Below are 72,089 nucleotides of genomic sequence, written 5' to 3'. Positions count from 1 at the left end.
ATTAAAAACAATCATGCAGTCTGGAATATTTAAATATACCCTTCACTCAAGCCTTTCCAATTAAATAGTAAGTGTCTCTAAAGTCACTAACTAAAATCAAAATGCAAAGTTATAAATGCAACAAATTCTTTAATGTTCAAAACTCAACTAAATGTTTTCTTTCAGTTTCAATTACAACGTGGTTGCTTCGTTTCTCATTTGAGTTTTTTTTTCACATACAAAACAATTCTGAGATTTGACTCCTTTTCTTTCGTCACATCCTTGTTTCTTCTTTTTTCGTCGTTAAGAAGTTCTAAAACTTCTAAGTTCTTCGAATTTCGTTTCTTCTAGCATCTTGCTCTTCGGCCATTTGTCAATGTTCCGTCTCCTCCTCCTGCGACATTGATTCTGCACTTTCAGTTTCTGTGTCTTGCAACACGTCGGTGGCTATCCTGACGCTGTTGGAAGCAGTCCTCCAACACTTCTGCTCTTTTAATCTTTGTTTACAACAAGGTAGGGGATCAACGTTAGATTCTCTGTTCCGGCAGAAGCTGTTGTGGAGGCACAACGTCACTTTCCTCTCCAGTTCTTCCTTCAACATCGCTTTTTTCTCCCTTCCATTACATTCACTCGTCCTGGAAGTTCTCTTTACTGCGGTGGTCACTGCATTCCGATGAGTTACAAAAGCTCGATTGAAAGCTCCTGCTCCAATGTCCAGCTGATACGCACTGTAAGCTCTGCTGTGCTTCGACATATGCTTCGTAGCATATTCGTACAACCATGCAGTCATGTTGGCTCTAAACCATGGCATCAGTCGTCTTTTGGCCCATATCTTTTTCACTTCCATCGGAATGTTCAAGATTTTGCACATTGTCTCAAAGAGATCTAAATCTTTTAGACAATCCAATCTCTGCATTTGTTCTCTCGTCGGCGCCTCTTGTCTATTGTTCTCTTTCACATGAGCTTCCAGCCATCGTATCGCTATCATTACTCCCACTATCACTATCGTTATGGGCCGTGATGAGTCTGGTAAACCCATGGAGAGCAGCTCTCCACAGTCCCAGATCAACACTAGATTACTACGCCTGGGGTACCACCATGTTTGCAACAAGCAATGGCAGGTAAACTCCTCCAATTACGCTTTCCCGAAGCTTCCAGTAGTGGTTCCACTTCCATCATCACTCGGTAGACTTCATCATTTTCATCTACTGCATTGTAATCCGTGACTTTCGATCCTTTCTGCTTCTGTCTTTCAAAGTCACTGAAGTTCCCACTGGCGTATCCCATGAACTTCTTTCCCAGTATTGATTCTAACTCCTCTGTAGTTCTCTCCGGAACTGCTGAGAATATTTTGCACAGTAACTCATAAGACTTTCCTGACATTCTCGCTAGTCTTACGCAATTTGGCACCGAGAAGGCTTGATCCACGATCGTTCTCGTACTTTTCACATCCACAGCTACAAAATGCACTGGGTATCTGCTCTTGCACATTGGAACTAATGTCGATCCCACCAAATATCGCCTTCCCGACGGTCTGCGATATGTTTCACTGTGTCGGATGTAATTTCCGCCTCGATCGCTTCCGTCCACCTTCCAATGTGCTTTTGCTCAGTCTGCAAAACTACTGGGAACCCTTCTACACTGATGGCCGTGACCATCTCATTTTTTGGTTCCATGGATTCCTTAGTGAGCCTCATCTCTTTGTTTGAGAATGTCCTTATTTCGTCTATTTTCCTCATGGTTTCTAGTTCCACGGGTTCTTTCATGTTTACTCGCATTGATCTGCTTTGATGCATATCCAGCAGTTCTAGCAAGAGCAAGGCTTTCGCTCGATAATTGCCTTCTCTTAACCTCTTGACACAAAAGCTCAATGCTGGCACTGAAATTTGTTCTATCATGAACCGAATGAAACAGAGAGCGTCTCTCCGCTTCGCGCAAGCTACTGCTGCTCCTTCTTGGGTCATCAGATCTCTGACACTCGTCATTAGAAACACTTTCTCCTCTTTTGATCTTTTTCTTTCTTCCGAATCATATTCTCCACGAGTCAGTCCGATCATGCACCAGGCGAACCTCAGTTGTAACTCAGTTCTCACATAAGGTACTGCATAAGGTACCGAATTTCTGTACTCCAACATCTCTATGTAACCACTGGCGGGTTCATCTATCGATACAGTCTCGGATACTGTCAGTCTGTTATATTCTACTGGGACTAGCTGTCCTACAACGCTTTCCTTTCGGTGATTCATGGGAGACGGTTTAAAGTCTTTCATAGTACTCTCTCCATATTGGCTGAGTATTTTCATTTCTAATCTTGCTCCAGTCAGAGTGCGGTCACTCTTCTTGGTTTTGTAACCGGTTGACTTTATTCCTGCAATGAGAATGGGTGGCACCATCGCTACATCAGTCAGTATCCTGTCTGTGCCAGGTAATCGATCATCACCTTGTCCCAAATCCAAAGCTTCTTCGACTCGTTTTCTCTTCGCAGAGTTGACAGCTTTCATCGAGATTTCGAAATCCACCTTCGTCTTTCCCGCCTTCCTCAATGTCACTTTGCTGCCCAGTTTCATCTTCATTTCATTAATCTTGTCAATCACAAATTTTGATCGCATCGTTACCTTCCGGGTTTTTGACAGATATACCACTTCTTCTTTGTCTTCTTGCGGCGTCATCTTGATAGTAGAGTTCGCCTAACTTTCTTCAGTGGCTGAGTCGAGCAATAACTCACTCAATCTCCCTTCACACTCGTCGAGTTTGTCAAGGACCTCCCGCATTAGTGGTCGGTTGAGACCTAGTTTCAAAATGGACTGGGTACCGTTGCTCTGAACTACTGGCCAGACCTCTTCCATAAAGGCTACTCTGTCCATTTTACGTCCCGTCCTATTTTCATGGTCCCTGTGATGCACCTCCCACTCTTCTTCGGCCAACGTTCCCAAGAAAGGTACTCTGGCAGCGCCTTCTATTCTTCTTCTCCTTGGTGATTCTTTGTTCTTTATCTTTAGAATTGCTCGGAGAGCCGCTCTCCGGCAAATTCCGGTTCGTTTCCATAAAGGCTGACGGGGGTTCCAGCGTGGAAGTACCCTCGTCTGCTGGCTCAGTCGTCTCCAACGCATCCTCGCCGCTTTCAAAATCACTGGGGAAATTGAAGTCTAGGCTGGACACTCCTCCTGTCGATGCCTTATCGTCTTCTTTCTCGGCCTGATCGGGTTCCTGTTGCATAGGTTCCTCCGATCGACGGCTTCCTCCCTGCCCATCATCTCCTTCTGATTTCTCTTTCGAATTTGAGTGCCCTTGCTCTTCACTTCTGGCCCCTTCCGGAAATTTCGGTATGACTAGCCTGCCAGCTGACTGATCTTCTTCCTCTCCATAGACTATTTTGGCCTCCTCATAGCCGAAGGGTGCTAGCAAGGTTCTCGTCTGTAGCGTTCCTCCCACCGTTAACTCCGGTTTCACACTCGTAAAGATTAGGGAGGCCTCTGGTAATTCGGCTCTGCCTCTCATCTTCATAGGCGCTAGATCCAGTTTCGCCCATTCCTCGTCAAATCTCCCAGGCTTCGGAGTCGCTGCATTGCTTATTCGCCTTCTCGTTGCCTGATCCGTGTAAGCAAACTGCGTATGCTGTAACACTGCGGCATTTCTGCCCACAAAACACGGATCCGTCGTTTCCGAGAATTTCGCCATCCTCCTTTCATTGGTCTCAAAGGCTCTCAACCTAGGAGTTTGCACTGTGGAGACTGCTCCGAGCAACATCCTTGTCATCAGAGGGATTTCAGGGATTTCCTCTGGCACCTTCTTATAATCACCCCAACCTTTCGCCTCTTCTCTCACCTTGTGGTATGCCGCAATGAGTCGAGGAATTCTTGTGATCTCGCCATTTGTCTTGTCGTAGGTCCTCAGATTCCAGAGCTTTGGGAATACTTCAATGTGCCCCCTGTCTACTTCTCCCATGCGATCGCGGAAGTGATCGTCGAAGTTGACGACTGTCATCTCTGGCTCTGATATCTTTGCAAACGTCCACTGCTGATATGAGGTTCAGGTGCGGCACTGACCTCATGTGTGCTTCCACCTTAACATCAGGGAACGCAAACGTGACTGCTGGTCCATATATGACTGTCACGAACTCCATGGCTCCTCTGATCAACGCTAAGGGATTGGTCCTCATAATTAAGCTCAGATCAGATAGCAGCAGCATGCCCCCAACATTACGTCGCAGGTCTTCCTCCCTCTGGATTGTTTCATCCTCTCCTGTTCCAAAGCGATTCTGCTGCAGGAGATACTGGATAACAGTATGTCTCAAATCTCTTATCTTGTTCCAGGAATCCCTAGCTCGCTTCATGTCGAACTTCCTCACATTCTCTCTCATCTGCTCTGGGTAGCGCGTCAAATTCATCAGTCCTCCCAAGTTTCCTGGCGTTATTGCGATCAACGTTAGAAGTCCATCTAATCGTAAGTTTTGAATTCCTTCGATGAGCAGTAACGCCGGTCCTTTCACAAAGTTCTCTGCTCCAAACGTCATGAACAAGGCTAGTAGTTTAACGATCGATGCTTCCACTACTGCTTGGAGGAATTCTTTTATCAAATATCAAGAAAGTGTTGGGTAAATTTTCGCCAAGATGGACGCGGTCCATCCGGCTCCTAGTCCTTCCAGCATGCTATCAGCCCGGTCAAAGCTCTCTTCTCTCTTTACATTCTGTGTCCAGAAAGTCTCCAGGGTCACTTGGCACACTCTGTTCACGAACTCGGCTCACTTCTTTTCAGCATTTTCGGCCAGGTTCACCTCCTTTACCAAGTAGGCATGGATCTTGCTGATCATTACTGGGACTTGCTCGAAAGCATCCGCACCCAAAGCTGCTATCCGAGGAGTTAAGTGCCAGGAGTTAATAGCCTCTGGTTTCGTTCTCAAAACTATCGCCTCCAGATGAGCTCTGGTCTCCTTGGAGTTCTCCCTTCTCTTTCTTCTTTCTTTCACTTCCATTCCTCGGAACCACAAATCGTTTGACAACGCTGCAATTACTCGATGGTCATCATCAGTTCCTGGTTTCAACTTGAGTTGTCGACTGAAGTTGGACATTTCCAACCCCAGGACTTCGTCCAACACTAGCATGTGTAGTGAATGGTCCTTGAATCCTCTCATCGCATTCGAGATGTCCGACCACACCGCAGGTAATTCAGCCCTGATTGGCCTCAGATTCTCCATCTCTATCTCGCGATTTGGGACAGATATGATCACATCATATTTCCCTTCCGAGAGCAAAGACACAATCGCATACAAGAACTTCAGTCCATCCGGGAGATGTGCATATCCCGGAGACATTGCAAACACGGCTCTTGGTGTTTTTTTAGTGAAGGCACCCTCTCTGGGTATCTTCCACTTCACCCATTGACTCGAGGATAGCTGGCCATACAGCCAGCGGCTTCGGCTGTCGTAGGCTCTCTGAGTCTGCTCAGGAAGCCTCTGCTGTGTAGATGGTCATTGATGCCAGCAAAAACAATTGTATTTGGGTTCATATCTGTCTGCCTTTTTACTCCGATCGCCATCGACACGGATTGCATTAGGTGCAGGTCGACCGCTGTCAACATTATAACATCAGGCCAAAACAGAGACTTGGAAATATATACAAAGTCTGAACTCGCAATTACAAGAATCGTGGCCTTCCTCATTTCTGCCTTGTCATATGCAGCAAAGATGGTCCCATCTTTCTTTATCGCCTTCAACCTACCGTATCTCTGAACATCACCTTCTTGATTCACTTGTTTCGGGTACGCTCTTTCTTTCACGTGACCTGGGGGTGCTTTCACCTACCTGAATATCTTTACATGTTCTCCATTTGGTGCCCTTATCGTCAGGAATCTTCCGGGTCGTTCTTATCGATTTCCTTCATCGTGATTCAGTTTTACGTCTTGTAACAGTCTTGCATTCACCGGACCCATTGTATTGTTCGAGGGCAGTTCCCCTAAGTCGGCAAACCTCAAGGCAGTTGTAGAGCTGAAGTTTATGCCAGCAGCTATTAACCAGTCGACGCCTGTTATTGAGTATAGTCCGTTGACAGACAATCTCGCTCCGTTCAACATCCTCATGGTATCTGCTGCGAAGCTCACCGTCTGAAGGTTCAGTTTTACCAGATCATCCTTGTATATGTGCCAGGGAGAAGGTATGGGCGTCGACCATATCAGAGAGCTCCTTTTTGGGCGTCGCTCCTCTCGACTGGTGCTCGTCGTCTCTGATCTCGTATCCGATCTAGAGGAGCTAGTCGTTTCCACTGTCGGGTTGGCAGGCCCTAATCTTCGTCTAGGATTGATGGTTATTCTCGTGGGCGCTTCCCTCAATCGATCCTGCACGTCCGTTCTTTGTCCTGGCTCGCTAGAGCTTTGCGGCCTAGAGGTCGTCATGGCTGGGACCGTTCCCAAACGTGTTTCCAAGTTAGGAGGCACAAAGGTTGAAATTGCCGGTTTATTCGATGTTTCTTCCTTCTTCAGCACTCCTGTGTCAAAGAGTTCTACTTCAATTTCATCTAATCGCTCTTGGAAGACTCGGTTCAACCAGGATTGTCCTTCGATGCTATCAAAGTGGATCCCGTCAGTAGTCAGTCTGGCCTGATCCACAGCTCTCAGCTCGTGCTCAATATCCATAAGGATCATCCGTCCAGCATTCCGACTCGCAAGGCTCCTTAGGATGTTGTTCCACCTGAGAACTCTTTTATTGTGTCTTCTCCTTGTTGCTGTCAATGTCTTCGTGCTCATTGGTACAGTGCAGACGGTCAGTACCGCGCAGTTGAATCTCTGCCAGAGAGTAATAAATAGGCACACCATCATTGGTTCCCATTGTGCCTCTTCCTCATCTGATCTTCTCAATATGTTATTCGTCCCTACTAGAATCATCACGTTAGGGATTCTCCCTGGGTTCATCAGCTCCACCATCCGAAACAACTGGGCCATCGTTGCACCTCCAAAAGCCATCACCGTAGTGATCCAGGAGGTCCTCAAATTTTGGAACACTCTGACCAAGCTGTCCCCCAGTATCAGATTTGATGACCCAAGTGGAGGTTGCTGCATGTTTACTGCTGGGCTCCAAATCGATCGATTGAAGCAGGCTCCCGGATCCGTATCCGGAACTCCTGTGAAGCTATACTTCAACTGGTTGTTCTTTTGCACGTCAATCACTCGGGACACTTTCTTCGCCGGCATCTCTCGTATTTTTCTGTCTGGGACTCTAGAGCTCCTTGCTGATGATGTTGCATTGCTAACTCCCTCTCTGGTCATCACGTCTTGGGAGAGTTGTACTCTGCCCATGTCATCGATTGTTCCATAGGGTGCAGTCACCCCGGAACCTGGCGCATTCCTGTTGGCAACCAATCGTCCTGCTGCTTCTATCAGCTTTCTCAACGTTTGCTCCATGACTGGGTCACCTAAGGTGTCACTCGGGTCCGGGATTGTCACTCAAACAGTTGTAGCCGGGAGTCGCGTTTCTGTCGTTTGACTCATTTCTCGAGGCGTCAAGAGTTCCATCGGGGACTGCCCACGAGGAATATCCCTTGGAGCTATCACTTTTTCTGCGGCTGTCGTTAACCGCAGACGCTCCGATCGCTGCTTGTATTCTCGCCTCAAGCGCTCTATTTCTTCGCCCTGCTTCTTGTTGCAGTCTTCAAACAATTTCTTCCACATGTCCATTTCTTCTTCTATATTGAGCATGGTCTTGGTCATCTCGTCCAGCTCCCTTCTAGTCTTCTCTAGTTCTTCTGTCGTCTCATTGAGATCTTGCATAGTCTCGTTTGTTTGAACCTCCTCTTCTACTCTCGCCCTCTTTGGTGGCACAGCTGCTCTCAGTTGTCAACTAGACGAGGCAGCCTCGCTGTTCTTTTCCTGATGCATTCTCCTCAGTCCAGGCTTAGGCTTGGTGGGCAAAGGCATCTCACCTGGCTGGTAGGTCCTCGAACTTCCCAATCCAGCCTCATTCGCCAAGTCACTCCCTGAGTGAGCTCTGTTTCTCCACCTCATCACTCTCATCTTCGGGCGGTCCAAAACTCCCCTTGTTCCATATGCTGCCATCAATAAGACTTCCGTGGGGCGGTCCCCACGGTTATCATGCCCCAAGATGTTTATCAAGGCGGTCAGCAACATGACTACCTCTGGGTCCTCCAGAGCGAAGTCACGATCCTTAGCCTCCAATAGATCGCATCTACCATCTGTCCTACATATGCCTCTGCCAGGTCCATCAATTCGTCCAAGTTGAAATTATCCATTCTCTTTCAGGTTTGATTCTGTTATTGATTCAATGATTTAAACTCAAGTGAGTAATTAAACGATCAATCAGGATCTAGAAAAGAGGTCACGAATATCACACTTGTCAGTTTTACACTAGTTTTATAATAAAATTTATTTAAAACAGTCAGATAAAAAGATTTTGATCTTAAAGTTTTTAAAAATCAATCAGTTTCTAAAATTTTGGAATTCGATCTAAGATTGGACAGTCCAAACTTCGGATCTATTCCTAAGATCGTCATTCGGTTATTCATGGTCACTAATCCCTTCTTACCCGCGGTCTTAATAACATAACACATAACATAACATAACATAACAGAACATAACATAACACAAATATCACATACAACACACTGTTGGTATGACGTCTTCCTGCATGCAACCTAAACTCAGCCTATACTTAAATAATATTTCTTATGTAAGTATACTTGTATATTGGTATCGGAGAAGATTACGTGTATCAGTGCGTATATCTCCCGTAGATGCAGTCGTCCTCTGTTCGGATCGTACACTGGAAGCGAAAGCTCCTTCACTTCCCTTTCCACGAGGAAGTCTCTCAATCTCGTCAAGGACAAGACTAGGTTTTCCGGGTCCACGTGCCGCTTCTCCGTCGCCCTCGTCACCAAGAAGCATAAGTACTTTCCCGGTATCTGTGACGCCGGCGGAGGCAAGGCTGCTAGGCCCCCTATTCCTGGTCTTTGCTTCCAAAGGAGTTCTATGTTTTTATATTCTCTCTTAAAATCTGCTGCTAACGCTGTCTTAAAACTCATGTCTGCTGTGATTGCTATCGCACATGTTCTATTCGTGAGTGTGAAATCGCTATATGTTAGTATTATGCTACTTGAACATTCATTTGGTAAGTTAAAATATGACTCAACTACCCTCCCTATGTCCGGTTTCTTAGGGTCCTCATCTGTTTCTGCTTCTAGATCACCTGTCTCTCTTGCTATTCTTAATTTTTTTATTAACAAATTTTCAGTGTGGGTAAGTCCTACCCCCACTCCCCGGACAAAAAGATCCATCGACGTCCCCGTCGATCGCATACCGGATATCAAATCGAGCTCGGAAGCCGAAATGAGTAATGGTCCTTCCTGGGCAGCCCAGGAGGGGTAATCCCTTTCGATTCTTACGTATCCCATGCTCCCACGATCTATATCTTGAATCGTGACACTGGTCTCCCTTGGGTCCGACATCATTTCGTTCAGCCATTCCAAGACACGCAAATTTGTCAAGTCTTGTTCATATGACTGCTGTTGCTCGTCGTCGAATTCTACCTCGGGCTTGGACCGGCCATCGACCCACTCCTCGTCTTGATCATCGACTATGTCAATGTCATGTGACACAGTTTTTTCTTCTAGACCCACTACTTCTTCCACTATCTTCTTTAGATCTATCCTGTCCACTACGAAGTCGTCGCCGTAAGTGTTATATTTCTTTTTGGATCTTTTCCTGTCATTCTGTCGAGTCTGTATCGTGAATGGAAGATCTGGTTCCAAATTCTTGGGAACCTCCCTTTGTTCTGGGTCTTGCCAGTCCTCCTCTGCGTAGGGTAAGGTTTCTTCAGCCGCTTCAATCACCTCGTCTGCTTCATTTCCATCGTTCTTTTTCCTGGTGCCATTCTCGTTGACCTCACAAGCAGGATCCATCATTAGATAATCCCCCTCTTCCATGTCTGTAGGTATGCACCAGTCTTCTTTCGATGGGTTGGGTGGCTTAATGTTCTCGTAGTGGGCGGCTCGGCCAGCACTCAGTCTATAAAAGCGTCCCTCCTGGTGCACTTCCGTAATCATGAAAGGTCCCCTCCATTTTTTAGGAGCTTTTTCGTTCCTTTCGGTGGAATGACGTTCTGAAATACCCATACGTAGTCTCCTACCGAAAAAGCTTTTGCACCAGCTGCTTTCTTGTCGAATCTTTTCCTCTGCCTTGCCTGTGCCTGCTAAGTATTTCGTCTACATAAGTCGTTTAACTCCTGTTGACGTCTAATCACATCCCGTACAAAGACCTGTGGTGTCGTTTTCTTACCCTCAAACTCTGGGTAGAAGAAATTCAGGGGCAAAGACTTCTCGTGTCCGGTCAGCATCATGTGTGGTTTAAATCCGGTGGTGGAATGTTGCGTGTTGTAATAAGCTCCCATCACTTGTGGAAGGTATCTGTCCCAATCGGTCATGTACCTGGAACAATATACCCTCAGCATCGAAACTAACTTTCGATTCTGCCTTTCCACTGAGCCATTCGTCTGGGGATGGTATGTCGTGGAGTGAGCTTGAGCAACCTGTGAGCGTCTCATAAGCTCTTTCGTGATTTCTCCCACGAAAGCTGTTCCATTATCCGATTGAAATGTCATCGGACAACCATGTCTCGCAATCCACGTATTGATCAGGTGATCGCACGTCTCTTCCGCTGAGGCAGTTATGCAGGGCACGGCCCCTGCATACTTCGTGAAGTGATCTATCATGACCAAGACTTGATTATAACCACTGTCTGTCATGCATATCTTTTGGTGATCAATCTGCACCACCTCGTTGAATTTAGAGGACTCGATCGACTGCAAAGGAATTCGTAACTTCCTTGGATCCTTCACCTGTTGGCATGACAGACATGCCGTTACTCAGTTCTCGCATGCCTTTTTCATTCCAGGCTACTCAAAGCGCTTCAGGATCCTCTGATATACCTCGTCAATTCCCTGATGGCCCATCTGGTCATGCGACCTGAATAAAAGTTCTGTCTGATAGAGTTAGCGCAACACTGTCGCGTTATACTTGTACAGGACTTTGTCTTCATCTCTTCTATTGTAGTTATAACCTTCCCTCTTTCTGCATGAAGTACTGTCTCAGATTACGGTAACTGTCTTCCTCCAGGTTTCTTTTGTCCGGCGCACCATTTTCGATCCAACTTTTCAGGTTGCTTGTCATGCGGTCATTTCTATGCGCTCTTAGTAGGTCCAAGAGTCTGTATCTCGCCTTCAAGTACGACTTCATGACCCTCATCTGACTATTCAGCTCGTTGGCTGATGCGTTTCTTCTTCCATCTTAACGCACCAAATCTTTGTCAACGGCTGTGTTTTGTTCGAACGGCTGAAGATCAGTCCTGACTACCTCTTTTTGTGGCAACAGACTTATCGAACGTTTCGATACCGTTATTGTTTCCACATCATCCGCTGCGTTATCAAAGACTCTTTCACCTGGTATGAGGTAGCGATCAGTGTCAGGGTCTTGATATACCTCCCTGTACAGATCCCTTGCTCGAGTTTCCACTAGTAATGTGTGGATCGCTAGCTCTGACAGTTCCGATCCTGAGCTCGAGTTCCTGTCTGAGTAGATGCCAATTCCTGAGTTCCGGGAGTTGTCATCCATTGAAGAGTCTGCGATATAGCACGTCCCCTCCTCCGGATCAGTTCTGTGCGTTCTTCGCATCCATCTGAACTCCTCGGACAAAACTTTGTTCTCCAGGTCCTGTTTCTCATCAGGAACTTTTTCATCTACATCAGACTCCCCAGACAAACTTCTTTGTCCCGGGTGTTGATCTTGAACTCGCCGGCTCTTCTCACTATTCGTCTCCCCAGACAAACAATCTTGCACCAGGTTTCGTTCAACCCTCTCACCTTCCTTATCCTGGTCCTCAAAGGTAACGGTTTTCTTTTGCGTATCGTTCTCCTGCCTTTTCCGTCTGTATGAAGTACTGGTTAAAACCTCGTGGGGTATTGAGGATACTAGTTGCTGAACTATTGTTCTTTATTCCCTCTCGTTTTCTTTGTGTTGTCGTCTTGACGGCATGATCTTCACCTTCTCATTGACTGTCAGTGATGCCATAGCAGCTGCCCACTTGGGGTCATCTCTGGTCACTTCTCTCTCTAACAATCAACCCAGCATCCGCATCACTTGCGGTGTGACCTGCACCGTTTTATCCAATAAGGAGAGGCTGTTAATGTTCATGCGAGAGAGTTCCTGCTGGACCAGGTTCGAGCGTAGCAACAGGTCCAAGGGCACCGGGTCCTTCTTCGATAGAATCTTTATCTCGGCTGCTTTCTCTACAGGTAACTCAGGATGTCCTGGGATTGGATGTCCAGGCTTATACAACCATCTCGTCAAGGGAAGCGCTTCATAAGTTTCCTTGTCCAGAGACGAGAATCCTTCCATGATTTCTGCCTGATTGGCTTGCTTATGTTCCAATCTTTCATAGAACTCGGTTTTCTTGCTGAGTCAGAATTCTGGTGTTTGTCACGCATCCTGTGCTCGATTATCATGTAGTAGCCATCTAATCTCACTATCCATCTACCAATATAACTCTGATCCATCGAGTATGTCTTCAACCAGGATAACGCTCTGTTGTCCACGCGTAACTTAAAGGGAGCGCTCCCCAAGTATGCGCGGTATTTTTCCACAAATGTGATTACTGCAAACATTTCTGCTTTTGGTGCACCATATTTCATCTCAGTGTCACTTAACACCTTACTGCCATATGCAATGGGACGGAGAACGGTTCTTCCATTCCATTCCTGCTCCTGATGCAGTATTCCTGAGATCGCTACTACTGATGTGTCTGTATCAAGAACATACATGCCTTTTTCAATAGGCATGCCTAGCACTGGGGCTTCGTACAGTTCCCGCTTTATGTTCTCGAAGGCAGTTTGAGCTTCATCGCTCCATTCGAACTTCTTTCCTTTGTTGCGCATCAGCTTCTGCATGGGATACACCTTGTCTGCATATCCTTTTATGAACTCACGGTAATAATTGGTAAACCCTAGGAAGCTCATGAGTTGTGTGTCCATTCTTGGAGCCTTCCACGTCAGCACAGCCTCTACTGCTTCCGGGCCCGGCCTCACACCATGCCTGTCCACCATTCTTCCTAGATACTTGATCGAATCCCTCAGGATCTCGCATTTCGATGGTTTGCATTTTAAGCCTGCTCTCTTCATGCAGTCAAAGACCTCATCGAGCCAATCAATGTGGTCTTCCAGGGTTGGTGTTGCTATGACCACGTCATCCACGTAACTTATCACAAGATTCCCGTACTTCTTCGTCACTCTGGTCAAAGCCTGAGCCATCAGTCTTTGAAAAGTGGCCGTTGCGTTGCACAAGCCGAAGGGCATTCTCTTTCACTGGTACAACCCAAATTCACATGCGAATCCTGTCTTCTCCCTGTCCTTCTTCCGCAGAGGGACCTGCCAGAAGGCAGAACCCAAATCCAATGTGGTGAGGAATTTGGCATCCCTAAGTTTAGAGAGACTCGCGTCTTTTCGCGGTATCGGGTACGCATCTTTTTTTTGTCACCGCGTTCAAGTAACGAAAGTCGCAATAGAACCTAAGTCACCTCCCTTTCTTTTTTGCCATGACTACCCCGCAAGCCCACGGCGGCTTCGAGGGTTCTATCATGTCATATTCGAGCAACAAATCTATCTCCGCTCGGCACGCTTCCGATATATGTGGCGTCATTCGTCTTGCGCCTTCCCTGTGGGGAACGGCGCCTTCCTCAAGTTCGATTTAGTGTTCGATGAAGTTACAGCAACCGATATCCGCCTTATGTTTTGAAAATACATCCGCGTTCCGATTTAAAACCGCCCGAAATACTTCAAAATCTCTCTCGCCTATTTTCCCTCTTAAGTGTTCTATATCTGGCAAAACCGGTTTGTCAGATTTTGGTTCATAAGACGAGGGGCGTTCCGGAAAATTCGAGCAGCTCGACAAACCGTCATCCGTTTCGGATCTCATTGAAAACTGTTTATGAATAGATTTAAATTCATTAATTCTTTTTAAAATTTTATCTTTATTGGCATGATAAGGACAGTTTTTCACACTATATCTCTTCAAGTTTTGTGTCTCTTCATTCATCGGCAAAGCGTAACCAAGTTTCTTACCACGCTGGATTGAAACCGTGGTGTCCAGTGTGTTCAATAACACACTGACACACAGTCCTTTTCGAGTTACCGAGAAAGTCCGGCCTAAAATTACTGAACTTTGACTATTTGGATTTGGCACCAAACAAACATGTTTGCTATCACTTAGCGAATTCAGATTCCTCATTCTAAAAATTGCTACCACAGCCTGTCCCGGCTGTAGTTTTACCTTTCTATCTAAAAATATTGGTACCTTATTTTCATCTGTTATTATTCTATTTATTGATTTCTTAACATACTTCCGGTCCTTGTTTTTAACCCTTAATAGACCGTTGTTCAAGTCAATCATCACGTGGAACTTCCTGACAAAATCTCTGCCCAAGATGAATTGGTCGAAGTCCTCCAGATTCTCTACTACCAGGAAGCTCATCCAAAGATCCCGTCTTCCCATGTGTAGGACCGTTATTGGTGTTCTTCCGGATACGTAAATTGCTCCTCGATTGGCCGCGGCCAGTCGGAGATTCGTCGGAATTAGATCTTCCCTCGTGAAGCCCATTCTTTCCCAAGTTTTTATCGGCATCACGCTCACTACCGCTCCTGTGTCCAGAAGCCCTGTGACTCCCATTTTCTTTCCGCTGGTGTCGAGCAGATGTGCAGTCACATCTGCTTCGTATCCAATGTGAACCGCGGCTTGCTCCATCATGGCGTCATGGCCTATCCTACGGACTTTAATTTCTTCTTCACCCAAATAGATCTGCCCTATTTGGTCACTTTCTGTTGTCACTTATGTCCTAGTGTAGATACTGATTCCATCCACGTTCAGCATCACTTGATACGGTCCATAGACTTCCACGTAGCGCCCGTGAAGCTTCTTTATTCGAGGGCCACCCGTTGTTAGTAGTGCTCGCACAGCTCTTGATTCAGTGCGTGGCTCCACCTGCCTCAGATAATCTGCATATGTGTCCAAATGCATCAAAGTGAACTCTGATGGTTCACTCAGATTTCTGATTACCTGGTGTCCCGCCATCGAGATTATTGATTGTATTTTGCTTCCTTGTGGCACCATACCGAACCTCTGCCCGGAGATCACATTTGGTTTCAAGCTCAAACTACTTGGCGCTTTCGTTTCTTCGACCTCTGATGCCTCGAAGGCGTTCAGTTTTTCCTGTCATTTCTCATTTTCCAATTCGAGCTTCACCTTTTGTTCGATCTCCTTCGTTACCAATTCCTGTTGGATTCTGTTTAGAGCATCCCTCGCGGCTGCCCTATAATCAATCTTGAAGTCATCCGCCGCAGTCACAGGGTTCCGGTTCATATATCTCTTCCGTTACCGACTGCATCTTCTTCGTTGCAAGCTCTTGCGGTTTTTCTTTTCTGCGCGCCTCCACTTCACTCAGCAGGCGAGCCTTGCTGGCTTTCACGCCCCATAAAGCTTCCTTATGCCTTGGATGCTTGATGTCTGCCACAGAATCCCAGAATTGCGGACAATCCGATTTAAAATGACCTTCCAAGTTGGAAAAGAAACACTTCGGGCCGAATTTTGCAATTACTCCTCTCATGAAATCTTCATGGTCGACTTCTGACGCATCGTCGTCCTCGAGGCTAAAACCTATTGCTTTCATGCCCTATTTGTAAGCTGGGCATGCTGACACGTGATGGTCCGTCGAACTACAATTTGCACAAGAGCGTCTCTTGTCCTTATAGTCCCTTGGTTTGTACCAGTTGTTTCCTTGGTTCGCTGGTCCGTTGTTAAAATTGCAATAATTGTTCTTGTAATATCCAGATCTCGATGGAGGCTTCAGCAAAAGATACCCTTTTGACTTGAGTCTCAACTCCTCTGGTGTTGGCGCATTGGTTGAAAGTGGTGTGTAATGTGTTGCTAACATTGTTCGAAGTTCATCATTCTTCACACCATCGATGAATTTTGAGGCTACTACCAGGTTCATCCTTCTGTTTGACTCATCTGGTTCGCTACGCCTTCTCAGCATCTCCAAATCGTCTGGAAACTTGTCTATTGTCTCATTCTCTCGTTGCCTCCATTTCTCGAAGCACATCAATGCTTGGTGTCCGTGCACCCCTGATCCAAGACTATTTAAAAAGATTTCAAACATTTTTTCAGCATTTTCCCGCTGGTACTGCTTTTTGGCCCTCACGCAGTTCAGGGCTGTCCCTTCCAAGTTACTGGTAAGCGCACTGCATTCTTGCCTTTCTGACAAGTCCTCTTCCTCGAAATGCAATTTCATCACTTCTATCCAGGTATCAATACAGCCATCAGATTCGTCTTTGTAGCATCTTGGTATCTTAAAAAACTTTCTGGACTTTTCGCATTGTTCATGGGTTCTAGATAACCTCGTAAGGAATGTCTCCAAAGACCTGTTCAGAGGTTCAAAGGCTGTGGCCATTGATGAAGCATATCTTGAATGCCCCGCCTGTGTATCATTGCCCCTGATAAGGGTTCTTTACTTGGAACTTCCCTTCCGTCCGAATCGCTCGGATTGTTTCTTCCTTGGCTCGCATGACTCCTCCCTGGGCTCGCATGACTCCTGTTCCTGGAATCACCTCTCCCAGTCGCATGTGTGCCTTGCGTCGTTTGTTCGTTTGAGGTCTGTCTGTTGCCAGTTGAACTTCCTCTGATATTTGGGCCCCATGTTCTATTATCCCCAGTGGCATAGCCTGATGAACTGCCCCTGCCTGTAGTGGATCCATATGTCAATCTCCTATTCTGTTGATCATTGAAGTTCACCCTCGGCTCCCTGCAGGGTCCTACCGAGTCTGCTCTTGTTGAATTCTCAACCTCTCCATGTCGTCTCTTAACCGTAGCTCTCTTTGTTCCGCTTCCCTTGTCATTCGCGACAAGTTCTTGGCCAAGTGTTCATCCATCCTTTCCTTCAAGCGTTTTTCGCTTCTACCAATTTCTTATCTATTGCGGTTTATTTCTTCCCGCAGACTTTCTCTCTCGACGTGGACCGCCTTTTCCAGTTCACTGATTCTTATGGACATCTGTTCATTCTGTTTTCCTATGCTGCCCACTATGTTGGTCAAGGCTTCTTCAATTGATACTCCGATATCCACTAGTGGCGTCACAAGTGGCGGTGTCACCCTGTCGATCCCAGGTAGCTTGGTACTGGTCGAGATTCGGGCTTTAATTCTCTGCCTCGAAGTCTTTTCATTATCCACCACTGGATCCGCCGGTGCGTTGCTTAGCCCTGTGTTTCTATTCTCCCCAGTTCGCATTTCCGAATTTTTTATACTCACAAAGTCTCCTGACTGGCCTGATGTGTTTGTGGTTTTGCTTATTGTCCTCACTACACCAAATTGGTCCATGGTGCCAGTCCCTCTGTCGGTGTATGCTTCGTTCTCCTGAGTCGAACTATTGAGGCTGACTCGAGATCCATTTTCAACTTGCTCGTCATTGTCATCTTCTTCTTCCTGGGACTCTCCTTCACCGCCTGTACCCGCTCCCATGGTAAATGGAAAGATGTTTCCGAAAGTGTTCTTCACTCTTTCTAAAAATTATGAGGACGTTGCCTGTTTCTCCGTCACGCCTGCCATCATGATGTGGTCTGTGGGAGATCGTCTAGTTGCCAGAATTTCAGTAGAGATGTCGGACAGTTCCGACATCTCCTCTCGGTCCAGTGTCCCGGTGAAAGTGGCAAAGTCTTGGCCTTGTTCTACCGGAGTAGATTCACTTGCCAGCCTTCTGTTTCCTCTCCCCTCCGGTCCATGTCTTTCCTGGTTCTCATCCATGGCCTGGTCCGGATAGACCTCCACTTCTAGCATTGCTGTTCGCTCATCTGAGGACTTTTGACTCCTGGTCTTAACCATCCTGCCTGAAACCGTCTCCCTTTGTCGGTCCGGGTTCGTGTGATCCTTTCCACAAAAGGGTCGTTCATTGCTTTTCTCTGTTTCTCCGGTATAAATTTCCTTGAGCTATCACTTTGTTTAGGTATCCTTGACTTGTCTAAACTCATTATTGATTTATCACTTCTTACTGCCTATACACTCAATTCGATTGCTAGTGTCCTTTTGATCTGACTACTGATAATAACAACACAACACAAAAAAATTCCAAAAGTTTCTATTAAATCGTGACCACGAATCCTTGTATGTTATCACAGTACAGCGTGTATACAATTTATTCACAATAATTGATTTTTAGTTATAAAATATGAAGCTAGCACACCTGATGATATCAATATACTTAAAAAATAGTGTTCTCACTACTCAATTAAGCTCAAATATTATTGATTTAAAATCAAAAAAAAAATAAGAATATTTTTTATGAAAAACGTATGTGCTTTGTACTTAGTCGGTCGCAATATGATAGTCGAACTTGTTTCTAAAGAAAGAGCTTTCCCTGATTGGTGCTGCACCAAACAGACAAAACTCGAAGGCAGTAATTTTCTCATGTGGGCGTCTATTGCACCCACCGAGTTCAGTGTTACCTATCTGCCTTCGGACTGCCCGAGCTAGACCTACTAAAATCCTCAGGGCAATCTTTTTTCTCAAAAACGTTTTGAATTTCAATCCACACCAATGAGTTACACACTCTTGCTCAATTTAGACCTAGTGTCGCGAATGTCCGAGTTTGAACCTGTTTTGTTTTGGTTTGGTTTTTTATAAAAGGCAAGTTACCAGTGCAGTCACTGGTTCCCAGCCTATCTTTAATAACCTAATACCTTTAACTACGTCCTTTTCTGTTGTCTTCTTAAGTCTTGACAAAACAATACCCCTCCGGATTGACAAAAATAGGACCCCTCCTGATTGGCAAAAACAGGACCCCTCCGGATTGGCAGAATAGGACCCCTCCGGATTGGTAAAAAGAGGGCTCTTCCGGATTGTCAAAAATAGGACCCCTTCGGATTGGCAAAATTGGAACCCCTCCGGATTGGGACCCCTCCGGGTTTGTAAATATAGCCTCTCAGGGACTTTTTTAAACTTTCACCCGAAACCCTTCCGGATACGTTCTCCGATGCTATTATGCTGTCTGAACTAACAAGGAAGGGTGTATCGTCTTTCCGTAGACCTTTCTGGATTGAAGTTAAGCCTCTTATTTGACAATTCACCCTAACCGTGAAGGGTCTAATCACTAGCCTAGTTTCGACTTGACTGAGGTTTTCTGGTCCCCTTAGCCTTCCCTTTTTGTCTAGAGCAGCGCTAAATTGCCTTATTCAACCGTTACTACCCTTTGGTAGGAGTGTAAGTGCTTTCTAAAAAATTTTTTTATAAAACGTGAAGGGTCTACCTTCCCAAATTGGTGAATTTGCTAAAAAAACAATCCTAAAAAAAATTTTCACGCTTACTTTTTCGAATAATTGAGTAATTGCTTCTATGAGTAAGCTCAGCTAATTTCTGATCTATTGGTACCAAGATCAACTCGATATGCCCAGTAGTTCCAAAGTTATTAACCAAAACGCCTTTTTTTTTACACTCAAAAATTTTTCTCTCTTATAGGTTCCGCCTAACTTTTTCCGCAAATCAGGTCCTTTCGACCTAAAAATTATTGATCCGAGCTCAGAAGGCTTTTACTCTTCTAGTTCAATTCAAAAGACCCGATCTAAAACGCTTTAGTTGAAAAAATTTGCAAAAAACTATGCTACCTGTACCCCTCCGGATTGATGAATCCACTAAATCAAATACGTTAAGGTTAAGTTCGATTTCTCTGTAACCCGGAAGGTTATCGGCAAACGGGTTTTGAAACCTGTCGATTCAATAGTAGACGTTGTCTGAACAACAATTTTTACTGTCCTAACTCAAGAATTTCAAAAAATTTTCTTATTTTGTAGCGTTTCGTTTATTCAAAAATCACGAAACTTCGGTTTTTGGTACCCAAATAGTTCCATCACTTCTGGTCTAAACTCAACCGGTTCTACCTATTATACTAATTCAATTACGATGTTACTCACTAATTTAGCGCTTTTTTGTGTTTCAAAAAATATCGGTATCTCAAAATCGCGATTTGTGGGGGGATCAAAATATCGCTATTCTGACCCTAAAAACCGGTCCATTTATTGTGTTTTTCACTGAAAAACGATATAGGAGTATTAATATAGGCTGTATAAGTAATAATAATAGTAAAACTATACCCTTCCGGGTTTGTTCAGTATCCGAAATAAGGTGCTTAACTCGGAAATTCACAGTTCGGTGAAGGGTCACTACAGTGCAGCACTGTCGAGCCCCCCGCAGATTACTATCTTACTTTTTGTACCAAAAGGGATACAAAACTTGTTAACGATACCCAACAGTCGATTGTTGTTGTCGTTGAGCCCCTTCTTGTCGCTCATTGAACTGCTTGCCGGATCAGTCTTCTTCACTAATCCCGAGACCCTTCCGGATTGAGTGCAAATTAGCATTAACGTGCTTAAGTACTCAAATAACCGTACAGTACACGCCTCACAAACGGGCCACACAATTGATCGTAACAATCTCAACTGATATAAATGCCTGTAACAATAATATAAATCTAACAACAACAAACGGGAGGGTCGGATCACATCTCGTCATGGGGGATGATTTCTACTGATTTTATACTTTTTTCTTACTGTTTTTGGTTTTTTCGGTGATTTTTTTTTGTTTTTTGTTTTTCTTCGTTACTATACTATTTTTTGTTTGGTTTCTTGAATATCTTTAAGTGTTTTTGGTCACATACCTCTCAGGGAACGAGGGGACGGCCAATCCCCCCACCCTTCCTGGAACCTGAATTTTCGTTCTTAACTGGGTTAAAAAGATACTCACGGGAATCCGGAAAGCTTCCGCGCTCCGAACTAACCTTCCGCCCCGGCGGTTAGGGCCTATTAAGGGCGTTATTATGAGCATCCGCTTCGCGCGGAGTGCTCAGTGCTCGTTAACGGTTCTGTCTGTTATGATGTTAAGAAAGAATAATACCCAGGAGCGCCATAAAACATCTATGTAACCTTCGCCAGGAAGAACATATCGACGAAAAATAAAACAAGCTATAAAACGACTGGCCGCTTCTACATGGTTTTCACCGTCTCTACCAAAGCCAGTTCTTTTGGTGGTCTTTTCAACATCGGGTCGACAAAAACGTTACTGTTATTATTGTTTTTGTTCAGTAGATAAAAATCATCATCTCCATCGAAGATGGATCAACCCCTTCCCTCAACTCCTAGCTTCTCATTATTAGAAAATGAATCTAGATGTTAATTAAATTCAATTCAGGGCATGACCAGGAAGCTAAAAGTTCGTATAAAACAGTTTAAATTCAAGTCTCGAGATCCCTCCGGATTCCTGAATCCGGGGAAATAACACTCCTATTTCCTTTCCGGAAGGCTGAATTCACGGTTCCACCACCCTTCACCGTTGGAGTGAATGGCTTTGTAACGATTGTAGCGACACAATCGTTACAACTCGGAGCGATCTCTGCTAATTTTCTGTCGTGTTTTCTATTTCTCGTCGTTGTTTCTATCGCAATTCTCGTTGTTGTTGTGTGTTTTTTCTGGTTTACTTGTAAAAATGGCCGTTTTGACGTTTCTCGGAAGTGTGACATCACAAATCGAAATTTTAAAATTTAAAAATTCCAGAATTTTCAGACCTTCACGATTCGTCTAATCGTCTTAATAACGTTGCTAATCTTCTAAAACTGTCAACTCTCAAGGTCAGCGGCTACCCTTTTGAAATTGCATTTTTGTCCATTCTGGTCGAATGTCACATGCCTGGATGTGATAGTACTGGTCGTAGCGGTTTTGCAGCCTTGTGTACCTTAGCCAAACCGTACAAACGGGCGGGTTGCCCCCTGTTGACCTCATCTATAACATCTATAAGAATATAACTGATCACTTATTTTGTCTCTTTTGTCCATAGCTAGTAATTCTTTGTTAGGTTCCTTCTTAATTTTCAGTATAACCTCATCAGTGGTTGCATCTTTTTTTTTCAAAAACTGAGCAGATTGCAACAAGGATTCCAGCTTTGATTCATACGTTTGTTTCCTCATTATGCAAAAGCCAACCCCCTTGTCAAAAGGCACCGCCAGCAAACCATTATCTTTGAGGTACTTCCTCGTTTTTTCAACGGCTTTGTCTCTTGGGGTTTGCCTTACTTTCTTTGCATATGCATTTTTATCAATGTTTTCGGCAGTTCGGGTTCTTTTTTTCTCTGATTGGAAAAAAAGTCAATTAAAATGGGCCCTTCCGTCATGCGACGGTACAAGCACAAGTTGGATAGGGCCGTACTAACGCTTATCTTTGAGGTACTTCCTCGTTTTTTCAACGGCTTCGTCTCTTGGGGTTTGCCTTACTTTTTTTGCATATGCATTTTTATCAATGTTTTCGGCAGTTCGGGTTCTTTTTTTCTCTGATTGGAAAAAAATTCAATTGAAACGGGCCCTTACGTCATGCGACGGTACAAGCACAAGTTGAATAGGGGTTCTTTTTTTCTCTGATTGGAAAAAACGCTTATCTTTGAGGTACTTCCTCGTTTTTTCAACGGCTTTGTCTCTTGGGGTTTGCCTTACTTTTTTTGCATATGCATTTTTATCAATGTTTTCGGTAGTTCGGGCTCTTTTTTTCTCTGATTGGAAAAAAAGTCAATTAAAATGGGCCCTTCCGTCATGCGACGGTACATGCACAAGTTCCTCTTGGGGTTCTTTTTTTCTCTGATTGGAAAAAAAAAGGTACTTCCTCGGTTTTTCAACGGCTTTGTCTTTTGGGGTTTGCCTTACTTTTTTTGCATATGCATTTTTATCAATGTTTTCGGCAGTTCGGGTTCTTTTTTTCTCTGATTGGAAAAAAAGTCAATTAAAATGGGCCCTTCCGTCATGCGACGGTACAAGCACAAGTTCCTCTTGGGGTTCTTTTTTTCTCTGATTGGAAAAAAAAAGTCAATTAAAATGGGCCCTTCCGTCATGCGACGGTACAAGCACAAGTTGGATAGGGCCGTACCAACGCTATATTTTTTTCCAATCAGAGATTGGAAAAAAAAGTCAATTAAAATGGGCCCTTCCGTCATGCGACGGTACAAGCACAAGTTCCTCTTGGGGTTCTTTTTTTCTCTGATTGTAAAAAAAGTCAATTAAAATGGGCCCTTCCGTCATGCGACGGTACAAGCACAAGTTGGATAGGGCCGTACCAACGCTAGATAAGTACATCGGCAAAATTTTATGAATAAATCAAGTCGATATTAATGCAGTTCGGGCAGTTCGGGTTCTTTTTTTCTCTGATTGGAAAAAAAGTCAATTAAAATGGGCCCTTCCGTCATGCGACGGTACAAGCACAAGTTCCTCTTGGGGTTCTTTTTTTCACTGATTGGAAAAAAAGTCAATTAAAATGGGCCCTTCCGTCATGCGACGGTACAAGCACAAGTTGGATAGGGGTTCTTTTTTTCTCTGATTGGAAAAAACGCTTATCTTTGAGGTACTTCCTCGTTTTTTCAACGGCTTTGTCTCTTGGGGTTTGCCTTACTTTTTTTGCATATGCACTTTTATCAATGTTTTCGGCAGTTCGGGTTCTTTTTTTCTCTGATTGGAAAAAAAGTCAATTAAAATGGGCCCTTCCGTCATGCGACGGTACAAGCACAAGTTCCTCTTGGGGTTCTTTTTTTCTGATTGGAAAAAAAGTCAATTAAAATGGGCCCTTCCGTCATGCGACGGTACAAGCACAAGTTGGATAGGGCCGTACCAACGCTATATAAGTACATCGGCAAAATTTTATGAATAAATCAAGTCGATATTAATGCATCAAGAGAATTGTCAATTAAAATCTACTCTTCTCGATTATAGCACAGATAGAATTGTCTATGTTGGATGTATTTTTAAGATTTTTGAACCCGCTAAGGCAGAGGATTGCACTACTCAGAAGTGCAAAACTTATTTTTGTTCTTATAAAGTTTATTGTGTCCGAGTATGATTCGTTCCGTTTCTCGCTTAGTTTCTCTGCTAGTTTCTGGATGGTTTTTGTAGAGCCTGGTGCTGCTTCTCCAGTACACGCAAAAATTTTATAAAAAAAATTGTATGTATCGCAATTCGATTTGGTTTTCTCTGATTGTATTGCAAGTGGTGTGAAACTCTGTTTCTCCTCTGTGGAGAAAACTAGCCCCTGCTACCTGAAATTGAAGATCCTGGTTAGTGAGTTGATCAGATTTAGAAGTTATTAGATTTAGAGTTGACTCAGAAGTCAATTCAGATTTAGAGTTGATCAGATTCAGCTTAATCATTTCAGATTTAGAAAAATGCTTTCGAAGCTATTTGCATTGATAAGCAATTATTTCTTAGAAACATGATTTGTATCGATACGGAACATTCATAAACGGATCATGTCTCCTCCCAGTCGGGTCTCCCAAATTACAGATGACAATCTGCGTGCATTGTTCGCGGATGCAGATCCACACGCTTTGTACGACAGTTTTCAGAGTGTCGGCTCTGGAAATTTTGGAACCGTGTTCTACGCCCAGGACAAAACCACAAAGCAAGTTGTTGCAATAAAGAAAATTCATTATAGCGCAGATGACAGGAATAAGAAAGAGGAGACATGGCGAATGGTGGTTAAAGAGATCACTGTTATGCACCAATGTAACCATCAGCATTTGGTTCGCTACCACAACTGCTTTCTTCGATCCCCTGAAGTGTACATAGTCATGGAGTATTGCCTCGGATCCACAGCCGATATTCTTAATGGTAAAGATCTTAAATGTTAGTTGACGGCGAATAATATCACTAGTTGAATCTTAGGCAATAACTCTTTTTTAGTTAATGAATCATCATTGAGCGAACCTGAAATCGCAGTGATCTGTAATCAAACGCTACAGGCTCTGGTCTACCTACACGACAAAAATTTCATCCACAGAGACGTCAAGGCATGCAATATACTGTTATCTTCAGACGGTAAAGTCAAACTGGGAGACTTCGGAACAGTCTCACTCACAAACAAAGCTGCAAGCTTTATTGGCACACCTTATTGGTTAGTTACTCAATAAAGGCTAAAATATGAGAACATATTTCAGTTGAATAAATCATAATTTTAGTTTTACAGCAGGATCGAAAATAATACGAGTATGTAATATATGTACGATACGTTTGCCTTGAAATAAAAATGGTTCGCATGAAAATGAATTGTTTGATTAGGATGGCACCTGAAGTGATTAAATCAGAAGATGAGATCATTTACACTCAGACAATAGATGTGTGGTCTCTGGGAATCTGCTGCTTCGAGTTCACCACTGGCTACCCGCCCTACCACGCCATGCATGTGATGGCAGCCCTCTACCACATCCCCAACAACAAACCAGACTTGAAACCGTTCCAGGAAAACAACTACTCCCCAGATTTCCTCAATTTTGTCTCCGACTGCTTCAAAGACTTCGAGGATCGGCCGACGTCCAAGTATTTGCTAGAAAATGTTAGCAACATCACGTTGCCATCAACTCAGACAAACTACCGAAACTTACTTCTGCAATAATTAACAAGTATTTGAATAAGGCGTATTGAATTGTATGAACACTGCGCAATTAGGATAAAAACAGATAAAAAAACATACTAGCTTTTAAAATTGTACAAATATAGTTAATAAAGGCAGGATTTCTCGGAGCTCCTCAGTTAGTAGTCCTAGTACTGATTGTTTTTCAGGATCCTTTTATATCAGCGGAGAGGCCAGCTAACATGTTACCGAACCTTTTGGAGCGCACAATACACAAAGTAGAGCAAGCTCAGCGCAGCCAAACAAGCTCTAACAAACTGAAGTTGAACGGGAAACAGAAACTTCTACTAGCTCCTGTTGCCACAAGTGGCAATACGCCTGCTATTGCTGTGGAACAGAACATTGAGTTAAGTTCACCCGGCTCAGACTCAAACGGAGGATCGTGGACTCCAGACGGGTCAGAAGTTGTAAATGTAAGTTTTCACTTCGTTATAACAGTCACGTAGATATTCTGTGTAGCTACGATGAATGCAAGGGTTTTGAGTAACAACGTTTGTAAGCTTAAGTTTAAATACTTGATTATTTACACAAGCAAAGCTTGTGTTATTAAAAACGACGTTAACTGGATAGCTGTATCTGGTTAGGCAAATTGACGGTTTTTTTATTACCTGCTCAGAATTTCAAGTGTACTTATATTCGATCGGTTACAGCACTATTCACGCACTGACTCTGTGGATGAGCCGGTGTATCGCAACCTGCTTCCAGACGCGGCCTCTGCCAACGGAGGCTACGAGAACCTGGAATCGGTCGCATCCAGTGGTGCTAATCAATCTAAAAACACAACAACAGACAATAATAACAAAATCAGCTCTAACTCTCACCCCCATCCCTCGGCACCTGCGTCTGGAGATGCACATAACATCTACCAGAATCAAGAGGCGCCGGGGTTCCCCAGGGGTCAGCAGACGACACCCGGTGGCACGCCTTCGGAAGGAATGACGACCAAACAGATGCCACAAGTGGCCAATGTGGCCGCAGCTTCTCAGATCATCTCCTTGTCGCCAAGCAGAATGGTAAATGAATGCAAAATGTACCACTATGCCAACCGGTCTGTGTATTGTGACACTTTTCAACGGTCTGTTAGCTATATTTTTTGTTTTGCGATCTATTCTCCATTTTTTGTTGAATTATTAGAGCTCTTTTATGATGCTTGACTGCAGTGTTCTACTTCGCATCTGCATCTAGGACTCTCAAAAATATAAGGTTCGTTCGATGAAAAATGGATGTCTAAAATAGGATCGAAGGGCGGTTTTATTTATATTGACGTACGTTTGTGGCGCGTGGAATAGTTAACTGATCTAAATCCTCAGTGCTATTTACACAAACAAGCGCCTGTGTTATATAGAGAGTTGCAATAAATTGGAATAGACAAAATTCATTAAAAAGATCAAATAAACTCTTTCAGACAATTTTTGCACGCAAAAGCCAATTTGTCAGACCGAAAGTCTGTCTCATGCTCTTATAAAAGTTCTAGTTTGCATGCAAAACTAGCTCAAAATTGAATATTTTTTTTTCAGGAAAAGTCTTTCAAATTTGTTCAGGATCAATTTTTTTGGCGGTTTGACTTCTTTTTGTGGTTTGATTTCTTTTTAAGGTCAGTTCATTTCATTTGTTAAAGTACAGGCAAGCTCCACCATCGAACAGCAAAAGTGCAAAGGTCACGAAAAACTTAATCGACATCTAGTTTCGAAGTTTAATTTAATATTCAGATTTCCCGGTGAAATAAAAACTTTTCTTATTGATCCAGTTTTCTCTAGTTGGGTTAATGCTGTCAAAAAACGCCATTAACAAATTGTTCTAGAAATTCAAAGAGATTTAAGGGTGTTTAATTTTTTTTTTGAAATTCGAAAGTTGAGATTTAAAAAAAAAAAAACATGTCAGTGTTTTTTTGTTTACTTGCATTCATTGAGTCTTTTCCAACTGTGTTAGCCATGTTTTAATTATTTTGTCTTTTTCAATTTTTTTGCAATTTATTATTTTGCGAGTTACCTTTATCGCTAATCTTCATGCTCAAATTTTATTGAAGCGTTTTAGTTTCGGCCGGATATTTACTATTACTAAGGAAGGCAATTAGATGGCTGGGTTATCGGAGAAGCCCAATAACGCGCTATTTATGGGTCGAATGGTTGAGTTTATATAATTTAAAGGGTTATGTTTGTATTTTCTAGAATTTTTAAAGCTCTTTTTTGCCGTTTTCGCCTGTGTATGCAGAGCCCCGTGTCGTCTCTCCATTTGAAGGCTCTGTATGATGATTTCACCGTATCTGAAAACTAGATCTTGTCAACTGGGCTGTTTTCTTGTGTAGGAGCAGCACCCCAACATGATGCACGGCCATTCGCTAGCCAGTCAGTCAACTCTGGGCGGTGGACTAAGTAAGATAGCCACCATCAAAACACAGAATCTGCAGCAGCAGGAGGAGAAATCCAAACTGGAAATGCGCGAGCAGATGTCAGGTTTGTTTGAATTAACTAGATGTAAGAAAGAGTGTTTGTGCGCTAAAAGCTAGCTCAGAGTGTTTAAAGTTATTGAAATTGCTTGCAGTATTATGACATCATATATTTTGGACAGAAACTGTTTTCTTCTATGTGAGTAAGATTTTTGGTTAGCCCAAATAGGTTTGCGTTGTGTCCTGGTCTCATGTATTAAATCTAGGGTTTTCACGAGACATATCGGAGTTTTTGTTCAATAAAATCTGCCAAAATTGCTGTTTTGGCGGTAAGTTTTGATCAAAGGCACTGCTTTTTTTCCGCCACTCTCTCTCAAAATAAGTATATATTTACGTCTTCAGAAATTCAATTAAAATCGAGTTTTTAAAATCAGATGACTTGTTGACCGAAAAGGCTGGGAAACCTTGCAATGAACCAGCCAAAAATCCTAGCTAGCACGTATTTGCATTTTTAACTCAACCTCTTCATTGATTCTGTTCTTCATTGATGGGTTCGTGTGGCGAAAGGAGAGGTTAATTCAGTGACGCACTTGGCTGATTATTACATGTAAGGAATGGCCTAAACTGAAAAGATGTCTTAAAAGCCACTACTTTTCTGCATTTCCCGTTTCCATGTCTTTTTTGCGGTGGATTGTATTGATCAAAGCATTCCTCCGTCGCTGCTCGCCATGAATCAAATAAAAAGTGCGACGTCTTCATTTCAATTTGAGGATCTTGTTAACAATCTTCCACTAGTGTAATGGCGCACGATTCGTTAACCGGTTCAATGTTCGTATATGGCGAAATATTAGCTTTCAGCGTATAGGGTTTGGCTGAAAAAGAACACTGCTTGAAATAGCCTGGTAAAAGTCTTAAAATTTGTCACGATCAATTTTGATTTTTCACGGTTTGACTTGTGATTTCTTTTTAAGTTCAGTGCATTTCCATTGTTAAAAGGAAGGAAAACTCCATTATCGAACAGCAAAAGTGTGATGGTCACGAAAAATGTTATCAACTTCTAGTTTCGAAAGTGGATTTTAGTTTTCAGATTAACCAGCGAAATGAAAGTTTTACGTATTGATCCAGATTTTAAATGAGTGTTAGCCGGCATACATTCTACTTGACAATGAAGCATTTGAAGTTTCTATCGAAATTTAGAGAAAGTTCAACCGTAGATATTGGAGTACCGGTTTAATTTCTCCAGCATTTTTGGGAATTGATCGTATTTATCGAAGTTTTGTTCTCATATGTTGCCACGCATGCTCAATAGCTGACAAATCCAGTGAACCATGAGTGAGGCCAGGGAAGAACTCGTTTTTTTTCGCAAGTATTTGTTAATTGATCCGGCAATGAGTAATTGGCGAGTAATTGTATTATCTTGCGTAAAAACAAAGTTTTGGGGTATTGTCGCATAAATGGCCTTTTTTTGTTTTTAAGTCTCTTGCCACTTTGCGGTTTTCGGTAGCAAATGATTTGACATTCGATCAGTAATAACTTATTACAGTTGACTCATTTTTGATTCATCAAATGAACCGAAAACAGTTATTGATTCCAAACAACAGTACAATTTTGGAAATTTTCTACTCAATATATCTGCCATTTTTTGAAATGCATAATTTATCATAATTTGGCTTCATGCTTTCCAGTTTAATACATGAAAAATTTTCGTGGACTCATTTAAGTATATTCGAAATTATTACCTGTAAAATTTGTGTCGATTTGTATCTGGTGAGATTTTTGTTGCATAGCACTGGCAATTTCTTAGCATATGTAGCTGCTTACTTTGTGGCTATGGTTAGTAAATTGTCAACGTCATAGCAGAATAATTAATTTTTAAGTCTTATTTTTACCTTTTCATTCATTTTATAGAGCTGCTTTATCGTTTTATTGCTAGTGTTTGCGAAGCGCAGCTTCGCCTCTGTGCCAGAACTCCTTCAATGAAGACTAAATTGGCTTAAGAATTTTTGGTGATACCAGGCCATTGTTCTCCGTTCGAAGTTTTATTTATTTTCAAGTTAGACTGAACTTACTATTCAATTAACAAGGTACAAAATTCGTATATGCTTAACTGTTCGATTATTTCTTTATAGGGGGAATTCGTTACAAGGTACCATAGGGGGGGATAGTTAGCAAGATCCCAAAACTGAATTTTTAGGGTATAAATATGGCAAAATTTATCGTCTTCATTTTATCACAGCGCCAATACGATCAATACTGTCCTATAATTCTGACATCTGTTGACAATGTTATTGTTATTTTTCTACTGGGAAAGGAGGGAATAAAATGTGACTCATTGGAATGCGACGCTTTTCACGTTCACTTACATACCACGTATTTTGGTACTTGAATATTACTTAAGGGCGGGATCTAGTTTCGTGGCAGAAGGTTCAATGGGCAGAAAAAATTATACACAAACAGTTTTCAAACGGTTCTCTAACTCATGTTTTTTCACACTTTTAAATTCTGATCGTCTTGTATATTTTTCTGTCATTGGGTCTTTTTGGCAACCAAGGATTTTTCCCAACCTGAGGCGTATCTAAAAGTAACTGTTCAACTTGCGATGAGGGAGGAAAGGAATAAATGGAATAATGCGAATTCATGTTGGCCGCTGGCGTTGGTAGGTTCAGTTGATATAAATGGATCATCCAGAAGGATAAAGGACGCTGAGTTGCGTGATAGACACACGTGTTAAACGCGGAATTTCGTTTGTAGATGTAGAGAAATACATCCATTATAATCAAACGGTCATGTCAATAAGATATTGTGTATTTTTTTGCTAATATCTAAACGAGCTGAACTCGGTTAGAAAAAAATCTGATTATGTTAAAGAGGAAAGAGTTAACTCATCTTATTCATATTAATATATGGCCGCAGTGGTTTTTGATATCGTTTTATCAGTGAGTTAAATTGCTGAACGACTGAGATTGATCTGATGTGATAGTTTGTAGCAAAAAGTGTGTAGCAGATTCGAAAGCACCTTTTTAACTCGGAACGAAGATAAAGTTTTTTCCGGTAAACAAATAGTCTAGCAGAGCTGGGGAATATTTTAGGAGCTAGCATCGTTGTCAAAACCAACGAGAAAATGGTCAAAAAACTAGGAAGATTTGTAGCTCCAAAAGCGATCTTCAATTTTCTGAATTCTCTTCAATAAAAAAAATCTATTAAACCAGTTTTCTGGAATCGGGTTAGCTTTTTCATAAAGTGTCAACTATCAATTATTCTTGAAATTCGAAGAGCTTTAAAGTAATGTTTTTTAACACGTCTTTTGGATATTTTTACACTCAAACTGATGGTTTACGCAAGCTGGTGATATGCGGCTATTTATTTTTTTTTCGTACTTAAGTCGCGCATTCGTGTTCAATTTCTGACTTCCGTTTTGTGCAATATATGCATTTTAATTGGGGCTTTAGTAGTAGGAGTAGTAGTACACATGACTTTAGGACATTTAATCGAAGAGTGTTAACTCATCAGTTTTCCATTGGCGAGATTTTCGTCACTGGGCTGCAAGAACCACATGAGCACAAATTTCTCCATGTGCATGATTCTGCTGAGTTATGACTGGAGTGTATAACTCATAGAGTAATTTCGGATAGGGTACACCGTCTGCTCGTCACGCTATCTTATTTTCGGCCGGATAGATTCGTGCAACTTCTTAGTCTAATACCGATCCTAATCTTACTCTTATACTATCTAGTCTCAGGTTGTTTAACTAGTCTCTGCTAGGCTCAATAGATCTAGGGTATACTGGTTTATTGCGGCTGCTGAAGTGCTCGGGAGAGTCCAACTAATTTCTAAGTTAAATTCAAATCTCTCTGGTGCTGAAATTACAAGTAACTTCAGCACTTACAAATAAGTGGGTTGTTAGTTAGATGGATCATGATTGGTTAATATTAAATACTTTACATTGGTAAAACATTTAATTTATCCAATCATAAAATATAGTTTAGATCAGGTTCCACCCATCCGGGGTTTACAGAGTTTTTTAGAACAGTTCTTCTGTAATTCAAGGGTGGATGATGGACGTTGGTATTTGGCGAACATCATAATTTTCTTCCGCTTCTTCTTGTGACAACGACTGAGTCTCTGCAACAAAATCAATTCTGATTTCAGAATGGTTGGCTATGTCAGGTTTTTCTGTTCTTCGGGGAGAACTTCTTTTGTGTCTGATCTAGCTTGGGAATGGCGTGGAGATTGTGCGTGGAGGGGATGCCTGGTTACTCGGATCTGTACGTATACTTGAACATCGAGGTGGTCATTGGTCTAGTTCAATGAAGTCCTTTTCTGCGAAGTCAAGTCGTACTCTAAATCCTTTGAGTTGTGATTGTGAGCGGCATATCGATTGTAGTTGGTCATTCTCTCTCGAGTGTAGTGGGGTCGTTTTGTCTTTTGATGTTCGTCCTTGGTGTTGTATTCTGATCTATATATTGCATCATGTGATTTTACATTTAATAAAACTTTTATTAGTTTAATATTTTTTAATAATGATTTTAGTTAGTTGTTTTCACAAAAGCTTTTTGTTTTAGTTCGGTTATTTTGAAGAGTTACTCACCCTTGAGTAGCTCTTATTAAAAATAAAGGTGTGGTCACAAAGCGTGGATGTAGCGCGGTGGGTTAGGCCGGCTATAGAGCATGCTCAGGACGTCCTTTCCTGGTGGGTTAGGCCAGGAGTGGGAGTATGATTTCATGCGGTGTTTGTGAGGGGTCCTGTTATGTGACAACGTTTTATGTTGGGTTTGTTGTGGTTTTACTTATGTCTTGTTGGTTATGTACTTTTTCCAAAAAGCAAATTGTTTGTGGTATGGGTTTGTCTTTCGACTTTTTTGTGTTTTATTATTTCTTTCTAAGACTTTGTAATAGTCTTCAAAAGAATAAATTATCCAGTTTTAAACTGGGTTAATCCGGTTTGGGTACCGTTGGTTTCCTTTTCTTAGTCATGCTGTTATTCTATGATTTGTGGTATTTAGTAAGCTGCGTTGGTTAGTTTTGTTTAGTATATGATTCCTTTCCAACCGGGTTAAAGGAAGGTTTGAAACATGTTATTATATGTTAGAGTTGTTGAGTGTGAAAACTTGAAACTGAAATTCATTATTTTAAACAATTCTTCGTGGGCGAGCTGTGCGAGTGTGGATAGAATTTCTGTGCGAATAAATGAAAATATCAAAAGGTTAGTACTGCATTTGCATTTTATTAATTTACTGCATAGAATTTGGAAATTTACTGCTAGTTATGGGGGAATTTTAAGTTACAAATTTTCATCTTAATTAGATTTACTGCTTGTGGGAAAAATTTTAGAAATGAATTTACTGCATTGGTATTAAATTTATAAATTTATAAGTGTAAGAGATTAATAGAATTTTTGAAATCTGTTTGATGAAATTTGCGATTTTTATTTGTCTTTTGTGGTTTTTGTAGGTGATCGTCGGATGAAGGCTAAAAATCTAAAGAAAACATGAATAAAGTATGGTGAGTTTTTTAATATTTTAATTAGTTAGTAATATTCATTTAATTCATACTTACCTGTTAGTCGTCGGGGAAAAAACCGTGGGGGAAGATGTCGTGAATTAGTTCTGAAGTTGTTAGTAGTTTAGCTAAGATGCGGATGATATTTTTAGTCTGAAGCAGTGGCCAAAGCAATTGAAGTGCCTTAATAGTGGTTAGTTCTTCAGTGCCAACTGCAAACTCATAAGGTGTGTTTTGGATTAGATTATATAATTTGTGATTAAATTTAGTGTTGTGGATGAATTCTAAAATTGGGATTTCTATAGGTTGTAGGAACTCGTGCGGGATAAGGAAGGGTCGGGATTCTTCGGCGTTGAAGGTCTTGGTGATGGGGCAGAAAATGTACATTTGGGTTATGGGGTCATAATTACGAAGAATACCATGGAGGTTAGTTTCTTTAATACAATATGTGAAATTTAGGAAATACGGTGAAGTGTATTTTGAATTGATGAATTGGAAACGATGGTGTGATTGTCTAGAGGGTGTGTGGAGGTCAAAGTGATTTTGGATGAAACGATAGTAACTGTATGTATGTGTTTGTTTAGTGCGCAACATAATATCGTGTGAGCAGTGTAAATCTCTTTCGTGTGGTGCAAGGAAATGAAAGGTTAGTGAAAATATTTGGAAGCGTTCTTTAAAACTTTCGTATGCTTGTGTGTCTGTTAGTGCTTCTGAAATAATGTGATCAAACTTGCGGTCGAAGATGTTTAGTGTAAATATATATGGTGTCTTGATGAAAAATTTCTCGGTGATTTGTGGATTAGCGAAGCGATCGTCGTCTAAGAATTGATCTTGGTTAGCTCTAATGATGTTGTGATCGTAGTATTCTAGTGTATATTCATTAGCTCTAGGTGCAGTGTGTATTTTTAGTGATTTTTTATATCCAACGTAAGTAAACTGTCTAGCGGTTAGTGGTGTAGTTAGTTGATATAGCATGTCTTTGTTTCGGTCTATATCGATGGAAGTGCTGGATAAAGGTAAGCAAAGAGGGTTAGTGAAATGATAGTATGAGGTCCAAGAGAGAGTGGGCATTAAAACGTATTCATCTACAAAGTTGCGTGTTTCGTTAGCGTCGTGAGGGGTGTTTAAGGTGTATTGTGGAAACGAGGGTAAGGTGATAGCTAAAAATTCTTTAGTGTTAGTATGCTGGGGGTGGTTGATGTATTCACGGGCTGTTCCTGGTTTTGCTGGGAAAGGATGGTTGGGGAATTTTCTTTTAAAAGTGCGGTAAGCTCTATTAGTGTTTAGTGAAGATATAGTGGATGTGGATGATGGTGTTAATGATTCAGTATAATTTGAAGAGGGTGTAGGGGGATTGGATGAATTTGTAGTGGAGGAGATTTGGTTTATGGTCGGGGTGTTAAGGTGGTAGGGTTGCTGTTGGAGGGTAATAAAATTATCTAGCTCTGGGGAGATTCGGGGGGTGTCTGGAGAATGAGATGATTGGTCAGAATGGTATGAGGAGTAGGTTGGGGTAACTTGGGAAGCATAAGAGGGTGTCGGAGTGATTGGGTCAGGGTTATTGGACAATATGGGTTGAAAAGGAGGTTGAGAAAAATTAGAAGGGTTATGAAAATTATTGGATGGAGATGGTTCTGAGTCGGCGAATTCATCGGGGGTTTCAATATTCGGGTTATTTAGCTGTGAAATGGAGTATAAAACTGAAATATGTGAGTTAGTGTCGGAATTCATGCCTGATGTTACATTGCTAGATGGAAAATCGGGTGGCGGAAAAGCAAAAAGTGGTATGATTGGGATTGGAGAGGTAAGGTTGGTTGGATGGGAATTTGATCGGTGTAGTGATCCAAGTTGGCGGCTCATCGTGGGCTAAAAAAATGATTATTTTGAGACTGAAAAGCGGTGGTATGGGGTTGTTCAATAATTTGTTCATAAGTATTATCATCTTGTGACTGGTGTGTCATTATATGTTGGACGGGACTTTGTGATGTATTGAGTCGAAAATTTGGATTATGTGTGATTGCTAAATTTCGAAAATTTCGTGGGACTAGGGATAGTGGATGGTTATTTGGTAGGGGTGGTAATTGTGGTGCCGTTGGCTGTGTGTCGACATTGTTATGTTCTTCGTCGTATGTATTTTGTCGTGTTGTTATTTTTGTGTTATATTCTTTTATTTGTGCGTCTAAAAGAATTTTGTTTATAGATGTAGAAAAGATTCCAAAAAATCCTGCAAAGAGTATGCGTGCTACGCTTGCTTGTCTGTTTACTTGTGTGTGTATAGCACATGTGTTGTAGATTCCTTTTAAGAGTGAGAAAAGAAATCCAATAAAGTTAAACATTGCGTATAAAATAGTCAATTTTTCTAAGATGTAGTAGGGCCATCCTAGAAAATCTAGGATCTCATTTTTGAGTGTAACAAAGCTAAAAATGTTAATTGGTGATATATCTTGGGGACGGTATTTTTCGCCGTTTAGATATATATAATCTTTAATGTCTTTAAAATATCCGCTATAGTCTTGGGTGTAGATATCGGCAAATCCTGCGGTTTCTGCAAGTTTGCGTAAATTTTGGTCTATTGATTGTCTTTGTATAGTGTCCATTTGTGTTAATAATTCTTGGAATTGTTGTGTTCTAATGTGATGTTGAATATCTGATTTTGAATAGATTCCTATTGATTGTAAGTCTATATTTGGGTTTCGAGCGATAGCGCGAATGCTTTCTGGTGAAAATTTTTTGAGTGATTGCATTAATGTGGGATATGGAGTGAGAAGATAATATTTATTTTCATCAGGGTTTAGTTGTACTACATTGTGGCTATTTTCTGATCCACATGGGACTGCGGTATCCCAGAAATAGGTTCTTCGTGAAAGTGTATCCACGAAATGTACTTTATTCTTATAAAAGATAGGGATTCTTTTATAACATCGTTTATCTTCAAAAACGTATAGTGGTGATACTTTTTTAGTACAAGTATAAAACCATAAGATGTTTCCTTCATAGTCTAAAAAATTTGATCTATTTCCTGATAATAAGTATCCTGCGTAGGGTATTTTTAATACTGCTAGTGCAAGTGATTGTAATATTTGTGTTCGTTCTAATTCGCATAGTTGGTGTAGTGTTTCTAATTCGGAGAGTGACATTTCTTGAAAAATGCGGCTAATTGTATAGTCTAGTTTCATATCCAAATGAATATCATAGTGGATATTACCGAAATATGTAGTATTCATTAGTGATAATTCTTGTAAGCGTGTGCTTCTGGTGTCATAAGGTTTTAGATGTCCACCAGGTTGTCCGTTGCTTTTTTCAAAATTAACTGGTATATAGGATGTTCCTTCGTTTAGAGGATGACCTGTGGCATATGGGTCGATTTTTACTTTTCCAGTGGTCATGTCGAATCCTTTTTCGTATTCAACTAATATTTCAGAGTATTGTGTTCTGTGAAGTGGATTCCTGTATTTACATGCAAGTTCTGTTTCTTGATATATTTGAAAACGTGTCAATTTATTTTCTATATTGTCTATGTTTCTAAAATCGGAACTTAGTTTGCGTGATGGATGGACTTGTTCATAAGGAATTGATTGTATGAAATATTTTTCGTGAAATTTTATCATACGAGCGTGTATTTTTGCTACTTGAAATGTTGTACATGTATCTTCGGGGAACCAAACAATTGTTGCTTGTGTTCTTGTTGTAGGGTCGCAATATCCTTGATCATTTTTACAAGGTAGTCGGATTCCTTGATAGATCATTGTATTATCAGATAAATCTCGTGTGAGTTGTATTTTTTCGAGTTGTATTTTCCAATCGAAAAACATTATTTCTTGGTATCCTTTATTTTTCGTGTCTGCTTTGCAGTTTGATGGGTTATTTATACCAATGTGTGGTATCCAATGTTTATCATGTAGGTCATAGGTTAATCGTCCGTGTGCGCCGTTATACGGGTATTTTTCGTCTAGTTTTATATGTCCTTGGTGTCTTTCAAGTTGTGATTGATGTACAGAGTCTGAAAAAACTTGAAAATTAACTAATTTTCTTTGGGAATTTTTATTTTGTGTGATGTTTAGTCTAAGTAATTCATTTTTACAATCGTCGGGATTGAGATGTAAAAGACGTTCTATATTACTTTGATAGAATGATTCATGGTCAAGTCGGTTTTTGTTGCCGTTGGAGACTTGTGAACAATGTACTTTCTTTTCGGAAAATGTCGCTGTGAATTTATAACCTGTAACTGTTGTTGCTCGGGCTTTTGAATAGAGTGTTGCTATTATATCTGTGGTTTCTATAGCTTGTGGTTCTGTTTCACATTGTGATACTTGATTTATTGCATATTTATGTAGTGTTTTTTGTTCATTTTCTTCACAATCGTAATGTGTTACTAATAAATCTTGTGGTCCTGTACGAGGGGAAGGGTTTATGTTTTGATTTGAGGTTACTAGAAAAAGGAGTTGGAGAAAAATTAATAATTTTAGAATATACATGTGTATGATAATCCTGAGTATGGGTTATAAAATGTAATGTAACCAATTGTGTTTTTGGTGTATCTGTCGTATTTATATATTACTTCAGTAGTTATAAACGGTGGTGGTAGTGATTGAGCTGTTATGTTAGGTGGATTTAATGGGTAGGGATGTTGGGTAATGTTATTTAACTTAACTGTGATTTCAAACTTTAATTGTAAACTGTTTTGTTGGAGTATTTGAATATTGTGATCACGGATATCGTTATGAATATCTTGGCGATATTGTAATCTATTAAGTGCCCAGTTATGAAGGCGGTTACTTTCTTGATGTTGTCCAAATAATGGTGGAGGTGCTGTGAATGTATTCCAATCTAGTCTTAAAGGAATATTTATTGATGATTGTTCTCGATATCTGGCGTCGAGATTATTTGGAAAATTTAAGTTAAAGGGTAGTGGTGAAAATTGGCTTATTGATGGTGTTGATGGTAGTGATAATGTTTCTGGTAGTGATGAGGATGTTGTTGTATCCGTAGAAATATCTATGGGGTCATTGACTAAATTTGGTTCACCTTGTGTGAATGAATGTGTAGTCCAATATGGCAGTCGTGATGTTAGGTTTGGGGGGTTAAAAGGATTTTCTCGTGCTTGTTCAGATGTTGGTGTTGAACCTAAGTAGTCTGAAGGTAGACTTGAAGTGCTTCGTTGTGAAAAAAGTGTAGGAGTTTCTGGTGTGATACCAGTGGTGTTTTCTGGAGTGGTTTGTGATGGGGATTGAGGTATATCAAAATGAACTCGGGGAGTTTGAAAATTTCTATTTCGTCGAGGATGTATAATTTGTCTATTTATTTCTGTTGTGTTTTGGTTTTGACTAAGGTTTCGTATTCTACTTAGTTCTTGTGGTAGTGTTGGGTAAAGATTGTATGTTGGTTCACTTAGGGATGCTTGTCGTTGAACTGGTTCTAGTGGTTCAGATAAACGAGCGTGCCGTTCTTCAAAAGTGTATGGATTGTCTTGAAAAGAAATTCGTGTAGATGTTTGAGGATTTTGAGTAGTGGAAGGTGGTGTTGGATTATCTTGGGATGATGTCGGTGAAGACTGATTCTGTGACTGTTGGGTAGCAATTTTTGATGGATTTTTGAATTTTTACTTTAGTGGGAAGGTTTATGTTTATTATAATATTCTTCCAAAAAAATAATTAGAAAAATTGTTGCTAGGGCAAATGTGATGATTGCTTTCTTTATACATTTACATATTGTCAAAATGAGGGATGATAAAAATGTTATGAAAATTACAAACAATAAAAAAATATCAGTTCTACTGAAAATTGTTCGTATCATTTAGACAAGTTGTTAAAATCGTACCTGTGGATATATTCAAGGGTTTTGGAAAGTTGGAGGAATAGTTCGAGTATAGTGTAGAAAATTTAAAAAATGTTACAAAAAATGATTAGGATTATTAGAAAATATTCAAGTATATCAAAAAGAAATATTATAAAGGCTTCAAGTATTGAAAAAAAATGTTTAAAATTTATAAGTATTTGAGCAACTGTTTGAGAGAAGAGCATTTAAGAAATGATCTCTTGGTCGAATATTTTTTGCTGTTTGAGGCGATTTTCTAGTGTGGTCGAAATATTTATTAGTTTTTTGACAAGTGGGTTGAGTTTTGTAAAAAATTGTTGGGGGCAATTTTCATGGTGACTGGGAGGTCGTCTTTTTCTTTATTTTTGTTTGTCAAATGATCCGGGGTATGGTGAGATTTTTATACTTTAGGCTAATTAAAATCTTCATTTTGTTACTTTAGGCTAAGTTATCAAATTTGTTTTGGGGGTATTCGTGGTCTGAGTTGGGGAAATATTGTTGATCTTTGGGTTATTAGATAAGGGAGGGGTACGGTATTATGGTGATATTTATTTTAGTTGTCAAGTTGGAGTGGTTTGCTTATTTTTGACCTGGAGGTTGTAAAGTTATAGTTAGAGATGTGCCTGGAGTTCTAGATTATTCGTCTAATTGATCTTAGTTTGAGTTAGAGAAAGTGGCGGATTGGATGAATCCTATTGGTCTATTTTGAACTAGAATTATTGCGTACTTGTGAGCATGTTATTTTGAAAAATTGAAATGAAAAATGTTACGGAGGTTTCAAGATTATGAAGTATAAAATCTTAAAATTACTTTTTAAATTCTACTTTTTTTAATATTTTAGATTGGGGGATGAACATTTTGTAGTTTTTACGTGGTTGATTTCGGAGTCTTGATGAACTGATTTTGCCAACATCGAATTTTGATGTTGCATAGACTGATGAATATTTAATTAGCTGTTTGGCTAATTTTTCGAATTCGTCTTGTGTTATTTGTGAATGTTGGAAATTAAACATTGTTAAAAATTTCTGTTGGTCCTCTGTGTAGTTACTTATGTTGAATGTAGGTTTGAAATATGGAGTTTTTGTGAAATAATCCGTATTTCTGTTTTCGTTACTTATTATATTATTTATAGATAATTCTTCATTAAGAATTGTAGATTGGCAAATATCTAATAATTGGAGTATATTATTTACGCGATAGGCTTTTTCGTGTATTGGTGATATTGTAGCGTTGGTTTCACAATATCCTAAAAGTCCTAAAGGTAATGTTACTTGGTAAGGTGTGTTGTTATAGACATGTAAGGAAATGATATCGGAATTCGAATTTTTCAAATATTTTATGGATGAGATTGTGATTTTGAAAAATTTGTGAATAGGTTTGAATTCAAAATCTGACATATAAAATTTTTGTTTGTTTTGTTCTTTATCATATTGGTGAACTTGTTTGATTGAAAAATTATAGATATTTCCTGATAGTGGTTTTAGGTGTTTTCTTTGTTGGTTAAATATCGGGTAGAATTTTGAAAAGAATGGTGGTTGTTTATTTAATCTTTGAAAAAATGTTAAGGATGTTTCTTTTGTTTTTGTATATTTATCTTTGATTAATATTTTACTATTTAGTATGTTAATTGTTGGTATATACTTCGAAATAAATGGTATTCCAATGATATTATATTTAATGTCAGTGATATGGAATATTTGTTTAAATGGCTTATTTAGAATTTTACTTTGCTCCATTGTTCTGGTAGGGAGGAGAAATAATTGGATTTTTCCGTAGTTTATCAATGTTGATCCTTGTGCTGTTGCTAGTTTGCTGGAGGTTTCAAGAGGTGTTAGCTTTGGATGTAAAGTTTTTATTTCATTCCATGTGGGGATGTTTATTATGTTTGATTCTGCTCCTGAATCAATTAAAAAATCTATTTCAAGGTCTGGTGGTTGAAATTCTTTATTTCTTGGGCTTTCTAAGAGAAATGGTATTGTCCAGATTTTTTCTTTGGGTTGTTCTTTTTGTATATTTTGGTAGATGTGGTTTGTATTCAAGCATTTTGTTTTGACATTTTGATTGGGTTGTTCTGTAGTATTTTTTGCATTTGTTTCTTGCGTTGTTGGTGTGGAATTTATGGGTGTAGTGTAATAATTTTGAAGAAATTCTGATTGATTTTCATATATATGTGATGGAAAGGGTTGTTCATATATGACAGATTCATAGTCATTTTCGACTTTTATCATATTGATAGCAAGAGTGTTTTCAGTATTACTTTCTGAATCTGATGATGTACAGTTTATTTGATTGAGTTGTAACGTATCAGTTACTGTGTCATCAATACCTGGGGGGTCTGATGTTGTTTCTGGGTTAGCTTGTACTTGATTGATTTGTCTTTGATGTTTAGGTGTACTGCTTCTATGACGATTATTAGAGTTATTATAGTGATTATTATTCCGGTGTGGTGATTGGGAATAATTTCTATAACGATTATTATAACTTGGGTGTCGATTTTGTGAATTATTTCGCGATCTGTTTTGGTAATTATTGTTTGGTCTGTTATAGTTCGATCTATTATATGAGTTATTCCTTGATCGATTGTTCGGGTAATTCTGGTTTCGGTTGTTTGAATAACTTCTATTTCTATTATAGGAGTAGTTTCTATTCCTATTGTATGATGAATTTCGTGATTGGTTGTTTGGATAGTAGTTATTTCTTGATTGGGAATTAGATCTAGAAACAAATCGTTGTGTATTTGAATTTGATCTGGAGTAGTTATTTCTACTATTTGGTCTATTGTAGTGATTTTGTGATGAGTTTTGTGTATTTCTTCGTTCTGGTGATCTTCCTCTATAACTTGAGTTATATGGTGATTGATTTCTTGTATAATTTGTATTGTTCGGGAGTGGTTTTCCTGAACTGTTGTTGCTGTGGACTGTTTTGTTCGGTAGATTTTGATCTTTTTTCATGTATTGATAGAATGATTTATTTGGTTCTTTGTATTTTTGAGGTTTATTTTGACTATCTTGCTGTTTTTGTCTACATTCGGAAATACTATGTCCGTATCGTCGGCAATAATTACACCATTTTTTGAAAGATGGTTTGCCTTTAAAGTTCGGGTTCTTTTCGTAAATATTGAGTATTTCAGTGATTTTTTCAACGAGGTCTGTTTCTGATTCCTGTATATTATTAATATTAGTGGGAGTCGTTTCAATTTTGTTAACGTATTGTAATTTCAGATTTTCCGTTTCTTCTAGTTTCATCGTGATTTCTGCTTGTTCTAATTTGTCTACTAGTTTTCGAAAATCTAAATCGGGTTCTCGAATTGAAGAAGGATGGGATGCTCTCTTTTTTATTGCTATTTTCCTTAATTGTGGTGTTAAGGTCATCATTAAGATTTCTGTCATCTTTGTGTTTTTATAGTCATGTGTATTTAATGAATATGCTTTTCGAACTAGTGTTTCGATTCGTACTGCTATTTGCTTGATGGTTTCGTTTGGTAATCTGCGAATTTCATTACATAAAACTCTTTGTTGTTGTTTGTTTCTTTCGGAGTCAAACATTTTTGAAAATTCCTGTGTAAACCTTTTCCAGTTTGATTTTATTTCTAGAGGTAGTACTGAAAACCATTTTTGGGCTGCGCCATCTAAGGTTGTTTGTATTAACGCTGTGCGTCGATGTATCCAGTTTTGATGTAGTGGCGTATTAATTGGTTCAGGTCCAATATTTAAAATCAGGTTTGCTGTTACTGCATTTAAATAATCTTCTACAGAGTATTCAGGGTCTGTTCCTGTGAAAACCATTAAAGGTTTGTTTGATGTTATTGATGATCCACCCATAAGGTATGGATTCATTGTCATTTGTAATGATTCTGCTGCATTTGGCATTTGAGAAAAATTCGAAAGTTGGTTTCTTGTTATTTCATGTTGTTGGAGATAATATGGGAGTGGTATTTCATTTTGCATTTGTGATGCTTGATACGAGTGTGCAGTCATTGGATTTTGTTGTTGAATTGGTTGAAAAGATTGTGTATTAATTAGATTTTTTTGTTGAATTGGTTGTTGATGTTGTGCATCTATTGGTTGTGGAGAAAAATTTCTATGATTTGTACGTGTTCTCTGTATTCCTTGTCTACGATATTCTTGAGTATTTGGTGCAAATATATCTGGTTGTAAGAAATCATCATCTGAGGATAAATAATCCATTTGATAAGATGTCTGTTTTTTATTTCTATTTTGTTGAAAAAATGGGTAATTTTCACTGTGATCCTGTGGAGGATTTGTTTGGAAATTTATTGAATTAGGTTGGGTCATTGGGTTATCCCAATTTCGAGATCTTGTATATTGGTTAAAATTTCTTTGTGGTTGATTATATGTTTTTGATGGATGTGTATAATTATAATTATGGTCTGCAAAGTTGTTTCTAGTGAATGTTTTGCGTGTTTTTGATGGTATTGTCATGGGTCTGTATGTTTGGTAATCCATATGTGAGTATTTAGGGGCAACCGAAGGTTTAACGGTTGATTGTAAGGTTACTTGTGTTTGTGAAGGATTTGTATTTCTTGGTGTTGTTAAATTTGGGCGTATTGGTGAAATACTTTGTTGTGTAGTTGTTGTGTGTACAATTTCTTCATTTATGAAGTGTGATGGTGTCTGGATATCTTGTTGAGTAAGATTCCTAGTTCCATTGAGGTTTTCATTGTGTATAACTGTAGAGTTTAAACTATTATTTTGTGTATCGGGCAAAAATGTATTATAGTTTAATGGTGTTGCATCAATGGTTAATGGTATTACTTTTACATAATCTCTTATGTAAGATATCGTACTTATTGCTTGACTTGAGATTGATTGTGGGAAGCTTATAAATGCGGGATGAGACCATTCGGGGTCCCAAACATAATCTGATTGTTCTGTGATAGCTGTATCATCGTTCGAGTTTTGGGGTCTAAAATTTTTTCTTGCTTGTGCAATTAAATCAATATTGTGTGTGAAATAATCTATTATAAACCATGCCAAAATTTTTTGTAGATCGTGTTTTGTATGTTGTGAAACGTCGTCTTTCGTGAAATTTTCTTTAATGATGTTTAAATAACTAGAGAGTAGTGTGATTTCATGTCGTACTCTTAAATGTTTAGATGTTTCTGTCGGTGAGACATTTGTTATTGGGATTTCGTTTTCTAATATCGAAATATAACTATATATTATTGCGAAAACTTCATTGGTGAATATGGAGTTTGCTCTTTGTGAGTTATGATATTGGATGCTTTTTATATATTCTGAAAAAACTTTTGAAAATTCTAAATCAAGATCGTCTGTTTGTATAGTATATGTTCTATTATTATGGTTTGGTGAGGTGAATTCTATAGAGTAGATTCCATACTGTTGTGTTATGTTGCATATATCTTTTAAGTAGTGATCTATGATTTGTCTTTTGATTTTTACATCGGGGAACTCTGTTTTACATGGACTGATTCCGGGTTCAAATAAATTTACGAGTAAATTTTGACAAAATATGTGTTGTCCTCTATCAGTATCTGCGTCTACTATAAAAGGAAAGATTTCATCATCATCTGGAGTTTCGTCACCTGGAGTGTGCGTTGAGCTCATTTTTTCGTTCGATGACTGTTAATATGTAATTATTAATGTGTCGAATTGGTTGATTCCAATTGTATAGATGTACTGGTTTGTGTTTGTACTGCTTTTTTATTCTTCTTTTTCCTCTTTGTGATGAATTTGAAGTTGTTTCTGAGTCAGAAAAATATAATTGATCGTGAAGTGGGTAATTTTTATCTATTGATTCTTTTAGTTTGTAAAGTTCGTCTAAACTGTTGGTTTCTGATTCTGAAAATGCGTTTCGATTTTTTGAAAATCTTTTTCGTGTTATTTGTCTTTGTTTAGTTATTATTTTCCTCTTTAGTGTTTGTCGTTTTGTGCGAATGTATCCAACTGTTTGTGTATGAGGTGTGATTACAAGGTCGTATTTTTTGTTATCTATTTCACAATTGTGTAAAATGATTGTTTGTTTATTTCCTAGGTTTTTAAATGACATAAGGTTTAGGATGACGGATGCAAAAGGTTGTTAAATGATTTCTATCTTCTTAAACTGTTAGTTCTTACGATTTTTTGGTTAGCTTAACCTGGGTCTTTTTGTTCAGGGTTGGAGAGAAAAGTATATCGATTCCGAAGAATGATTTTTACTTTCTCGTGACTAGTATAAGCTAAGGTGTTAACTTACTTAATCTTACTTAGGGGTAGTGATTGTGTTCAAGGGTTGGAGAATAGTAAATCGATCCACAAGGTTCAGGTATAATTAGAACGCGAGTAGTTCGTTAGATACTATTTTAAACTTACTAAGTCTAAGATTTATCCTGGGTCTGGTAAGAGGGGGGGTCAAGTGAAGGATGAATAACCGAAGTTCTTCACTGTTTATCCTAATTTGAATGATTAGTTTTGTTTAAAAATTTCTATTAGTCTTGGGTCTTTAGAAAGGGTTGGGTAGTGAATCGACGTTTGAGGTCGTTAGACACTAATTAAGTGGGTGGGGGAGAACAAAGTTGTTCTGTTTGATCCAAGGATAAGCCTTGATGATCAAATTTGAGATTTTAATTAAGTAGAAAATGATTTAAGATCCAAGGATAAGCCTTGATGATCCGGTTTTAAAATTAAGTGAATTTAAGTTTTGATAAATTTTTAAATGTGTGTAAAGGAAAGATTTAGTGTTTTATGATGTTAGTGAGTTGATGATTGCTGTTATGTTTTAGATGATGAAGCTGGAACAACAGGATGATTTATGATTACTAACCATTTATTGTCATGCTACTAATTTTTATTTTGTTTTTCAATAAATATTTTTCAAACATGTTTTGTATATTACTGCAGAGTTTTAGGAAAACGATCTTAGATCTTTTTATCAATCGTTATTGTATAATATTAATTTTGTTTAGCGCCTTAAATGATTTTGAAGAGTAACTTCAAGGTTTTATGTTTGCAAATGGAAATCTAAATTCATTGCAAGTAGTATTCGAAATATAAAAGTTTGTTCTGGCTTTTGCCGAACTATCATATAACTATACGGCAAGTTTCTACTTTGTCGTATGTCGTCTTTGGTTCGAGGTCTTCTTCCAATTCCGGGTAGTTCTATTATGGTTCGGAATATTGGCTCTGATCTATTGAGTCGGAGAGACATTTCAATTAAATTATTGTCGTATAACATTTTGTAAATGTTTTTGTCTAATTTCTAATCTATTTTTGGTTAATTCTAATCTAGTAAGGTCTTGTTCGAGACTTATGGTCGCACCAGATGAGTTATGACTGGAGTGTATAACTCATAGAGTAATTTCGGATAGGGTACACCGTCTGCTCGTCACGCTATCTTATTTTCGGCCGGATAGATTCGTGCAACTTCTTAGTCTAATACCGATCCTAATCTTACTCTTATACTATCTAGTCTCAGGTTGTTTAACTAGTCTCTGCTAGGCTCAATAGATCTAGGGTATACTGGTTTATTGCGGCTGCTGAAGTGCTCGGGAGAGTCCAACTAATTTCTAAGTTAAATTCAAATCTCTCTGGTGCTGAAATTACAAGTAACTTCAGCACTTACAAATAAGTGGGTTGTTAGTTAGATGGATCATGATTGGTTAATATTAAATACTTTACATTGGTAAAACATTTAATTTATCCAATCATAAAATATAGTTTAGATCAGGTTCCACTGCGTCAATATATCTCTTCGCAATTTTTTTGTACAGCTTCAATAAGAGTTTTTTCAAGAGTTCAGTTTCATTTGTGTGCTTCTTTATAGTGTTTATAAGTCTCGTTGTTGGTGTCCAGATATTTCTACCCTTCTTTTTGAGACGATTCTTTGGAACTTCAAATTCGTTGTTTTGTAGAATGTCTGTTTGTTTACAATTGCTATTAGCGAGCGTTATCAAATCGGAATGTAGACTTTTTCGAGTTAACATTTTATTCAACGGAATCACTTAAATCTTTTGGTATCTCGGTTCATAATGAACTCAAATTTCTAAGGGTCTCCGGCACAGGGGCGGATTTAGGGGGGGGGGGGCCCTTTGATACTTTTTCAGAAATCAATTTTTGGCGGGAGAACGCGCGCCGAATAAACGCGATTTTCGGTCTAAATTTTCCCAAAAAGTGCCTAAAAACGCCTTTTTTGACTGTTTTTTCAAAAATTTGCTTGCGGCGCTGAAAATTTTGCCAAAATAGGGACTAAACAGTGCTTTGGGAGAGCTCGAAAAATCAATTTGGTCGACCTAAAAAAAGGTCGTCAAAATTTTTTGAAAATTCGCCCCCCCCCCCCTCTCGAGAAAATCCTAAATCCGCCCCTGCTCCGGCACACTAAATCTGGAGGCAACGATTACGCCTGGGATGGCAAACTGGTAGGTTCGAATCTAAGCAGGACCTGTCTTTTTTTAAACGGAAATTCCGTTTCAAATTGTCTTTCTAGCTTTCGGCTGATTACTTGTCTGCTTGTTTTTTGTGGGCTTGGTTGCCACATCAATTTTTTTTGCCTTAGGCAGCTTTCTTTGTCATGGCTTCGTATAATACTTTTTATGCACTTTTTGGTAAAAATGCATTTTTTATGCACTTTTTGGTAACAACTAGTTTTATGGTGTTGCTATGAAGAAGCTACTTATATAGCTATCGTATGCGGGCGTTTCATGAATTTTCCCCCATGTTTTAAGAAAATTTTCAGCTTATTGGATGTTAGCTTCAGTTTTGTCGGCTTATTTAACGATTTTCCCCGCTAAAAATTTGTGGTATTATTTTTGAGATCAATAAGACTCTGGCACCAATTTTTTGAATGCCCAAATGCAACCTTACCCATAAGTTCGAACACGAAAAAGTTTTTTTTCTCGTTTTCGACTTCCTTCAATTTAAACTTAGTTCTGTTTGATAAATTTTTAGCATCATGGTGCCCTCGTCCCATAATTGTTGAAGCGCTAGTGGTGCGAAGCTTAGCTTCACCTATGTGTTTAAAGTGGATTTTGGATTCTAAATTTCAGATTTGCAGTGTATTGAAAAGAAATTGCCTATTGGGACTTCTTTTTCAAGTGGGTTGGTTTTATGTATAAAAAAGCAACTATAAAAGGTTCTTAAAAACTAACGAGCGTGAGCGTAATTTTTTCGGAAGTTGAAAAAATCTATTGCAGTATCATTGTTTCAGTGTTGTTGAGTTGATGGACAATTTTCTGTCGGCTATGTTTTCGATTTTTACCCTTGCGATAAGCCAGGGTATTGCAATCGGGTGCTAGACTTTTTTCCCGTAAACAGTTTGTCCACAGGACTAATATCTTGTTTACTTCTGGACTCATCTCTAGTGGTACCTTCTGAGCATAACAAGCCCACTTCAAACTCATAGCGTTCACGGCCCACTTAGCTTGGAGATTACGATTCGCCTGGTTCGGTAAAGGTCCTGGGTTCTAATCTGACCCGGACCTGTTTTTTTTTCTCAAACGGGAAATATTCCATTAAAAAAAATGCGGACTTAAAACTTGTCTGCTTATTTTGTAGGCCTAGTTGCCACTTCGTATAATTGTTTTTTTTTGTTTTGTTTTTACTTTTTAGTTGTTTTTATTGTTTTGATTTACTTCTGCTGTTTGTAATTTCATGAATATTTTCGTTCTGTTTCTTTTTTTTCTTCTGTCTAAATGATTTCAGCTCATATTTTATTGGCTTAGTGAAATAATTTTTAGTCGTTTCAAGAGAAACGTTGTTTTTATGCTCACCTCTGGATGCCACATTTGGCTAAAATCTTTGAAGAAATTTTAGTTCAATTTTTTCATGACGACAGTTTTTTCGGCATTTTTTTTCCTTTTTCGCCTTAATTGGTTTCGACCTATATTATATCGGCTTAATGGCTTCATATTGCGTCTGTCGACCAGCAAAAAAATTTTGTGTGTCTCTGTGTTTTGAGGTTGAGGGGACTTTTATTAGACCTAACATTTTTTGTATTTATTTTCGTTTTTTTTCTCCTATTTTCGCCTTAATTGGTTTCCGCCTTTATGATATCGGCTTAGTGGCCCCGTTTGACGAGCAATAAGAGTTTTTTGTTTGTGTGTTAAGAGCGAGGAGGGCTTGTTAACTTTTTATAAGTCTTATGTCTCGTTGATTTTTTTTCGACTTAAAGGGTTTCTGCTACGCTATTTTCGGATTTGTTAACGCTTGATAAATTTTCCTCCGATGCTAAATTCACATTCTATTGCCATGGATAAGTTTTGTATCGCAAGTGATGCGAAGCTCAGCTTCGCCTCTGTGTCAGAAATAGAAAGCGTTTTACGTGCTTAAGTTGTAAGAAGATCAGTGATTCTTCTAATCTTTGCGTTGCAATGTGCTTTTTTTCCATAGGTTTTTGCTGAAGAACTCTGTAGTATTTTTAATGCTATTTACAAGTGGTTTTCTATTTTGAGCAGTTCCATACAGCTCTGGTGAATGCAGTTTTTGACGATAAAGAAATGATTGGATTGTTCAGAATTGAGTTTTTTCCGCAGAAAATTTTCCAATGAAAAGTTTAGTTCGTTAAATCTGCGGTAGTTATTAAATGGTATAATATGTTCTCTGCAGGCTACAAAGAGATGCGGCGTGAGCACCAAAAGCAGATTCAGGCATTGGAGGCCAAGTGTAAGGCGGAAGAGGCGAGTTGCACGAACAAGATCCAACAGGAATACGACCAGGAGAAACAGAGAGCTTCGAAAGAGGAGGCAAAAGCCAGACATATGGACGGAGGCAGATTGCAGCAAAAGGTTAGTCAGTTGACCGATTGAACCTCTAGAATTACCTACTGAACGATCTCCCCGCGAAAATAAACGATAAGTTTATGCATAGCTATGAGTTCAAAATGCCTTTGTTTTTTTTAAGGAAAAAGTCTTAAAATGCTCTAGTAACTACAGATGTGCATTCATGCATGTTGATGCATTTATGAATGCACTTAGGTATATATATGCACTTTTTGAGTTCAATTGAAATTCATCTCTTGAAAGTGACTTAAATAGCACTCCAAATACGAACGTGGAAATGGCGCGAAAAAAAACGTGAACGATTTCTAGTTTCGAAAGTGGAATTTAATTTTAAGATTTCCAGCGTAATAAAATTTTAACTGGTTGATCCAGTTTTCTCGAATTGGGTTAATTTTATCAAAAAAGCGCCGATCATAAATCTTTCTATGAGTTCAATTAAAATTTATCTGCTGAAAGTCACATAAATACCACTCTCCAATTACGAACGTGAAAATGGCGCAAAAAAGTGAACGATTTCTAGTTTCGAAAGTGGAATTTGATTTTTCGATTTCCAGCGGAATAAAAACTTAACCGGTTGATCCAGTTCTCTCAAATTGGGTTAATGTTATCAAAAAAGCGCAGGTCATAAATCGTTCTAGAAATTCAAACAGCTGAAAAGGCATGTATTTTTTCTTTAAAAAACAAAAGTTGAGATTTTTTCAAGAAAGTCATGAAAAATGCACAGTGCGGGACTAATTGTTCGAGCGGTTTGTTTCATATTAACCCATAGACAAGGCGTAAACGTCAAAATGAATTAATCCCATGCAGATCAAAATATTTACGTGGTTGGGAACTAGACTTTTCGTGTCTTGTAGTCGGGAACTAGACTTTTTCCCATAACCAACTTTTCTTACACGTCTGTAAATTGTGAAGCTACTTTATTAGTGAACCTTTGCAACTTCGAGATCTTTTAGCACTTGCCCTAGAGGTAACGCGGATGCTTTTGAAACCTAATATCTGGGGTATAAGTCCCAGTCGGACCTTATGTTTTTCAGTATGTATGAAACTGAAATTGTTTTTCCGTGAAAAATTGAATTATCGGATTTTCGTTTGTCGGATTTTCATTTGTCGTAATTTTTTGTCTTAGTTGCCACATCGGGGCAGTTTTTTTGTACTGTCGGCAATTTTCATCGTAAATGCAAGAGTTTTTGGTTAACTCTTAAATTTGTAAAGTTAATTCTCCTTCGTTATATATTTTTCTTGGTTTTTTGTTTTAGTTTAAAAATTTCATTCGACCTAATTTAATTCAGCGTATTTCTATCGGCCTAGATGACTGACTTTGTGTCGCTTCATAGGCATAAAATTATCGAATTTTCTCGATAATTTTTTTAGACATCAAATTATTTTCATAGGCATCAAATTATCGAATAAAATTATCGAGTAGTTTTCGTTGAAGACTTCAATATTTTAAAACTTAATTGCTCAATTTTTTCTGTGACAGCAATTTCTGATTTTTCAGTTCAATGGGCGTCTACCCACATGTCGGGATTAGGTGCTGCTCGGTAAATAGTAAAAGCTTATGTAGTACTAGTACTTGTTTTTTTTCTAAATTTATTTTCATCTCTTCCCACAGTTTTTTTCGCTTATGCTTGTAAAAGCGAAAATTTTTCTGTTCACTAGCTTGCAATGCTGCGGTTGCGTTGTATCGCAAGTAATGCGAAGCTCTGCTTCCCTTCTGTGTTATTATAATTGATTTATAACTCTTTTGATTAGCAAGCATAATCAAATCGGATTATGACATTTTTGTGATATCAATTTCGTGGTTCAATTTTGCGCCTTTAGCGTTGAGGTAACGTTCATGCTTGTATCGACAAAGGTCATGGGTTTGAATCTGGTCAGGATCCGTTTTTTTGCAGACAGAAAAGTTTCCGCGTATTTATCGGCTTCTTTACCAGAACACAAAGTTTGCTTGCGATTTTTTCGTTTGCCACTGTCATTCAAAGTTTTTTCAATCTATTCGTGTTGTGGTGGAAGTAATTGATTTCAGAAAATTTTGCTGAATGTTTCGTATATGAATGCCAGTATTAAAGCGTAAACTGTTTTCTGATTTGTCTCCGTTTTCGCATGTTTCATTCGCGTGGACAAAATTAAACTAGGCGAATGAAACATGCGAAAAGAGGCAAATCAGAAAAAAATTTTCGCCCTAATACTGGCTTTCATATACAAGACATTCAGCAAAATTTCTTGAAATCAATTACTTCCACCACAACACGAATATATTGAAAAACTTTGAATGACAGTGAATTTTCTGGATCAAAGTGTAAGATAATGGCTTGATCGTACTTACTCTTGTAATTTGTGAAATTTTTTTGAAAAATATTAACTATATCATAGTCAGTTTTTGTGCTATTTTTCTGGCATATATTTTTGCCGAAAGCGATATTAACAACTGTGAAATACTGGGGCCAAAAATATAACTTGCGATACAAAAATATATACCTGAAATATTTTTGGCCAAAGATATTTTTGGCCCCAGTATTTCATATTTGTTAATATCGCTTTCGGCTTTCTGTAGAAACCCTCATCAAACACAAACTTGGTATTGTTTTCGATATTCTATTAGGTTAAAAATTTATATGAAAACAGCCTCCGTATGAAAATAGCCACCATAATCAGTGCTTTCTCTACATTTCAGTCGTCTTTAGTAATGTTTGTATGTGTTTAGGACCGAGAGGTAGACAAGAAGGTTGGGAAGTTGCAAGAGCAGTTGAGGCAGCAACAGAACAACGAGCGCAAGAAATTCGACCAGTTCCAGAAGAAGTACAAAAAGGGCAAGGAGACCGAGATCAAAGAGGTACTGCATTGTAATATTGTAGTTTTAGTTGACTCAGAGAGACGGCGCTTGAATTGTTCGTCTAAATGGTGTTCATCGGTTAGAATGATCAGATCTTTCCTCTGGAATGATTGACGTGTTTGTTCAGTACTTTTGTGTATAGAAGCTCCTTTGCTTTGTTTATTGCACACGCGAGTTATAGTGAGCGCGCAGTCTCTTGTCCGTTTTTCCAAACCAATTCGGAAATAAACGTTTTCATTTTGCTCAACACTTTTGCTGCTTTATTTAAGAGCATCTGTGGCTGCTTTATTGGCAGCTAGTGTTAAAGCAAATTTTCAAGAAATCGTGGCATAGATGCGAGGACGTGCTACTAATGTGCAGGTTGGAGGTTCCATTCCGGCACAGAGCATAAGTTTTATTTTTCAAGGCTTCTTTTAGTCTTTTCAAGTCTTGGCTTTTGATGGCTTACTGTCAAGCGACCGTGTCGCAAATGTGTGGACGTGAAATACAGTTCTGCTGATTGGTTCTGATAGAAAGAAAAGGCTAATTTTTTTATTTCCCTTTTGATGATTTCTCGCTTGCGTTTGCGAAAAGCAGCTTCGCTTCTGTTATTTTCAGTGCCTCCGGGGAAGATTGTTTCGTCGTCTCGTCTAATTCTCACAATGCGGCTCCTATCGGGGAATTTTTGGATAGAGATAGTATGAACTCTCTTTTCTTCAACCTAAGTTGTAAATATTGTTGCGACGCAAATATTGTTGCGACAAAATGTGTTCTTTTTGAAAGTGTTCATTTTGATCAATAACCAGCTATTAAGTACAGCCAAAGCTAAGGATATTAACACAGACTATTATATTACAAATAGAACTTAAGCTTCCAGGTATCATGGATCTATAGCGTAGAGGTAGGGACGGAGACCAGCAACAAAATGAGAGGGTTCGAAACTGGGCAGATGTAGATTTTTGTAATGAACTTTTTCGTATACTAGTTAAAATGCGTGCGCTTTATAAATTGAGGCATGTTAGTTGGTAATTTTTTTTTCGAAATGACTGGTTTCTTCGAAATGACTTTTTTCGATTTTGCTGCCTCCTTTTTATTGTCTGTCTGCAACTTATTGTCTGTCTGCTCCTCGCATCTGTGTATACTTTGACTTCTTTTTGACCATTCTCAGGTTTTTGGTACTGCTAATGCGTCATAATTGGCTTGCGTCACTCAGCAATTATGTCGACTCATAATTGGCGTGCGTGACTTCAGACATTTTGTGGGCTGAAAATTTAACTCATTCATTTCCCAGTAGCGTTATCGGTCATATCTTTGCTTGTGTATGCGAAGTGCAACATCGCCTGTGTAAACATTTGTCCTCACTGGAATCCACGTACAGTAATCAAATGGTCAGGATTTCGTGTCGGCATTGTTTGTCGCCGAATTCTGGCTACAACATTAATAGTAAATTCCCACTTGAGAAAAACAAACTAAGCATTTACTCGTTGCCGCGTAAAAGTTGTGTCTGTGGGTTCCGCAGAATTCCGCGAGAAATTTTTGCCATTTAAAGCCGGACAATTACGCGCTACTTAATTTGTTCAAGTTTTGAACAGAAATGACCTTGCAATTGATATAAATGAATCGTTTCAAACCAAAATGAATTGACCTTGCCAATATTTTCTATGAATCATTCCAAAATGAACCAAAAACAAGCAATAGTTCAATGAACCTCAAAAGCCCGCAAATAATTAGACGTCCTTTGACTAATATGGCCCAATTTCAGCCGATATAGAAATTGGAAAAAGGTTTAAACAATGCCAAAAGCTTAAAAATCAATATTTTTTTTAGAATCGTTCTCGAACTTAAACTTATGACCTGATCGCTTTGTCAGCTTTTTTTGAACTGTTGGGACAGAAACGCAAAGCTAAAGGGTTTGCCAGCCCGTAGTCCGAACGTAGCATCCCGAAAATAAGTGCGATTGTCCTGGGATTAAATTGCTAAGGTAGGAGTCAAGTTCTTGCGTTAAGTTCTTGCGTTAAGTTAAGCTGACAAAAGTTTAAGTTGGATTAAAATTTGAATTTTAATAATACGAAAAGATAAACAAAAATGAGACAAAATTTACAATGGTTTAACACAAACTAGACAACGCTCTGAAAAAGCATAAATCAGTTTTGATTTCGTAAATGGACATTATGTTTTGTACACTTTCATTTAATACAATTTTTGTCGCATACATTCTGAATTTCCTGAACGATCATGTCATAAAAATCGCCGATCTTTTCTTTTTCGAATGCAAGGGATGGCAGCATTTTTACAGCCAGCGCTAAATCGTGATTCGTTTCGTCGGTCACTTTCAGACCCAATTCATTAATTTTTCTCATGTAACTCTGGGAGAGATGGAAAAAACAACCCGATAAATGTGCTTCGGGGAAGGTTTTTTGGAAGGACTGAAGATCAGCTTGCTCAAAATCTAACAAAATCTTTTCAAGCCGGCAGTTGGGTGCTAAATCAATTAACGCCTGCAAGAAGCGATTGTAGGTTTTTTCGGTTTTGTTAGGAAGGAAGGCGTAAATGCAAGCTGGCGCAATGCCAGATATACTAACATGAATTGAATATAGCTGATAGAACTTTTTTGGGGTAAATTTAAAACTTCCATCGGCTAACCAGAAAGATGACTTCTCCAGAACTCTCAGCATTTCGGGGTCGCCGCACAAAATGATTCGCTCGTGATCTGTTGGGACATAAATCATTTGATCCACTGTCATACCGGATAAAATTTTCAAAAAATTCAGTGATCTCGAAATTTCACGCAACCGGGATGGGCGGCATATTTACTACTAGCTGCTTACGCGTGCGCGCAGCCGTTCGAATCAGTTTGTCCTTACTTGGGAGGGCAAACTGAGTGGCCAAATCGTTTGTAACTGACAAAACCGCACTGGCAACTGCAACAGTCTGGGTAAATCTGTAGCTGAGATCTTGTAAATGCTTTATGACATTTCGGGCCTCCGATTTTCCCGCTGAAGTGTCATGGTTATGCTCTCCACTTATCTCGAATAATTCGTTATTTTCAGTAATGGCAGTTGCTCGACAATCATTCGCTGGATATTTTCAGCAAATACAGTTTTCTGTAAACTTATTTTTTCGCTTGAAATAAAATTCGTGGCCGGCCGCTATAAGAGTTGGCTGTTTTTAGATGAAACTGTGAATTCGAAAGAAGACTCAATCATAATGTGTTTAATGTGTTTGTGTTTGTTTATCACTTGAGTAAAGTATAAAGTGACTGTCAGATTTTAATTTTTGTCAGAAATTTTACGTCAAATTGTTATGAATTAGCACAAGCTTTTTTCAGTGATCATATTGGTTTAGCGAAAAGTCTTATTGAAAATAAATTACGAACTTGTTGATAAGAATCTTAAGTAATTTAGGAAGCCTCCTTTGGGCATATATAACTAAATTAAACCAAGTTTTTCTTTATGGTGCGTGCGTTAATTGCAGGATCACCTTTGGTGTGATAAGAGTTAAGATAAGGAGTTCATACAGCATTAATTTTAGTAGTGAAATGGTTAGGTGTTAAAATTTACTGTGTTAAACTGGAAAATAGGAGTTAAATTGTTGTCGATTTGAATTGTTTAGTAGTGAAATGACTAGGTGTTGAAATGTGAAATGTACGGTGTTAAATTGTATGTCATTAAATTGTAGGACAACGTGTCTGTGCAATTTAGAAGCGAGAACGCTTTTCTGATCTGTTATAAATACGAGTTTGGCGTCGTAATGTAGTGTCCCCACTAAGTGTTTATCACAGATATGCTCGGTATAGATGGATCAGTATGGAGAGGTAATCTTTTTGTTGATGTCTCGGATTTTGTAAAGTTGGATAGCAAATATGGCCTAGGGTGAGCACGCACGAGATTGACTCTGGTAACCGTAATATATTTGAGCCCTCAAAGTCATGATTCTAATTCCAAAAATATTTGAAAAAATTTATCTTAGAGAAAAACTGAGTTTGAAATTTTCGCTTCATTTTTTCTGGCAAGTGTTGCAAAGATTGGATTAACTCTTCATTTTGACAATGAATTATTTATTTTCGGTTCCTCTATTCTAACAATTTATCAACAGAGGAGTGTTATGTTTCAGAAGAGTGTTACGGTCAGCGGGTCCAAAGTAAAGCGTTTTAGAAAATTAAGTAATCTTTTATTGTTTTACAGTGCTGATTTAAATTAACCGGACAAATCGAGCTAAACTTGAAATTTAAAACGCGTTTTTCTCAAATTGCTTCGAGTTTAGGTGAAAACTTATGAAGACAAAACTTGCTTAAAATTTCAGCAGAATTATTATGGGGAAGTTTGTTTTGGGAAATTCGGGCTCAAAATTTTACCCCAAAAATTGGTCATTTTGGCTTTTCTTAGTTAATCAAAAATTACCCCGAAAATACCCAGTCGATCACAAACATAGTTATATCAAAGTGAGCGCCCTACCTAGCCCAACAAACTCTAAGAAGGGTATATTCTCCAAAACATTGTATAAGGTAATTTATTTTTGTTTGATAAACAAAAAAGGTCGTTTTTACTATATAAACTACCAACTTTTTATTTTAAAACAATTTTTAAACGGTTAGCAAATTTTTTTTGGAGAATATACCCTTCTTAAAGTTTGTTGGGCTAGGTAAGGGGCTCACTTTGATATAATTATGTTTGTGATCGACTGGGTATTTTCGGCGTAATTTTTGATTATCTAAGAAAAGCCAAAATGACCAATTTTTGGGGTAAAATTTGGGGCCCGAATTTCGCAAAACAAATTACACCATTAATTCTGCTGAAATTTTAAGCAAATTTTGTATTCTTAAGTTTTCACCTAAACTCAACCCAATTTGAGAAAAACGCTTTTTAAATTTCAAGTTAACCGCGTTTTCGGTTAATTTAAATCAGCACCATATTTCAGATTTTTATTTCATATTTCTGCAATGATAACAGTGGCGGCATGAACATTCTGTTCCGGCCAAGTTTTGTTTTATAACGTTAACTGGTCTGACTTTTAATGGACTTTGATGTCATTTTGGGTTGTGAATCTTATTTGGTTAGTTTTGTCACCAAAGTTTGAAAACAGTTGAAAGCGCTCTTACGTTAAATTTGGTGGGAAATTTCGAAAGCTTGTTAAAATTTCAAACCAAATTAGTCATTTTTTGTTTTTTTTTTACTTCATTAGCACTTTTACAAATTTTTCCAAATAATTTGGGGTGGACGTGGGATTTTTTAGGGAAGGAGCGGATTTCAAAAAAAACCAATTTGGAAGATTTGATGACTTTTTTTATTTTGCGGTACAGTTGTTGGGTGCGAAGAAGGAGTTGCAGGCCCATGAGCTGGCCAGTCTGGAGACGGAGACCAGTAAGAGCAGAGAGGAAGCGGAGACTATCTGGGCCTGTCAGATGACGGAGCGCATCTGGAACACCAAGAGGCAGCTGCTCATGGAGAAGCTAGAACTGGACAACGAAGTACTCAACGGAGTGAGTACGGCTAATAGACCCAACCCCCCTTTCTACGATGATGTTGTCACCAATTTGTAGCCATACTGATAAGTTAAACAAAGTGATTAAGTAGTTTTACGGAGTGATGAGGTTTTTTGTGTTGTGTTAAAGTTGTAGCCTATTTTATAACTTCTGAACTTAATGCACGAAGTCCAACGTTCCAGCATTCACAGGCTCAATAAAGGAGTTGAATTTGGGTGGTCTATTAGAATTTATGTTACATTCAACCAAGTCAACGATCATTCCTTAAAATTAGATTTCAAAATTAACAATTAAGCCAACATGTAAAATCTTGAGTTTCGATTTGTTGCAAAAGAAAGATTTTTGTCTAGTGAACAATCTTTTTCGTGAGTTGATTTAGGGGTTGTTCACTCGATTTTTTCAAATTTGGCGTCTGTTCTACGATCAACCCGAGTTTTGGTATTTTTCTAGGAGATGCAGAGGCGTAGTGTGGAGTTGGATCTGACTAACCGGATGATCATCAGACATCACGAGCAGTGGGCCAATCTGCAGAAGGAACACCAGCGTCAAGTGCAGGACCTGAGATACAAGTTGATGAGTGAGCAGCACGAGATAGAACTGACCAATCACAAGCGACACCACCACCTCAGCCTCAAGAACCTCGAGAAGCAACACCAGGAGGAGACCAGGTCTGATCGAGAATAAATCTGCGAAAATTTCATCGCAGTTACTTTGTAGAAAACAAACGGTGTAGAATGATCACTCTGTTCTTTTCTGCATAGTAGAATGTTCACTCTGTTTTTTTTCTAGCGAGTAGCGTAGTGTATTAGTACGAACCTTCTTTTTTTCTTACCTAATTCGCAAATAAAATTATTCATTAAAAGTGTTCACTTATTCGGTGGCACTTATGCGATAATCACGATTTGTAGCATTGGAAATATCATAGCATCTGTTCGCTGCTTTATTTAAGACTATTGTTTGTGGTTGATTAAGCGTCCGTGTTTGAGTGGCTAGTGCGGTAGACTCATAATCTCTAGGTCGCAGATCTCATCCGAGACGTAGCTGATTTTTTATTAGCTCGAGGCTTATATTCTACGTTGCTTTTCATAGAGCTGCTTTTTGTCGTTTTTTCGCTAATGTTTGCGAAGTGAAGCTTCGCTTCTGTAGACTGTTACTCTTTCTAGAATTTGAATGTGTCGAATTATTTGGTTGCACGTGATAGTTATTTTTGTTTTAGTTACTTTTCCTTTTTGAGTTCATCTGTTTCCAATTAATTCGGCGGATTTTCCTATTTTGCATTCAAAGAGCTTGGTTTTAGTCAATTGTTGCAATTGCACTTTACAGCCGGCGTCATTCTGCAGTTGCAAAAAAAAATACAGATGAAAAGGGGGATTGGTTGCTTCCTAAACATTAAACCTAGAAACTCATGATGCTTAAAAATGGCTCTGCTGATATTGGCTATGGCTGTCTCAGAGATTTGTCGGCTGTGTGGATTTCGTTGTGGTTTTCATAGAGTTGATGTTTGTTGATAATGATGCGTCTTCTGGCCTGCTAAGAGTTTATGTTGGTAATTGTGATGCTGCTGCTGTTAGTTATAGCTGGAAATTGCTTTCGTGTCTACGGACACATAAAGATTCGTTTTCTCCAACAATTATAGGAGACTGTTTTCCAAATTTCTGCGTGCTGCTGTCGAAGTTTTTTTGTCTAATCGTTTTGTTTGTAGTTCAAACGTGCAATTGGTTTTGGAACGTGTGGTGCTTGCATTTTGTCCTGACGTTTTGCCCTGATGGCTTCTGTTTGTTTTTAGTACCTTGAGTGCTTCGTGATTGTTTACTAAAGTCAATGTCTCCTAAAGTCTCGAGTTTCCTGCGGCGTTCCCAAATGCGTTGATGTATTTCAATCCGTAAACATGAGTTATTTTTTATATCCAAGTTTACTAAAACGATTTCTCTCAAGAGTGCTTTTGTCTCCGTTTTGATTTTTGTAAAAATTCTTGCTACGTTTTGCTATTGGCATTGTTTTCTGTGGGGTTACAGATGCTCTTTTGTTCTTCTGTTGGGCTCAATAGTGCTATTTCCACTGAGATCAGATGCGGGCGTTAAAGTTTGTCGTTTTCCGTTAGTGTTGGGAAGTGACGTTGATGTGAGTCATTTTCGTTGGACAAAATTCTGGTCGTTTTCTGCTGGCAATGGTCATTGCTGTCATTACTTCATTGAGGTGTTTGTTGAATAATGAATTCCTTGTTTTGGGTTGCTGCTAAGTCGTCCAAGGTTAAGCTGGGTTTTATTATTCTTCTGGTTGGATGCTGTAGAGTCGTTCGTGCTGTGTCTTCTGCCAAAAGATTTATTTTTGAGTTTTGAATCAAAGCTGGAGGTCTCTCTCTCTCTCTCCTTCTCTCTCTCTCTCTCTCTCTCTCTCTCTCTCTCTCTCTCTCTCTGGAGATGTCGGTTGAAGTTGTCTTTGCTGTTCCGATCAAATCATTGATGCTGACAGATTTTGGCCTGATTTTGTCCTAGATGTTGAAATGAAGTAAAGTCGAGCGGTCTGACGTCCGGAGGGAGAGTATTTTCATTATTTAGAGGTTTTTCCTGTCGGTTGTCTTTGTTAGCTTGACGTTGATTTCATGCTTTATAAAATTGTTTCGAAGATCGAATGTTGAAATGTTTTCGTAGGTGTGAATTCTGAGATCCACAGTTATGGCGTCCATGGTATACGAGTCGAAGAATCCTCCAATGACGATCAGGCTGCTGTGTTTTGTTTCCTGTAGTTTCAAAAATTGCTGTATTTGGTGGTATGTAGCTATTTGTATTTCCACTGTCTACAAAACAGTAGTCGTCGATGAATCTGTGATGCTGGAGAGTCAGCGTCGGCTTTTGACTGGCTGGGTGGCTTGTCTGATCGGGCTTCTGGCTGGTGCAAATCTGCGGGCGCTGCTGTTGATCGTCGTGCAGTAATGAATGTTGAAGCTGGTTACATTTGCGGCATGTGTACTGGTTTATCTTTTGGGGGTTGCATGAATATTATATGATCGCATGCTAATGCGAAATGTCTTATCCATTCGTTAAAGGCGATAGATTAGGCTGATCGATGCTCTAGGTCATTTTTTTGCGTCAACTGAACCTGCTGCTGGTTTTGAATTTGCTGACGGCAAATTGTACGTAAATAATTAAATTCAAGTCGTCTTTAAACCCAAGCGATCGAAATGTTTCAACCATGTTGATGAAGATCGAGAATTCCATATACGAGTCACTGTCATGAGTTGATGGCTGCTTGAAGTTCTGGAGTCGGCTAACGAAGTCGATGATAATATCTGGTTCATATTGTCGTCGTATTTCCTGAAGAATGGCGTTGTACAGTTGACAGTACCAAGCCAAATCAGTTGTCAGTACCAAGCGAACTCTGTTTTCAGTGTCTGAACAGGCGTCTTAGATCGACTGGTTGTGAATCTCTTCTTGAAACAAGCCAAACCACATGGTTCATTTCATTAGGTAACCATCGACTGGTCCACCCTTGATCTTTGGCGGTCGTTTCATCTGGCTGTAGGATGGTCTCTCTGTTCTTTTCTATTTTAAGCTTTAACTCTTTCTAGATTTTGAATGTTTTGAGTTACTTTGTTGCATGTTACATACTTCCAAGTGCGATGGGCGCTGTAGTGGGTTTGTGGCTTTCAGCGGTAGAGTTCGTAATACGACAATCTGACTCGATACAGACGTGGGTAGTCAAATATCTCTCGGATATTAAGGGCTTCAGATATTTGACAACCACACTGCCCAAAGCGTCCATACTTGTGGCCGACTAGCCCTAAAATTTTTCCAAAGGCGCATTTGACTCCAACATGCAATGAGTTTGAGTTGGCAGCACGCTCCGAAAAAGATAATATTTTGGTTAAAATGTTCCATTGACGTTGGTTTTATGTCTAAATTTGAAATCCCTGAAAGCTCAGAAAGTATGTTGGCTGAACTAAAAATCTCGAAAATTAACCGGCCTCCTCCCCCACTGCCCCATTTCGATACATCCTAGGTTCGCTCCTGGATCGGCTCACAAAATTTTAAAATGTTTTCAGGTTTGAAACTAGCCGACAGATATGTTTTTGCAATGTTTTAAGAAAATGTTGAGCTGGCTGTGAGTTGTCACTCAAACCATTTCAAACTACTTCAGTGCAACTTGTGCATGCGCAGATTGACAATGGGAGCCTTTTTATAGCATTAAGTGGCCAGTTGCACTTCCTCTCAATCGAGATTGATGGAGTGAGGTTCATGATGCTTTAAACCATAAGATAAATCTAGATTTTCGTCCAGTTCTTCGTAATAATTGATTGTTAGGTGTTCAAAATGAGTTTCCGAAATAAATTATATACGGACTGCTCAAAAATGGAGATGCCACGCGAGATATTGACGCCTTCTTGGTCTCAAGTCGATCCATTTTGTAAACGTATAATACCTGAACCAAGTTATATCTAAAATTATCTGGTTTGAAAATTATTTAAATCTGAATGTTTGCTTGTAGGAGTCAACCGAAACTGATCAAAGACAAAGAGAAGCAGATTCAGAACCAGCTTGCCAGTGCTCTGGACACTCAGAACAAACAATTCATGCAGTTGAAGCAGCTGAGGATAGAGGAAGCACCCCGAGAGAGCCACAGAGATGTGGCCAAGAAGCTGGAGCATGAACTGAGTAGCAAGCAGGACATTCTCAAGATTCAATACAGAGAGAGCATCGAGAGGATGAAGGAATCCAATGAGGTGTGTCCTAAGTTCTTTTTTTGGTGCTGTTCTCTTTCGTTTGATTTTCCCTTAAGTTTAGCGTGTGTTTCTGTTTATCTGAAAACATGTTTTTACCAGAATTAATTCAAGACAATTATCTTAGCTAGGTGGCTTTTTTCGTTTGCTACTGCTATGATAGACGGGTCCCTCGAAATAACCCAATCCTGTGACGTAAATACATCTAAATATTGCAATTGATTAATTAGTAGGAAGATTACCATTCCGTAACTTGCCCCAGTATCAATATGATTAATATGAGCAGAATAGTCATTACAATTCTTTATTTACGCTTGCGATATGCAAGCATTATCAAATCGGAATAGACTTTTTCAGGGCTTGTTTAACGGATTCACTTGAATCATTTGTAGTTCTGCTAACATTCTCAATTTCTTGAAAATTCAAATTTTACTGCTGGCAAATAGTAAACGCTCTTTTTTCGGCTTCATGGTTGTCGATTTGAGCTCTGTCGGTTTAGTTCCCAAATTATGTATACCACATGGCATGCACTACATGCAGGTGCGGATCTAGGATTTTCTCGAAAAGTGAGCGGATTTTCAAAAGAAATTCGAAAATTTTGTCGATCTTTTTTTTAGGTCGATCAAATTAATTTTTCGAGCTCTCCCAAAGCACTAAAAACACCCTGTTTTGGCCTAATTTTCTACGTCGCATGCAAAATTTTGAAGAAAAGAAGGCCAAAAAAGCGTTTGTAGGCATTTTTTTGAAAATGTTGACCAAAAAATCGCGTTTTTTGGCGCTCGCTCTCCCTTCAAAATTAGTATATATTGGCGCCAAATGCGCCTTTAAAAAATTTTGGGTCCTTCAGCCAAAAATGGATATCTCAAAATAGTACAAAGGGGGGACCCTTTGAGTCTCGGCATGTGATCGAATCCCTGAAAGAAAGGGGCGTCCCCCCCTAAATCCACACCTGACTACATGAATTGCACTTCTCGATCCTATGTGAGCGATACATGCTGTTTTTTTTTTACTGTTTTGCCGATATTATTGATTGAATTTCAGCATATTGATTGCTGGCTTCAATTCTGTCGGCTTATTTCCTTAATATTTGTATCCTAAAATTTCTAGTGTTTTTTTTGAGATCGATAAGTCTCTGGCACCAAGCTTTTTATATGTCTCAGCCCATCTGGCAACTTTTTTTTAATAAAACTTCGTTTTTCTAGTTCCTTTTTCAATATTAGCGTCGTTCAAAGTCCTCTTTGCTTCTTGAGCGTAATTGCCGGCTCGCGACTTATCTCTGATAGTAGTAACTTTTGTTTGTTAAAGACTTGACTTGATCACTCTCAATTCTGATTTTCAGCTGTTTGAATTTGATTTCTTTTTAAGTTCATAACAACTTCATTTGCTAAAAGGCAAATCACGATCTTTGATGACAAAAACTCTAAATGGCACAAAGAACAGGAGTAGCTTTGTTGTGAAAGTGAGTCTAGTTTTTAGGTTTCACAGTAGAGTAAAAAAGTCTGTATTGACCAGTTTCTTAATCTGGGTTAGTTAATGAAAAAATTAAATCATTTTTCAGTCAAATAATTTTTTCAGTTTCCTTAGTTTTTTGGCGCTTTTACAACTGTTTTTGAACTTCTTCAGGTCGAAAATAATTTTCTGAGCTGTTCTAAAACAGTATAAAGGCCACATTGTTTGCCAAATTTTTCTGCACACCAATAAATTTAAAAAATCCAAAATTTGAGTTAGAGGGACTTTCTGAAGTTTTTACCAAAAATTGAATTTTTCAGATCGATACCCCTCTGCTCTCAAATTTAGTCCATTTTAGAGCCTTAGTACCCTTTTAAGTACGGCCGGCGGAAAATGGATGTAAGGGTCAAATCTCAAAGAAGAGGGGAAGTCTGCCCCCCTTGAATCCACCTTGATGTCTTTTTCGAGGGTTGTTTGTGCCGTAGACTAATCTGAAGAGACAACATCAGCAGGAGGAGGAGGAGTTGAAGCAGAGACTGCAGAGGGATATGGAGACCCTGATCAACTACCAGAAGCAGGTCCGCTTTCAGACAGAACAGCAGCGAAACAAGGAACGCCAGGAGCTGGAGAAGAAGATCGAGACACGCTTCAAGAATGTGCAGAAAAATGTAAGCCAAGTCTACGATCAAGATTGGTGGCGCTTATTCAACGCGCGATCTTGATCAGTCGAATCTTTTTCTACACATTAGAAAACTTGCTAGATCGAAAATTGTTGAGTGTTTTTCAACTTTAAACTTGAAGAACCGAATAATTATTGTTATCTGTTTTCTTTTTCTTTCGAAAGTTTTGACTGCAATAAGTTTTGATTTGAAATAAGAATGTTTTGATTAGTTGACAACCATTGGAACATGATGTTAGTTAAATACTATATTTGAATTTAACAGTTGTCATTTCCATCAATTTAATATGATTGCTTTACTTAAAATGTAATAAAATTTAATCTAATTGCGAGTTATTTACTGGTTTCTGATTTTAGATCGACGAAGGACGAAAGAAGTTTGCCGAAGAGAAGAAAATGCGCGAGGCTGAAAAGAGACGTGATCATGCCCAGAAACTGAAAGACTTTCAGGCAGAATACGAAAGGGCAATGGCGCCTCACAGTAATTTCCAAGGAACACCCCAATTTAACCACTCTGGATTCGAGAGCTCTGGAATTCACACCCCTGTGTCAGACCACCTTCCAGATACACCGATATCCAGTGGTAGCAGCTACAGTCAACGGAGTTCCAGAGTGTTCGACACCAGATTCTCTGAGATGTCAATAGACAACGATGGCACTCCACCGCCGCCTATACCTCGGACGACCAGCATCAAGCAGAGCATAGACTCCCGGGGACAGCAGGGAACCCTGCTGCAACTGAGTCAGAGAAGCTCGACCTCTTCAACCTCTAGTTTCCAAGATGGAGGTAGCTCTTGTAATAACTCGATGATGAGTAGCGCCTCACAGAACACGCCTATGATTCTGAGGAACAATTCGAACCTCTCCTCGGGAGGGGGCAAGATTTCGGTTGGCTCCTCGGCAGCAGAATACTTCCACAGCAACCTAGACAATAGCTCGCCCCTGATGGCGAAGAACAGTCATCATGCAAGCACTAGCAATAGCTCCACTCCTAGCTCCCACCATTCAACATCAGGAACCAGGCTATAGCTGGATTACATCTAACTGTGGATAGCAGTGAATTGAGACAAACAAATCTAGCTCATAAAAAGTGCAGAAGTAGAATAAACTCAAGCGAGAAAGTGTGCGAGATTTTAAAATGTGGGTTTAGTTTGACGTGATCTGACTGATTTGATGACTTGTTTTTATCCCCCATACTAGGATGGCGCTTATCGACTGGAATAAGTAGCAGTACATGTAGCTTAGTTGTTTTCGCCTCTCATTCGTCGGTCGTTTCATTCATTTCGCCTGTAGTCCATATGATTGTGCTTAGTGTTGTATGAGTACAATCAGTATCTTTCGACTGAAATCCCATTTTGCAATTGCACTGCTTGAAATGTGTTGTCGTGAATTGATTGAACCGACTGTAATCCCTCCATTCAAGTATCAATGCGGAAAAGCGATCAAATCTTTGGCATCTCAAAAGCAGCTGGAAATTAATTTTACCATTAAAAGGTTAAATTTTTCTGGTCCTTGATAAAACTTAGAGCTATTGAATTGACAAGGATGCCAAGGATGGCTAGTTACCGCCAAACTACAATTCTATCTTTTTCCCAAGACATCATGAAAGACTCTTTGAAATTCAGGGGGGTTCGCTGCACCGTTGAAAAATTAATTTAATGTAGCATTTTTTGGCGCTTAATTTATAATAGTAAGGTTAAACATTGTAATTATATTTCTAATAAAATAAATCATGGTTCATGCATTTGCATTGATATGAACAGAATAGGCTTGTTTTTAAATCAAAAGATTCAATTTAATTTTCCACTGTTAGTTTTTTAAGACAGTGCTCTTATATAGGTAGTCTTGCTGATTCTTTTTTGTTTTTTTTTTTCAGGAAAAAGGCTTAAAATTTGTTCACGCTCAATTTTAAAAGGACGGTAAACTCTACTATCGAACAGCAAAAGTGTAAAGGTTACGAAAAACGTAATCGACTTCTAATTTCGAAAATTGAAATTAATTATCAGATTTCCCAGTGAAATAAAAGATTTGCCTACTGATCCAGTTTTCTCAAATTGGGATAATTTTAACAAAAAAGGTCCATCATAAATTGTTCTACAAATTCAAAGAGCTTTAAGGCTATTTTTTTTTCTTCGAAGTTCACAGTTGAAGGTTTTTAAAAAAAGCATGTCGGTTTTTTTTTAAATTTTTCTTACGTTCATTACTATTTTCCAACTGTCATTTGGCTATGTTTTAGCTTTTAGTTGAAGGAGAGCTCGCTTTTCTCAGATTTTTTGAGATTTTCGAAAGATCTATGCAGGTCTGTTTTTCACTGCGTGCCCTTCCGTGTTCATTTTGGGCTGATTTTCTGTCGTCAGCAGTCTACAAGTCATGTAAAGTAAAGAGAGCAGCGAAATTAAAAGTTGTATTTTGGCGTACAAAGACTGGGCAGATTTTTCCCATTGTGCTTTTCCAGCCTAGCAGAAAAATCACTACAAGGTTTTAGTATGTTAGGCATCCATGGGAAAGAGACAGTCCCACAGAATTGGTTTTCAACTTCACTTTCCTGTTAAATTTCGACAGCTTATACATGACCAATTTAACTTGATACTTAGTCAAATAAACGCGTGTGATATGTATCTTGCCATGTTTAAAGGATTCTTGCAAAAGTTAAGGGCATAACGTATATATGCGTGTTTATGCTATATCGTATATTATTGCAATGCCGAAGATTTTTTTGATTTTTCAGTTTGACTGTAGTGTTTGTTCACCGAGTTAAAAGTTAGCAACACAATATTGGGATGCATCCAGAGTTCCTACAGGGGTTGCGAATGGTGGTCTCCAAATATGAATGCCCAAATCCTTTCAGTGTACAAGATACTCACTAACGTTGAAAATCTCAACCCTGTAATTGGGTGCTGTCTGGGTACTTTCTGGGATTGCAACTCATTCCTTAAAACATGACTGCTCAAATTCTTGTAGTTTTCGAGATATAACGTGTTTTATGATTTCTCTTTTTATTTTTCAGAAAACACAGATTTTAAAAAATTCAGAAGTTTTGTAATTCCTAATCATGTAGTTCGGTACTGTGAGGGTGCTCTCAGAATTTAGTTTCACGATCCAAATCTTGCTTCTAAATGCAAAAACTCTTTTTAGTTTCCCAAATATGACTTTTTTTCAGATTTTAAGTTAAATTCTTTTTTTTCAATTGAAAATTGAAATACCCTTCCTTGTAGTGGGGTGCTGTCAGAGTGTTTTCAGTGGCTGTTAATCTTGCCTCTAATTATGACTGCTCAATTCTTAGTAGATTTCCAGATAAGATATTTTTTGCGTTTTTTCAAAAAAAATTTCAGGAATTTAAAGTTAATTGTTTGAAATTCCTAATCCTTCATTTAGGGCTGGTCAGATCACTCAAGGTGGTTGCAAATCTCACCTCCACTTATGGCTGCTCAAGTCTTTGTAGTTTTAGAGATGCGACGTTCTTATAATTTTCATTTTTCGAAAATTAAATTTGAAAATTTTCTAAAAATTTGCAATTCCTGTAGTTGGGTACTGTGAGAGTACTCTCTGGAATTGAAAGTTTTGCTTCCAAATTCTTCGCTGCTCGAATCCTTGTAGGTTCCAAGATGCGACGTTTATGATGTATTTTTAAAGTTTTTCAAAGAACTTAGATACAAAAAGTGACGCCAAACTACAATTCTATCTTTTTCCCAAGACATCATGAAAGACTCTTTGAAATTCAGGGGGGTTCGCTGCACCGTTGAAAAATTAATTTAATGTAGCATTTTTTGGCGCTTAATTTATAATAGTAAGGTTAAACATTGTAATTATATTTCTAATAAAATAAATCATGGTTCATGCATTTGCATTGATATGAACAGAATAGGCTTGTTTTTAAATCAAAAGATTCAATTTAATTTTCCACTGTTAGTTTTTTAAGACAGTGCTCTTATATAGGTAGTCTTGCTGATTCTTTTTTGTTTTTTTTTTTCAGGAAAAAGGCTTAAAATTTGTTCACGCTCAATTTTAAAAGGACGGTAAACTCTACTATCGAACAGCAAAAGTGTAAAGGTTACGAAAAACGTAATCGACTTCTAATTTCGAAAATTGAAATTAATTATCAGATTTCCCAGTGAAATAAAAGATTTGCCTACTGATCCAGTTTTCTCAAATTGGGATAATTTTAACAAAAAAGGTCCATCATAAATTGTTCTACAAATTCAAAGAGCTTTAAGGCTATTTTTTTTTCTTCGAAGTTCACAGTTGAAGGTTTTTAAAAAAAGCATGTCGGTTTTTTTTTAAATTTTTCTTACGTTCATTACTATTTTCCAACTGTCATTTGGCTATGTTTTAGCTTTTAGTTGAAGGAGAGCTCGCTTTTCTCAGATTTTTTGAGATTTTCGAAAGATCTATGCAGGTCTGTTTTTCACTGCGTGCCCTTCCGTGTTCATTTTGGGCTGATTTTCTGTCGTCAGCAGTCTACAAGTCATGTAAAGTAAAGAGAGCAGCGAAATTAAAAGTTGTATTTTGGCGTACAAAGACTGGGCAGATTTTTCCCATTGTGCTTTTCCAGCCTAGCAGAAAAATCACTACAAGGTTTTAGTATGTTAGGCATCCATGGGAAAGAGACAGTCCCACAGAATTGGTTTTCAACTTCACTTTCCTGTTAAATTTCGACAGCTTATACATGACCAATTTAACTTGATACTTAGTCAAATAAACGCGTGTGATATGTATCTTGCCATGTTTAAAGGATTCTTGCAAAAGTTAAGGGCATAACGTATATATGCGTGTTTATGCTATATCGTATATTATTGCAATGCCGAAGATTTTTTTGATTTTTCAGTTTGACTGTAGTGTTTGTTCACCGAGTTAAAAGTTAGCAACACAATATTGGGATGCATCCAGAGTTCCTACAGGGGTTGCGAATGGTGGTCTCCAAATATGAATGCCCAAATCCTTTCAGTGTACAAGATACTCACTAACGTTGAAAATCTCAACCCTGTAATTGGGTGCTGTCTGGGTACTTTCTGGGATTGCAACTCATTCCTTAAAACATGACTGCTCAAATTCTTGTAGTTTTCGAGATATAACGTGTTTTATGATTTCTCTTTTTATTTTTCAGAAAACACAGATTTTAAAAAATTCAGAAGTTTTGTAATTCCTAATCATGTAGTTCGGTACTGTGAGGGTGCTCTCAGAATTTAGTTTCACGATCCAAATCTTGCTTCTAAATGCAAAAACTCTTTTTAGTTTCCCAAATATGACTTTTTTTCAGATTTTAAGTTAAATTCTTTTTTTTCAATTGAAAATTGAAATACCCTTCCTTGTAGTGGGGTGCTGTCAGAGTGTTTTCAGTGGCTGTTAATCTTGCCTCTAATTATGACTGCTCAATTCTTAGTAGATTTCCAGATAAGATATTTTTTGCGTTTTTTCAAAAAAAATTTCAGGAATTTAAAGTTAATTGTTTGAAATTCCTAATCCTTCATTTAGGGCTGGTCAGATCACTCAAGGTGGTTGCAAATCTCACCTCCACTTATGGCTGCTCAAGTCTTTGTAGTTTTAGAGATGCGACGTTCTTATAATTTTCATTTTTCGAAAATTAAATTTGAAAATTTTCTAAAAATTTGCAATTCCTGTAGTTGGGTACTGTGAGAGTACTCTCTGGAATTGAAAGTTTTGCTTCCAAATTCTTCGCTGCTCGAATGCTTGTAGGTTCCAAGATGCGACGTTTATGATGTATTTTTAAAGTTTTTCAAAGAACTTAGATACAAAAAGTGTCATAAAATTTAATGGTTTTTCAATATTTCAATTGAAACAACTCAACAAAAAAATCTTAGCAAAAATTGAAATTACGAACTCTGTTATTGGGTGCTGTCAGATTACACTCAAAGAATGCATATTTTTTTTCAATATATGTGGCTTTTTTGAGCTCTCCAAATTTCGAAGCACCGGAGGTGCGTGAGGTGCGTTACACTCTAATAATATTTAATACTATTTTCTAAAATAGTTCGTTTTAAAAAACAGTTTAAAAAATACCTCGATGCTCAATTACAATAACGATTAGCAAGCATTATCAGATCGAATTTTTATCAATATCAAAATTTTTTGAATCAGTTGAAAATTCGGCGCATAGTATCAAAAGCAAGACGTTAATATCTAACATATTGTAGAGGTAACGCGAATGCCTTCGTAGGCAAAGTCTCGTAGTTCGAATGCGCCTTTGAAATTTTGTTTTCTGCAAACAGAAATCTTTTAACGACTTTAGTTTATTTGCCCACTTTTCAAGGTTTGCATTTTTTTTTCTTTAAAAAAATTTGATTGTTCTTTGCAAATTTTTCTATATACTAGAACGCTAGCTATTGGCTTGAATTTCAAATTCAGTACATCTAACAGTTAATTTTTAAATTGTTAAACAGTTTAATTGAAATAGAAAACAAGAAATCCTAACAATCATTGTAATTTTAATTCAAACGATCCATAATTACCGAGAGCAAAACGTAAAAAAACTGTTTTCCAATTTTTGTCTTTCTATTATTATATAAAACTGTTTTGTCAACTCTCAAACATTTTGAGCAATGATCTGAACCCAGTAGTAATCTGTATCTATGCAAGATTGACTATTTTTATGCAGCTCATTAAGTTGAGTGAAATAAAAAATCTTCATTCACACACGCCTAAAAATTCAAAATACCAAAGTTTTTGAGCAAAATTGAGTGCTTGTGTCAGGAATGAACTTTGAATACTGCGGCGGATTTTTGAAAATTCTCAAAAAATTTCTGCTGAAAAATGTCGTTGAACAATTGTATTTCCAAAAATACTTAACTCACAATCAATATCAAGTATAAACAGTAGTATTTGGTTCCAAAAGTTTTGTTTGAAAGCATTAACTGCCTCTTTGTTCTAAGTTTTGTAATTATTAATTTTGGAGCTCGGTACAGAAAGTATTTTGAATATCCAAATCTTGCATATAAATGCGACTATTGAAAAGCTGTTAGTTTCCTAAATGCGACGTTTTTTGGGTCATTTTAAATCTTAGAAAAGTT

General features: G+C 38.8%; 1 protein-coding gene across 1 annotated transcript; it reads left to right on the top strand.

Moving 5' to 3' along the window:
• Positions 1 to 24,244: 24,244 nt before the first annotated feature.
• Positions 24,245 to 66,548, top strand: LOC134843689 (serine/threonine-protein kinase TAO3-like). The gene is made up of 13 exons (XM_063859913.1): positions 24,245 to 24,695; positions 24,768 to 24,978; positions 25,143 to 25,416; positions 25,644 to 25,907; positions 26,145 to 26,507; positions 27,800 to 27,947; positions 49,753 to 49,931; positions 52,630 to 52,758; positions 58,037 to 58,216; positions 58,670 to 58,887; positions 62,705 to 62,939; positions 64,871 to 65,053; positions 65,422 to 66,548. Exons 1-13 carry the CDS (start codon positions 24,335 to 24,337, stop codon positions 66,091 to 66,093), a joined length of 3,417 nt encoding a protein of 1,138 aa, XP_063715983.1. The 5' UTR covers positions 24,245 to 24,334; the 3' UTR covers positions 66,094 to 66,548.
• Positions 66,549 to 72,089: the final 5,541 nt, after the last annotated feature.

The sequence above is a fragment of the Symsagittifera roscoffensis genome, chromosome 4 (assembly GCF_963678635.1).
Source record: "Symsagittifera roscoffensis chromosome 4, txSymRosc1.1, whole genome shotgun sequence".
Lineage (NCBI taxonomy): Eukaryota > Metazoa > Xenacoelomorpha > Acoela > Convolutidae > Symsagittifera > Symsagittifera roscoffensis.
This window is presented reverse-complemented; position numbering and strand designations above follow the sequence as displayed.

Coding starts and splice junctions, on each gene's coding strand:
- LOC134843689 (XM_063859913.1), top strand. CDS start 24,335: ATGTCTCCTCCCAGTCGGGTCTCCCAAATTACAGATGACAATCTGCGT. Junction 52,759..58,036: donor AGGAGACCGAGATCAAAGAG/GTACTGCATTGT, acceptor TTTGCGGTACAG/TTGTTGGGTGCGAAGAAGGA. Junction 58,888..62,704: donor CAACACCAGGAGGAGACCAG/GTCTGATCGAGA, acceptor GTTTGCTTGTAG/GAGTCAACCGAAACTGATCA.